The 63,647-nt window shown below is 39.9% G+C and overlaps 2 protein-coding genes across 3 annotated transcripts; one reads left to right on the top strand and one right to left on the bottom strand.

The window, feature by feature from the left end:
* The first annotated feature begins 10,194 nt into the window (after window positions 1-10,194).
* Window positions 10,195-40,399, top strand: LOC135233106 (VIP36-like protein). Its single transcript, XM_064296302.1, has 8 exons — window positions 10,195-10,429; window positions 11,388-11,506; window positions 30,234-30,351; window positions 30,763-30,845; window positions 33,075-33,236; window positions 34,468-34,582; window positions 35,168-35,281; window positions 36,029-40,399. The coding sequence occupies exons 1-8, from the start codon at window positions 10,228-10,230 to the stop codon at window positions 36,169-36,171; spliced, it is 1,056 nt and encodes a 351-aa protein (XP_064152372.1). The 5' UTR covers window positions 10,195-10,227; the 3' UTR covers window positions 36,172-40,399.
* Window positions 40,400-41,321: 922 nt separating this feature from the next.
* Window positions 41,322-50,700, bottom strand: LOC135233107 (WW domain-binding protein 1-like). Of its 2 annotated transcripts, none has more exons than XM_064296303.1 (4): window positions 50,295-50,700; window positions 49,344-49,446; window positions 48,817-48,984; window positions 41,322-47,497 (listed from the first exon to the last, which is right to left on the bottom strand). In XM_064296303.1, the coding sequence occupies exons 1-4, from the start codon at window positions 50,355-50,357 to the stop codon at window positions 46,995-46,997; spliced, it is 837 nt and encodes a 278-aa protein (XP_064152373.1). In that variant the 5' UTR covers window positions 50,358-50,700; the 3' UTR covers window positions 41,322-46,994. The 2 variants fall into 2 exon arrangements, with proteins under 2 accessions (XP_064152373.1, XP_064152374.1); XM_064296304.1 differs by lacking the exon at window positions 50,295-50,700 and adding an exon at window positions 50,114-50,284.
* Between the last annotated feature and the right edge of the window lie 12,947 nt (window positions 50,701-63,647).

Below are 63,647 nucleotides of genomic sequence, written 5' to 3'. Positions count from 1 at the left end.
GTTGATATCTGAGCAGCATGTAAGAATGTGCTAATGCTCACACAGTGTGGCACGTGGGGCCCTCTTGTGGACATTTCATTAAATGTTTATATTAATCTCAAAAAACATGGCTAAATCCAGTATACATTACAGTATACATTTCGTCTCACTTTTAAAGTTAATTTCATGTGTTAAGAAAGAAGGATGCAAATATATATTTAATTCAAGTCATAAATCATGCATACAAGTAATGCAAACACATGTGCAGGTATGAACAAAAATAGAGATAAATGGATATTAATCATACTAAATTGTAACATACTAAATTGTAACTGTAAATTGCCAAGTGAGATGACAAAAATCAAACCATGCTCATGATTTCACAGCAAATGGTTGCTTGGAAATAGAGTCAGTATGGAAAACAGTAGGCCTTCTGACTACAATGGGAGGGAATGCATGTTTTTTTATTATTTTTTTTATTTAACTGAAGTGAAATTGGCCCACTGTGTAGGAAGTAACATCACTGGTATTTAGCAAGCAAGTGTAAGACATCTATCTCATCACATAATGTATTTTATGGTAGATTAAGTGTGGCACAGTGGGTAAGGAACTGCGCTTGTAACCGAAAGGTCGCAGGTTCGATTCCCGGGTAAGGACACTGCCGTTGTACCCTTGAGCAAGGTACTTAACCTGCATTGCTTCAGTATATATCCAGCTGTATAAATGGATACAATGTAAAGTGCTATGTAAAAAAAAAAAAAAAAAAGTTGTGTACGTCGCTCTGGATAAGAGCGTCTGCTAAATGCCTGTAATGTAAATGTAAATTAAACATGGCTAAATTAAATGTATGAAATACAAGCAATGAAATATAATTAAATGCAATGCAAATTATGGCATTGTTTTCCACAGAGATGCATATTATTGCACCTTATAAATAACATGCACTTTTAACTGAAATGTGTATTCATGCAGTTTTTCTAAGAAAGTGTTAATTTTTGCAGTATGTTTTCTTAATAGCACTTTGAAACAATCCACACCATGAAAAATGTGAAATGTGCTCAAACTCAATGCAAGTCGCATGTATTGCATTTTGTCAGAGTGCATTGCATTTATTTACCAACCTTAATCCTATCAAATAAAATGAATTACCCTGTTTTAGGACCCGAACTGATCACTGATTTGAACTGTTTACCTGATGCTAATTGTTGACATGGGTGTCGCAGTACAAAGTGTGGGATAACTGTAATTTACTCCCTTAGATTGAGAATCTTAAAATCTCATAGCACAAAGCAAAATAGGGAACATTTCTAATGCATAAGTCTATCCCATGCATAGGCTTATCTTTCAAAATATTTGTGTTACCTAGTATTAACTAGTTAGAGATCTTAGAAAAAATCTGGCTAGCTGCTTTTACCCAGCTAGACCTTGAGGTAGTTGATGAGTTGAAACATTTCAATATTTAAAAAAAAAAAGAACTTTTCTGGTAGAAAAAAATACACACTTAATATTTGAATCTCCTACTGGTGTACAGTCAAGTATACACTCAATTTAGACATATTTGGTTATTACTCTTTGATTTGACATGTGGCTGCATGATATAGATTCTTCTCTCTCAGGGGTGCTCAAAATGGTGGGAACTGGAAGTGGAAAGAAATCAAGAGTGGGGAAATTTTTGCACGGCTGTTCTGACATATACTTTTGTAACATTTTCTTCAAGTTTTGATTCAAGGCTTACAGATGAGTTAGTGGAATCAACAGCTTAGGTGAGAGGGTTGCTCCCCAAGTATTGTATTCTGTAGTATATTGTGGGCAGTCTGTTTCTGTGGAAGGACTCCAAGTGATACACCTGTTTGCTTGTCCTTATTCTTTATTCCGCACTTATGTTCTGTTTTGTCTTATTTTCATTATTTATTTTCCCTATCAAGATACAACAAAGAGTAAACTGAACTGGTCAAGGTCAGAAACCTTCTTCCTCCCTGAACCCCTTGGAGATGGATACCCAAGCCAGTAAGCGGACCTGTATAGTGCCATATTTTTTTTCTTTTTTGTCACACACATCATTTCCATTGCATATAATTCAGTACATGAGGTCAGGGTCAAATTATTATGCCCTTAGGTTGTAGCTGTAGGTAAATGGTAGTGATTTAGGGTCAAATATAAGGCCTGGTTTACTTGGCATGTGAGGACAGGGCCTGCCCAGGATTTCAGCCTTTGCTGCACACAAAGATAGTGAAAGAATATATTGCAACATTAATCTATAATTTTTTACTTAGATCATCATGGATGTGATACCAAATAGCTAATCTGTCTGTTTAGACTAGTTCAATTGTAAGAGAATCTTTTCAATAAACAGGCTTATTACTGTTGCAGCCAACACATGCATAGTACTCATGAATTTTAAAGCCCTGTTGGTTAACTGTAAGCATTGATTGAGTAGGCATCTTAAGAGAAGCTGAACAATCATCACTTTTACAAAAAGTCCAATCTAATTACAACTGCTTAATAGGAAAAGTTCATAAGGAGACTGCAGGTCTTTGACACAGTGAGAAGAGCATTGCATCATATGGATCTTAATTAGCACGCCACAGGCCTCCTAGCTGCTTGCACACAAGAGAGTGATCAGGGAGAAGGCCCGGAGGAACAATGGCTGCCTATGGGAAATGACAACAAAGACAGAAATTATGGAGGAGGTAAAAAACAACCAGGTCCAGCAGTACATTTTTAGTGACCCTACTCTATGAGATGACACCAACAACCATTAAAGATGTTCATTCATTTAAAGAGGCTCATTAGCTTTCTAAAATAAAGCAATTCTACACAAAAATGTCTCCAAAAGTACATCCTGTGAGGGGCTTTTTTGCTTTGCTTCCCATCCAAGGGAAATATCTACTGCTTTTCATCCATACAAGTGCGTATGTTGAGGAATTACTCAGTGGTGTTTCAGAACATGAAAGAAGTAAGGACCACAGAAACTGTGTGATGGCTTTAATGCTTTAATAAAGATATAAGATGTGCAGTCAACTTATAGTATATACAACAGTGAGCACCATAATTCATTGACAAGTTTTTTTGTTATTTTGGTTCTGTACTCCAGCACTTTGAGTTTGAAAGGATACAATGACAACAAGGTTGAAGTGCAGACTGTCAGCTTTAATTCGAGGGTATTTTCATCCATATCGGATGAACTGGTTAGAAATGACAGCACCTTTTGTACATGGTCCCCCCATTTTAAGGTACTACAAGTATTTGTTGAATTGGCTTCACAGATGCGTTTCGTTAGGCAGGTGTATTCATTTGTGTCGTTAGTGAATGCAGAAGAGAGCTATTGATGTCTAGTCTTGATTCTAAACTTTGCAATACCCTTTGGAGACTGTTGTTGGGGTGTGACAACATGAGGAAGACAGCAATGTCAATGCAAATTAAGCTGGCCGTCATACAGCTCAGAAATGAAAATCAATCAATCAGGAACATTGCAAAAACCCTGGGCATGCCCAAGTCAACAGAAAAAAACAACTGATGAACTCAATTATGTCAAAAGACCCGGTAGACCGAGAAAGACCACTGTAGTGGATGACCGGAGAATACTCTCTATGATGAAGAAAACCCCCCAGACAACAGATCAAAAACACTCTCCTGGATGCAGATGTAGATGTGTCAAAGTCTACCATACGTAGAAGACTACACCAGCAGGACTACAGAGGGTACACTACAAGATGCAAACCACTGATAAGCCTGAAGAACAGAAAGGCGAGATTACAGTTTGCTAAAAAGCACCTAAAAGAGCCCCAAGAGTTCTGGATCAAAGTCTTGTGGACAGATGAGACAAAGATTAACATGTACCAGAGTGATGGAAAGAGGAAACTGTGGAGAAAAAAAGGAAATGCCCATGATCCAAAGCATACCACCTCATTCGTGAAACATGGTGGAGGAGGTGTATGGCTGCCAGTGGAACAGGCTCACTTGTCTTCATCGATGATGTGACTGCAGACAGAAGTAGAACAATGAATTCTGAAGTCTACAGTAACATTTTACCTGCTCAGATAAAACCAAATGCCTCCAAACTCATTGAACGGTACTTCATCATGCAACAAGACAATGACCCAAAACATACTGCTAGAGCAACAAAGGCATTTTTGACGGCCAAAAAGTGGAAAATCCTTGACTAGCCAAGTCAATCACCGGATCTGAATTCAATTGAACATGCATTTTCCATGCTGAAGAGGAGACTGAAGGCAAGCAAGAATTGAAGCTGGCTGCAGTACAGGCCTGGCAGAGCATCACCAGGGAAGATACTCAGCGTCTGGTGATGTCTATGCATCGCAGACTTCAAGCAGTCATTGCATGCAAAGGATATGCAACCAAATATTTAAAATGATTACTCTATTCTACATTATGTTAAACTGTCCAATATTTTTGTTGCCCGAAAATGGGGGGGGAAATGTACAAAAGTATAATTTTGTTGTCCATTTCATTACTGTTGACAAACGGATTTGTGTCTCTTCCAGCCAAACCCGACTTAGCAGTATCTGCACGTATAATGCCTTTATTGAAATTTAAACATGGAAGGCAACAATTTAATTTAGGACAATCCCTGATAAAGTGGGAATACTCCTCACTGGATCAAAAAGTCACCTATCAAAATTTGAAGGGCCTAAAATATTCCTTTTTTAAAAATTCAATCTCATTTGCCTCACAGATGAACAATGTGGGTGTTGTTCTATACTCTGAGATGTCATTTGACACAATCAGGTATTAGAACAGCTATTTATTATTTGTGAACATCTTGTGTCTGAGCAGGAAAGTTGTAGAAATGTTGGTCCACTCTTTTATTATGGCCTACTGTAATTCCTGGACAGTAAACTAAAGGAGTTACAGCTTGTCCAAAACACAGCTGCCTGACTGTTGACTCATACCAGAAGGACTGAACACATTATGCCTGTTTTAGGATTTCTGTATTGGCTGTCTGTTATATAGTGCATATATTGTGAGGTAGCTATCATTTATAAGGCCTTAAATGGGAAAGAGCCTCCATAAATTGTACATGCCAATTAAATTATTGCACTCAGAAGAGGAGGGACTACTGGTGGTGGCCAAGAAACACCTACCTCAAGATGGATGTGAACCCCTGTTCACTAATTGAATTTAGCTGCACAGTGACACTATAAATCAGCTACTACTCAATTGAGATAGAATACACTGTCAGTGCAATCCAATTATACTGTTATGCCAAACATAATACAAGCATGTGTATATAATACACTCAGATTTGCCAAATGGTGTTACAAGTATGCCTCACCTCTCCCAAGTACCCTTCCTACAAAATCAAGTATAATATTTCACATATCCAAAACAGCTTGCTGTTTGTAACAGTAAAAGAAAATGTTAGAATACTGTGAAAGCTCATGGCAAGTACAGCTTTCAAACCTACCCAGCTCAGCACCTAACCAAACACAAGGGAAAGAACGAAGACTTTGACATTAGACATTGTTATTTTACAATTTTGGGTAAAGTAATTGCTGTTTTGCATTTGCATACATTTTTAATCCAGAATGCACATTTTCACAAGCTGGGAATTTCATCATACTATGGAGCTACTTAGCATGGGCAGCATCTCCTGTCATTGCACAATAACTGATAATTAGTTTATTACTACATATTGAATGTGGTCACCACCACAAACACATTCCTAATGATGAATAATATCTTTGACAGCTGGCACAGAAATATACTTTTTAGTTCCCTTCATTATTATGGTTGAGAGTCACAGAGCAAACTGTCTTCATGCAACATAGGCTACCATTTCAGTGTCATTCTGTTTAGCCTGAAGGGGGGGCCATCAACCTTCCAACAACAACAAGCGAATGGTTCTTTGCATTTGCATGCTGGTTTACAATTGCATACTGCTTTACTTTTGGTTGAATAAATAATGACAAAGTAAAACCACAGAATTGAAATTTGAAAGGGAGTACTTTTCTAAATATGTGTGTGTGTTTATGTGTGCTGAAAAACGATACACAAATAGCTGGTTTCTCAAAAAAATTATTGCTTTAATACCTTATTAGACAGGACTGGTGTGGATTTTGATTTTTTTGGATTAACTAATCATGGTCTTTAATCAAGACCATGATAAGTAGAATCAGGTGTCTTAGTGTGCCTTAAGTCATTTGCCATTTCTGAGAAACACCTTAATCCTTTTTTATCCTTGAGGTTTCAGCACTTTCTTGAAAGTTAGCCATAGGCTGGCTAAAGTTCTGTGCACCAGCATGTTTGTTGATGCTCGCTTGTGTCATAGCTATCCCTTGTTGCTTTGCATGTATTGCCATGTGCATCTAACCGTACATGGGATCACATGGGTAGAGGTTAGCCGTCAGAAATGGGTGTCGGTCATACATAAATACAGTGAAACCCCCCTTAGTGGTCACCTGCATATGACAGGCTTTTTCATTACTCCTCTGGGTGTCACGTGCACTTGGAGAGGGTGCTGGAGAGAATCAAGGTCACTGGCTCCCTCCTGCATTGAACACGGCTTTGTATGACAGACATCTTGAGCAGAGTGATAATTAACAATCACCTCTCTACCCCCTTTAAAGATATAGTGCAATGCAAAGATTCCCTCTAGTGACCATCTTGTATGTCATTTATCTTGAGCCGTTTCTCCAGGCCATCAGGATTAACCCAGTGTGGTGTGGGGATGGCTGGTTTAAGCAGCCACACCTGCCCTGGGTCACGCTAATTAGACCTGGCCAATTGGATGATTGGTTGAGAATTAGATAATTGGCCAGGCTAATTGGACCCAGGAACAGGAGTGGCTGCACCTGTGCGTAGTGAGGTAATCAGTGCGCACAGGTTAACTCTGCCATCCCCACCCACACAGGGGAGCCTCTCTGTCATGACAGTGTTTTAACATCTGCTCCTCGGCTATAACATCTTGCCGACCCTTGCAAATAAATGTGGACTGTTTTAACATAATCTCCCTGTGTCTCTCTGCCGGTGGGCCCCAAGGAAAGCCACTTCGGTGGCCTGTGGCAGGCGTGTTTGCCACACCCAGGTATCGCTGTTCATCCTCTTCAGGGTGCCCAAGGAGGCCGAATTGGGGTGATGCCATATATGGATGATATCACCATCCTCAGCACAGAATATCACCACTGCTAACAAGGTGTTAGAAAACTTCTGTACAGCCAGGGGCACCCTGGTCTAGTCAATCTCCTCTGTCTCCCTAAACAGGTTGCTGCCACGGTCCTCCCTGACTGCTGAGAGTGTCCCCCAAGCGAGAGGTGTAAGACCATAGAGCTCCAGCATCTGGAGGATAATAAACACGGTCAAGCAGGTCCTGGAGGAACATCAAAGTTTATCAACAACAGTAGAACAGGTGGAACACTGGGAAGAACTCATCTAGCCCACCTCCAAAGAGTGGCACCCACATTACACCTGTGGACCATCTGTGAAACCAGCACAAGATTTGGCTGTGGTTTTCTTTTAATTTCTTTTCTGTGTGTAGAAATGATAAGCATGTAAGGCCGCCTTGTTGTCTTTTGGTGATTCTAATTCTTTTTATGTCATGTGACCATGTTCATTCATCATCTTTTGAACTTTTAAAGAAATTTTTTTCTGTATATGAACTAATAATTCCTTTTCATTTTGTGATTGGTGTTTAAACTGTTGTGTTGTATTTTATTTCTCATAGTTGTCATTCAAGTATTCATTCATAAATTTCATCCCTAAATAATATTCTTCCTGCTTAGGCGGCCGCAAGATAACCTGTTTATAAAATTTATTTTTATAACAGTTTTTCAATAGCTTTCTTTCATGTTGGGATCAGTCTGTGCACCAAATATTTTTCAGGTTCCTTTTATGATCAACTGTTAAAAGAAATATCTCTTTTCTGTAGACCTTCTTCAGCCCTTAATGGGGATCATAATTGTGTTCTTAATCCAGTCATTGATCAAAAACCATCATGATCCAACCTGAAAAGAAAAAAAAATCTGAGTCCTGTGAAAAAAGTCCTGTGATCTTGACATAAGTTTTGGATCATGGCCCTGTTAGCATTGAAATATCCCCCCAGAGGCATATTTCCCAAAATAATATACAGTGAGCTCCATAATGTTTGGGACAGTCAGCTTTTACTTAAGGGTATTTTATACATTTTGTTTCATCATGTAGAAACTACAGCACTTTTTATACATGCACCCCCTCCCCCCAATCCAGGTCATCATAAAGTTTGGGACATATCAATGTCATACAAATGAAAGTAGTCATGTTTAGTACTCCTGTGCAATGACTGCTTGAAGTCTGTCACCCATAGACATCACCAGGTGGTGAATATTTTCACTGGTGAGACTCAGCCAGGCCTGTACTGCAGCCATCTTCACCTCCTGCTTGCTCTGGATCTTCGGAAGTTCACACTTTGCTCTTGCTATCACTCTGATACAATTGAATTTTGGTCTCATCTGTCCACAAGACCTCTTTGCAGAGCTCTGCAGGCTCTTTTATGTACTTCCTAGCAAAACGTAACCTGGCCATATTCGCAGCGAACTAGGGGATTGCATCTTGCAGTGTAGCCTCTGTAGTTCTATGTGAAGTCGTCTGCAAACAGTAGTCACTGACACATCCATGCCTGCATCCTGAAGAGTGCTTCTGATCTGTCAGAAGTTGATTTTGGTAACTCACTTTGTCAGGTACGCACAGTAACACAGAATATAAACAGTATTATCCACATTCTTCCTACCAAGAACCCAGAAAACATGTAACACCATAGACAATAACCAGCAAACTCAAGTAGAAGCGCACATGTGCCGAGATCAAAAAGGGCGCTCGTAAAGCAGCGCGTGTGTTAAGTGGGGAATTTTGCTCAGTGTATGTCCAATTCCAGCCCCAATATGAAATGTACAATTAATCCCAGCTGCATTCATATGCGAACCCGATTGCATCGGACTCACGAGAGAGTGTAGGCCCACAACCTTCCTCCAAAACGCGTGGCTCAGCCCCTTGTACCGCTGCCAAACTCGCAGAGAGCAGAGTCAAAGGAAGACCACCCATATGCAGCTAGTGTGCAGACTATGGGCACCCAATCACCTCACTGGGTAGCCAGATAAAACTGAGGATTGCTGTTGGCCTTTGTCGGCACTGTCACAATCTGGATTTGAGCCGAGACTGTGCGGTGCCTACGATGAGCCATCCAGCAACCCCTGTCATCATGTGCTTATGACATGATTTGGGTATGATGTAATCATGTCATACTGTTTTAGAGAACTAGAGCAACACTCCAACAATAGACCCATTAAATGAGTCAGGAATGACACATACATTTTTCTTTGTTAAACTGAAATTTCACTGTAATCATAATGCTGAATGACCGGTCCAAACCTCCAAAGCAATGCTACCCTACTTGTTTTCCCACATACATTTGAGCAAGGTGGCCTGCTCTGCAGAATTCCCCATTTTTAATTTATGACACATTCTAAAGTCATAAATCTCATCTAAAAGCTACTCCTAAGAATCAGTATTTCTGCAAATCAATACAAAGTTATTTGGAATGATCACCTCTATGTGGAAACATTTCTATCCTGATGGGAGTGGTCTCTTCCAGGATGACAATGCCCCCATCCACAGGGCATAAGGGGTCACTGAATGGTTTGATGTATGAAAATGATATGAATCTTATGCTATGGCCTTCGCAGTCACCAGATCTCAACCCAATTGAACACCGATGGGAGATTTTGGACCGATGTGTTAAACAGCGCTCTCCACCACCATCATCAAAACACCAAATGAGTGGACATCTTTTGGAAGAATGGTATTCCATCCCTCCAGTAGAGTTCCAGAGACTTGTAGAATCTATGCCAAAGCGTACTGAAGCTGTTCTGGCGGCTCGTGGTGGCCCAGAAATTTAATAAAACACTTTGTGTTGGTTTTTCCTTTAATTTGACACTTTGATATATATATATATATAATATATATATATATATATATATATACAGGCAACTCTTTTACATTTCTTTGAACATAGTTAATTATTTATGTAGGCATTTATTAATTTTTAAAAAATGTATGTATTCTTTATTTATTATTTTATCAAATCTAGTCGCAATTTAAATCCACTTACTTCTTCTTTAAGTATATGGAAATATCTGTTGGTGGAGCCCAGAAATAAAACTTGCTCGATAGTCGATTGAACAAATGAGCAGAGGCCTTGAACCAAGAAACTCATTGGTCAAAGGGGAGGTTACTCTCAACAGTGGGAGGAGTAAAATGGCTGCCACCATGACCAAGAAAGATTTAGTTTGGAGTAGTACATTGTTTTCCGACACCGTTTACTGTTGCGGCATGTTTAGTCAAATACGCTGGGTATTTTTTTTTCTCTTTTTCACAGCGAGCCAATGTTGGAGTGATGAAGGTTACGAGAGGGAAGAATTTCTAAAGAGGGAATACTCGCTGATGAAGCCTTACCAAGGTAGCCTGAGCGGTTTCTTGACTTGAGCCGGTTGCTTGACTTGAGCTAGACTATCTGTTATTAGGCAGCTAACTAGTGCTAACCCCGGACCTTTGCTTTTTGTACGGTTTTCCCGCTTGCATTCACACTTTTCTAACGTTATCTTTGGTAATTAGCTTAGTCTAGCAGCTAGGTACCTGTCGAAATGTTACTGTGCTGTAGTTAATTCTATTTTGTGCCTAATGTGGAGGGTTTAAATTAGCACTACATGAACTTATCAATTATCAAGTTACTTTATCCGCTATTTCCCACATTGGTCTGCATCTGTAAAACTTATTTAATTACGTTAACTTAACGTTACGTTAGTGTTTGTTCATCAGATTGCAAAACTAACGCTGGATGACAGTTAGCATTTCAGTGCCAGTCACTGTTGACAAGTCAGTTAACTTACACCCACCTAACGTTAATCACTTGCGGGTTGGCTACGCAAAACCTTAGAGTCAATTCGTTTAACCTCTGGGCTACAGAACTGCATAACGACGGGGCCAGCTATCCAACACTGGCATAAGGATTAGCTTCCAGTTTAAATGAAGTTCTGTGGTGTAGAGGTTTAAATCTGAGTTTAAACTCCAGCTAAACACACTGCACCCTGGGTTTAGATAACTAATTAAGAGCTGATTAGTTGCTTTTGTGTTTCATCACTTTAACGCTTTTTTTAAATGGCAGTTATAATATGACATTAGATAAACTCTTGGTTGTAAATGTTTCTTCATAAAATCACAAATAGAAACGATTGTCGAAAGGGTAGAAAAGTGGAGGAGAAATTTATGTACTAACCCTATAATTTTCATCATGTGAAAAAGCATGCAGCTTCCTAAAATTGTGCACCTTTTTCACTTTCACATCTTCACTGCCTTGTACGATATTAATGTTTTTCTTGCTTGTGACTACATTTGATACCTCTACTGCATGTTTTTAGGTCTGGGCTCTTCAAGCTCTTCTCATTGGGACCTATTGGGTACTGCCATGATAACTACAGAGCATGTGCGTCTGACACCAGACTTGCAGAGCAGGCAGGGGGCGGTATGGAGCCGCATTGTGAGTAAAACACTCCTTTCTTAGCTGCTGGCTCATAGGGCCTTGCTTTTCTTAATCCTTTTTGAAATGTCATGCACTGAGATTGCCACAGTCAACTGCATCCCGTCCTCCACTTTCTGTCAAATCTCATCCCTAGAAACTGTAGAATGTCTAGAAAAGGGATAGGCACAGTCTGAAATTGGTTTATGCAAAAATACTGCGGTCTGGTTGGTACTATGATGTATTAACCAGTGCTACAGCATCGGTCATTTATTGTGTTGGCTTGAATTATGGCAAGCAATTTGAGTTCAGGTACAAAAAAAATTGCTCTTTGTTGGGTAAACTTCTCTCACATCAAAGTTTTTCCCACAATTCATTCCGTATTAAATAGTACATTCCTGTCAAGAATAAATGACAAAAATTCCAAAATTCAACACCTGTTTCCTAAAGAAAAGCTAGATAATGCTACACAAACATTATAAATTGATCATGGTACGTAGTGAGTCTGCTTGTTACGTAGCGAGCTGAGCTCGCTAGTTACGGTTCTGTTGTGCTGGTAATCTGCTAATTTACCCAGCTATTGTTTAGCTGTTCTGGAGTTTAATCAGAAAGCTTGTTTCAAAGCAGTTGCTATGAGTTCGCTAGCTATTTCTGACCGCTGTTTTTCCCAAGGTGCGCAGGAACTGCTGCCGTGGGCTATGCATGGGAAATTGTGGTCACTCACTCACTCACTCACGGACAATCTGAGAGGGACCTTTAGTAGGACGCATGCGCAGGTGGTGCTTTGTTTAGTAGGAGTAGGCGAAATGGGACGCATGCGCAGGTAGTGCTTCGTTTAATAGGAGTAGGCGAAACGTGAACATGTTAGGGTTACCTAAAGTAACGTTAGGTGATAAAGCTGTGCTTAACAATGTTGTGCCGTTCGAAGTGGTGATTTCGGGAGATGCAGACAGATAAAGGCGTCACGCTAACTAGGTTAACCTAGTTGGCGCGTATGGATCGCCTACTTTAGTTAACCTAGTTCGTGAGTACGGATGCTATCCTGCACGCATGAGTAGGAGCTAAGGACACACAGCTACAACCACCGATACAGATGTATGGACACACGGAGGACAACAAATAACGTTACAGAGGTGAGGACGTGCCATAGCTAGCTAGCTAGCTATATAGTATGGCGGGCAAAACGGAGCTTTAGAATGTCGCCAACAGTGTATGCGCGTGAGCTTGACAACACATTTCTCATAGAAAAGGTAGTTTGTAGCCTTTTTTTAGTTCATTACAATGGTGGTGGAAGTGACAAGAAGTAAGTAGTACTGTGCTGTTAGCCTTTATTGATCGCCATACAAGGTTAATGTAAAGTAACTGTCACACCCTCAATAAACGGCAAAAGTCCCAGTAGAAGATTGAATTAAATCTTTTAAAGTTATATATTTTCTGAAACGTTATCGATTCTGATTGGCCACAGTGAGTGGAAACTAGGCTATCTGAGTGTATAGTTTCTATGTAAATTACGTCAAAAGGATTCAGCCTTGTTGTTTGCTACCTAAACTTCACAGCATTGTGAACATACATTGTGAGCACTGATAACATAAATTGCCGTTATCATGATTGTAGCATGAAGTGTCTATTTTCAAAATCCATTTAAACCATTCACAAATGACCTGGGACTTTGAAGTTATAAAGCGGGATGTATCAAGTCTCCAGTGAAAATATTGACCTGCCTATCACTCAGAATTCTGAGAGAACCAACTGCCATAAATGAGCGTGTAAAATCAACCAAAAAATATAGGCTAGTTTGCCAAGTTGCGCCATGGGTCTGGACGGTCTGCTACTAACCAATAAGGTTGGACGTGTTGAAAGCAAGGGGCGTGTCAGAAGCAAAATGAGCATGTTGAAAGCATATTTCTATTGGTTTAGAATTCTGTCGATTTCACGCATTATCCAATCAAAGGCATTTTCTAAAAAACAAGGTATATCAAAAGCGTTCAAACGTTTATTAATGAGGAAGCCCACCCATGCACTCCTTGTCATGCAAGCTGGAAAACATGTCAGTATTTGTGCCAACGTTTAGGCTATTATTTGAAAATTCAGTTTGATCATAAGTAAATGATACGGTATGTGTTTTTTTACTCATTGTAGCAAAGTCAAAACTGTATTGAAACTCAGGCAATGCGTTAGCTGACTAATATGAGCTAGCTAGCTTACAGGGATCGATAAATCAGCATGAGAAAAATTAAATGGCACATTCCGTTTATCTTAAATTATTAAGGGATTATTTGTTAATGAAACGTTACTCTTGTTATTTTCATTGATAGAGACACATTACAGTTCAACGTCAAGACCAGTTACAATTGACACAAACTCTGCTTTGGTGGTACCGCTTGCTCATTTTGTTCAATGATCAGCCTAGCCAGAGTAGAGGCGCACATTGTTGACACACCAGGATGGCTGGTCATTTCTGGAGCTGCTATTCTTACAGAATGCATTGAATCAGTAGACTATTAGTTTACTCTCACAGTGTGGGAAGAATTTGAAGCCATCAGGGACCTGTTTTACGAAGCAGGATTGCTGAGCTAGCTTGATAACTGCACTGAGTTAAACCCAGAACCTGTCCCAAATCTGAAACATGGACTGAAATAATGAGCCGTTCCGGGTTTTACTCATCCAGCTAACTCTGTAATTCTGCTTTGTCAAATACCCCCCTGCTTTGTGGTACAGGCCACTGGAGGCATACTACTGCAAAGATTGTTTTGTTTTGTTTTGTTTTGGTATTCTTTACAATTTTATATTCAGCGTATGTTCATTTTCATTCAAATGCACAAGTAAATCTCAACATTGATTCTGAAACAAGAGCAGGGATTAGCTAGTTACTGTATTTGATTTGTACGTTTTAGGCTGTATCATGTTCTTCAGGTTCACATTTACTTTGATAAAAAAAAAGAAAATATTACAATATTATCTTATTGATCCAGCTTACTTCCATTTGCTCTTAAGTCAACATGATCCATCTGTTCAACGTGACAGCCGCAACTGATTTTGGAATGCTAGGAAAGGATAGAAGGGGTGGACAGAGAGTCAAACGGGGCCAATCATTGTCTTTAAATCATGATGCTAAAACAATAAGACCTGTAAGGCATGTCTTTATCTAAAAGATGGCCTTGGGCTCTGGGACAAAGTACCCTGTTGTTTCCTCAACAGTGTCATTATGTAGCTAATGGCCAGTGGGCTCACACAACGAATGCAATACTTGCTGTAATTACACTAGGGTGTATCCTACATACCTAGGCTATTAAGATTAACTAAACAAGTAAGTTACATAGATCATGAATGAAACACCAAGGTTATAAAATCTGTTAAAATGAATATACTGGTTTACAAGTCATGAGGACCTGGGTTTTCATAATGATGAACAAATGGATTAGTTGTTTTTACGTGCTATACTATACATTTCTTTTGAAGCTTTCCTTTAGTAATCCATGCAACTAGTTGTACACCTGCAGGGGGTACTCACAGGTGTGAGCAATAGGTGCAGGCGACAATGCACATTTTATTCTGAACAATGCGTCGCATTAGGCCTATTTGATTAATGCTTAAGTTTCAGACATCAAATTAATTTTTATCAGCATCATCAAACCAAAGAAATTCATAATAAACAGGAAAGAGGAGACCATCAACATTATAAAGAAAGTGCAGTCATGGCTGTACTTTGTAAGAAAGCTCCAGTAATTTCATGCTTGGAATATAATGTTGAACTTGCCAAAATGTTTGCTGATGGGGTAATGTGGTTATATGGTAATATGAATGATGTCATCCAAAAGTCAGTTTATATTATTGGTCTCATGGCTATGTCTTTATATAAATAGGCTCAAAATAAAAAGCAATATTGAAAGAAAATACATGTGCAGTTACTCAACAAAAGAATCATTGTATGAACAAAAGATACATTGTTTGACCAAGAGTATCTGGACATCCCTTCATCTGCGGCTGTTTTTCATAGTTTGGGCTGGGCCCCTTAGTTTCAGTAAAGGCAAATCTTAATGCTACAGCATGTAATGACATTCTATATGATTCTGTGCTTCCGCAACAGTTTGGGGAAGGCCCTTTCCTGTTTCAGCATGACAATGCCCTAGGGCCCACACCGAGGTTCTTACAGGAATGGTTTCGTCGAGAACGGTGTGGAAGAACTTGACTGGCCTGAATTAGGGCTGTCAAAAAATATTCGAAGTTCGAAAACTATTCAAAAATCTTACTTTTTTTAAAGTTCGAGCCTAAATTTTAGAATTCGAATATTAGTTTTGGATCCCACGTATTGTAATTAATATGCAGGCTTTAATTTCATGCGGCGAATCATGTTCATGCACGCAAAGTTCATTTTCTGTGCTAACGTTACTTCCTCTGTCAACAAAAAACGTTCTGCCCTGGACCCAGAGCAAGTGGATCGTCTGGTTTTCCTTGCCAATAACCTCCGGTGATACTTTCAGCTCCATGGACACCTAACGTTACTGGTCAGCTAGTCTCGCGAGCCAGTCTCTCTTTTCAATTCGTTCAACAGATCTGGTCAGCTAATAATTTAGGCTAAATAATATTCCCATGGCAGGCTATGTTTCCTTTCTTTTCTGAAGATTTTGATAAAATTGGATGATGAAAGAAGTTAAACAAACTAAACAGAGTAAGTAATTTATGTTGTTTTAGGCTACAGGTATTAGCCGTTTTAATAGTTTTTGTGTTAAGAAATAAACAGCGATTTCCTATAAACAATCATTTCCCCATGATTATTAAATGCCGATTTGTGGCAAATTACATCCACAAGAAAGTGCTTTATTCATTTGTAGTGCAGGGGGCTCATTTATAAAATTAACTTGCATGCATACGTCAAGTGAAGACCTGATGTAGAACCACGACCGTTTCCACGGTCAAATCGAGTCATGTTGAAATTTTATAAATCACTACTTTGACGTGTTTTTCTAGGCACGTGCCACACAGTTGATCTAATAGCCTATACGTTTTATAAATGAGGCCCCAGATGTAGTAACCTAGTATTAAAGTTCACCGATGTCCTCTATTCTACTGCCCGCTTGTGGAAAATAACGCGCAGGCCAGTTTAGAGGGAGCGTCACGTGCATATTGCGCCCGACAATAAGCAGCTTATTTTTGTGAATTATAGGCAAATGATATTCGAATATATTCAAACTCTAACTAATTACAAAAGCTAATATTCAAACTCAATTTCATGGCACTTTTGACAGCCTTAGCCTGCACAGAGCCCAGAACTCAACCCTGTCCAACACCTTTGGGATCAATTGGAAACTATGAGCCAGGCCTAATGGTGCTTGACCTCATTAATGGCTGAATGGAAGTAAATCCCTAACATCTAGTATAAAGCCTTCCCAGAAGAGTGGAGTTTGCTATAGCAGCTAAGAGTGGACCAACTCTATATTAATGTCCATATTTTTGGATGAAATTTTGATGTCAGGTGTCCTCATACCTTTGGTCATGTAGTGTAAGTTGACTGGTTGGTGTGCAGTCATCATTTCATGCTATTTCTAGGCTTTACAACAACAGTAACAACAATTTGGCCTAAATAATGTAAAACATTCAAGCACTTTATTAACACTCAACTAAAATTACTGCTTGCTGAACAGCTTTTGTTTGGTATGAATATAGTGGTTTGCTATGATTGCAACGGTTCTAAGACATGGTTTCGATATGCTCACAAAAATGCTTTTGATACGCCTTACTTCTCTGGAGAATTCATTGGATTGGGTAGAATGTGCAACCTAGTGCATTATCAACCAATATAAACATGCTTTTTACACATATCTTTTGCTTTTGATACACCCCTTGCTTTCTACATGCCCTGTGCTCTGGCCCTTCTGTTCACACAGCATGGTTTTTCCTGAGCAGTGAACATTGTAAACAAAAAAAACTGCAGCACTTACCTCTAATTCATGTCATCTTTGACAGGATGTTGCTAATTCAGGCTGCCACATTTAACAGAACTGTTTATCATGACTTTTCTTGACAATGTAAAATACATCTCATAAAAAACACGTTTTCAACGTACACAAATGCCAAGTTACTCAAAAGTATTGATATCAAAATGACGCCAAGTTATGGTACTACAAACAATATAGGCTATCTTGCCTCACCAAAATTACATAAGATGTATTTCAAAGCAATGCTACCCAATATTTCCTCAATTCTTTCAAGTTACTTGGCCCTGTGTGTATAAGCATGCAGTACATGGACAGGCCAAACATGTGTGGACGGCTTTCTCAAAGTCAAGATTGATTGAATAGGCGTCTATATGTCCAATTTATATTGGTATGTATGTATTTCGCTGCCCAGCCTTTCTGTTGCGTGAATAATTGTATGTTTCTTGGTATAAATGTCTGCTCGTAAATGTGAATGTAACATGCTGCGAGGGAAATGTCCCCATGGGAATAAATAAGTTCTCCATGTATGTATGTATGTACAATATGTATTTTACATGCATTATTTATTGTACGTAACAAATATACAATCACTTGTACATTTACTGAAATTCAGTTCAGAAGCAAGTGTAAACATATGTTTTCCGGAGAAATATGCTTCCTGAAGTTACTGACCAGCAGTTTCCCACATGAATTTCAATGTGTTCCATGAGGCAATTCGAAATATTCGACACTTTGATCTGACACAAAGTGTGCATGACATTGTGAAATAGTAAGATTACAAAACACAGGGCCAAGTGACTTGAAAGAATTGAGGAAATATTGGGTAGCATTGCTTTGAAATACATCTTATGTAATTTCGGTGAGGCAAGATAGCCTATATTAACTTGGCATTTTTGTACGTTGAAAACGTGTTTTTTGTGAGAGATCATTTATTTTTGCAAAGCGTTTTATTATGAGAGTGAGAAATGTGAAGTGACCCTGTAAGAAACGGTTGTGGATTATGGCTATCCTTGTGTGAATTTGTACAGTCTGATGAGCGTGTACCGTTTAGCAGTTTCAGTTTGCTATATATGTAAAACAGTGGCTGTGACAAAGGGTGCGGTGGCGTAAATGTAAACGCATCAGAAAAGGTGAAATATGGCCAGTGTATGTAGGCTACTCACGGATTTGACGGGCATCCAACGAGCCTTGATTGACAAAAGAATCAGCAAGCCCGTAGAATTAGAGCTGCCTAGGTCGGAACTTGTGTACCCTTCTGTCCTGCTCCGTTGTCTGTTTTTCGTGAAGATGCACTTTTAGTGTTTGTAAGATTTATAAGGCATTTTGATAGGCTTATCTGCAGGTAGGAATCCTCTTTGCTGTTTTGTTAAGCTAGAACCGGAAAAGTTGATAGTGGAGAATAGGAGCAGACGCATATGTCCCAGCAGGCTTTGCATATGAGAAAATAACAACAGTGTGAGATAAATTAGGCGAAATGATGAAATTGCGTAGTTGAAACAATATGTTTTTAGCAGAATGGGCATGTAGGTGAAGGTTGACATGATGACAGACTATAGTGCGAAGTAAATGAAGTGACCATGAGCGAGCTTAGTTTCCTTATCAAATGGTAGGCCTAGGCTATATATAACAGTCTGTATTAAACGTTAGTTGTTAAAGTGGAGGGTTAAATAACATGTGAAATCTATTGCACTGCTGTGTTTTTCTCATGTTCAGTGCTAGTATTTATAATTATGAGTGAATCATGATTTTAAATGTAATGTTTTAATGCGGAGTTGCAGAACGTACATACGTAGTAATTGTTTGTATGTGGCTAGATAGAGAACAGGGCGAGGTAACATGAATGTAGAAACGTGGCGTTTGCTGATAAGAAGGTTTTGTACGGTAGCCAAGTGAAGAAATATAGTTAGTAGAAATGGCACAGTGGTGAACTGGTGTAACTTTTTAATAAAAAGAATACATCTGCCGTCATGAAATGCATATGGGTGGCCGTGAGTGAGTTTTGGTAAAGCAAATATAAGCGTAAGAAAACGTTAGTGTAAAAGAGGAAATGATCTGCCTGAGGGCGAGGCGGGATTCAAGCCTTAAACCGGAGGTTTACCAGTCTGTGACTTCGTTAGTGCAGCACCATGACATAGCTATGCAATGCGTGAAATATCATTAGCAAACCTGTCCGTGGTTTTAAAGAAGAACACAGGCCAGTAAGCACAGAAGAGCTCCCATTGAATCCATATGGCTTAGCAATATTGTAGCCGGTTAATAACTGAACGTACAGACGGTACATCGTAATGCAGTGTATACATTTGGTGAACGGCGGGTAGATATGGTGCAAAAGCAATAATTGATAAGTAGTAGACAATTATTAGTGAGGGTCGAAGCAGGTTAAAGAAACGTGTTCCTAGCTGGGCTTGAACCTACGATCCCGTGTTCCCAAGACTGTAACCTTGCCCACTAGGCCACAGGCGGACTAGCTGTTTAAACTGGAAATGTTTCAGAGTAAAAAGGTATGGGTATTTTGCGTGTGTATGCGCGTTTTTGATTGGGTCGTGTAGGTGAAGATTTGGCTGGTGTCAGTGAAATGTCCAATGGGGAGACATGTTGTTAGTGGGATAGGCGGCAGGAAAAATAAGAATGAGAAAAAGAAGAAGAAGAAAGAGAAGAAGAAGAAGAAGGAGAAAACGCAAAATCCCCTTAGTTTGGGGCTTTATTGTGTGGACATGTGAAGTTGTTTATGAATTCTGTCTGTTGAAATGGGGTCAGAATGTACAGAATTTAATGTTTTTAAGGGCTGAGTGTCTGTGGCTGTTGTGGTTATTTCTGTGGGGAACCCTGAAAAGTGCCAAACTCTCGGTGCTGTATAGGTATGGGGCATACCTGCCATCCCAATGAACTAGACTGCAATACATGAATTTAACTGTATGTTATGACATGATAGTCTGGTTTTATGTTTGCTCCCCAATAGGTGTGTAAATCTCAGGCTACACCACGATAGGATATGATTTCAGTTTGTGAGGCAACAGTTTGGTATTTGGCAATATCACGATTTTTAATATGATTTGGGATGTTGCGATTAACTGCTTTCGAGAGAGAGAGAGAGCGCGCCTGCCTGCACAAACATAAATAAAATAAAATATAAAGAAATAAAATAAACACTATCTTTACCCTTCGCCCCTCATGGGTTCCAGACAAAAACAATTAACTAAAACAACAAACTAAAATAACAAAGCAAGCAAAGCAAAACTTTTCAGTTCCCTGCTCGTAGCTGGCCAGATTTTTACCTGGCCAGCTGCTCCCACTTTTCAGCAGGGGTTCATTTTTCCCCGTCTTGTTAAAAGAAACAAATCTGAAATTAAACGCAACTCAAATAATGAAACTCGCTCTCGAGTGGGCTCCCGGTCTCGGCCCACGAATTGTGGAGAGCAGCACACCTTTAAGCACCTGGGCTGCGTGTGCTCTATCCAAGAGCTAGCGCAGCCGAGACCAATCCGCCTCTCTGGCGGACCAAATTCCACACCTTGCTTAAAAATAGATATTGATATTGACAGTAGAATGGTGTGGTATAGTTACAGAAGAATACTGTGAACTGCCTTTTTCATTGCTGTATTGGCATGTACCACGTTGGGCTATTTGCTTTATCTTGTTGGTATGAGAGAATTCTTTTAGTGGTGGAACAATATTTTTATGAACTCCCAGATAGCGGTGTTATGCATGGGGGATATAGTTACAGATGAGACTGCAGGGACGGGGTGATTGTTAAATGGACAAACTACATGACAGTGGTGGCACTTAGAAACTCTGTATTTACATAGTTGTTGTGTGTTGTCTACTAATAAAGCTAGAACACAGTTTGTTGTTTCCACTCGTAGTTTGTTTGCAGGAGTGCTAAATGTTTGGAGCAGTCTCAGTATAGCCCATTGGGGGCTTGCGTGGAGGAGTTAATAACTAATTATTTTAATTCATACAATGAACGTGACAGGAAAAATGTTCTGGTTAACATACAGTTGAGGCCAAAGGTTTACATATAGGCTACCTAGGCTAAAGATATTCAAACTCAGTTTTTCACAACTCTGTACATTTCATGTTGCCATGCATTTCTTTTGGCAAGTCAATTAGGGCATCTGCTTTGTTCACATCAGAGGTCATTTTAAAACAATTAATGAGAGACTGATTTATTTCAGCTCTAATCACTATATCAGAATTCCAGTGGGTCAAATGTTTACATACACCAAGTTGACTGTCTCTTTAAACAGTCTGGAAGATTCCAGAAATTGATTTAATGACTTTTTAGAAAATTGTGGAAAACGGGTGAGGTTTTAATCCAAAGAACACCATCCCAACTCTGAAGCATGGGGATGGCAGCAGCCTGTTTTGCTGGAAAAGGGACTGGTGCACTTCAGAAAATGGATGGCATCATGAGGAAGGAGGATTATTTAGAAATACTGAAGCAACACCTCAAGACATCATTTACATTACATTACATTACAGGCATTTAGCAGACGCTCTTATCCAGAGCGACGTACAACAAGTGCATTAGTTCACGGTGCAGAGGTGCAAAAGAAACACACTAGAGTGAAGTAAGGATCGTAGTGCCAGAAGTGACCACATTGATCAGGACTCCAACCCTGTAGAGTAACCTGTTCAGCAAACAACAATCCTACCAAGTACAAACTAGCACTGGAATCACATTTGCCTAATCAGACAAAAAACAACAACAACAACAATCCTGCCAAATAAACTAACGTAATCGTATTATCCTAACTAGGTACATTGAGCTAAACTATAGGCTAGGGAGGGGTGGGGAGAGGTGCAGCCTGAAGAGATGAGTCTTCAGTCTGCGTTTGAAGGTGGTAAGATTCTCTGCTGTTCTGACCGCCACGGGGAGGTCATTCCACCAGCGAGGGGCCAGGAAAGACAGCAGACGGGAGCGGGAAGTACAGACGCGAAGAGGGGGAGGTGCCAAGCGTCCAGAGGTGGCAGAACGGAGAGGTCTGGCTGGTGTGTAGGGTCTGATGATCCTCTGGATGTACCCTGGTGCTGACCCCTTAGCTGCCTGGTATGCAAGCACCAAGGTCTTAAATTTGATGCGAGCCGTAACAGGCAGCCAGTGGAGGTCAGTGAGCAGGGGGGTGACATGGGAATGTATGGGGAGGTTGTAGACCAGACGTGCTGCAGCATTCTGGATGAGCTGCAGGGGTCTGATGGTGGATGCTGGCAGACCAGCCACCAGTGAGTTGCAGTAGTCCAGGCGGGACAGGACCATCGCTTGAACCAGGAGCTGGGTTGCGTAGGTGGTGAGGAAGGGGCAGGGGTGGTGGGAGAGGGACAGTCTGTTGTCCATCACCAGTCCAAGGTTTTTTGCAGTGGGTGATGATGACACCACGGTGTCCCCTAGGGAAATAGAAAAGTCAAGAAGGTTAGAGGATGGAGCAGGGATGAAGATCATCTCTGTCTTACCTGGGTTCAGCTTAAGATGGTGGTTATCCATCCAGCTCTGGATGTCCCTCAGGCAAGCAGAGATGCGAGCAGAGACCTGAGTGTCAGAGGGGGGGAAGGAGAGAAAGAGTTGGGTGTCATCGGCATAACAATGATAAGACAACCCATGGGCAGAGATTACAGGACCAAGAGATTGGGTGTACAGGGAGAATAGGAGGGGACCAAGGACTGAGCCCTGGGGAACTCCTGTGGCAAGGGGGCGAGGTGCCGATACTGCACCAGCCCAGGCGACTTGGAAGGAGCGACCGGAGAGGTAGGACTCGATCCAGTCTAGTGCTGTGCCACAGATCCCCATAGCTAACAGGGAGGACAGGAGGATAGGGTGGTTGACTGTGTCAAAGGCAGCAGAAAGGTCTAGGAGGATCAGGACAGATGAATGGGAGGCTGCTTGTGCGGCGTGAAGCGACTCACTGACCGAGAGGAGTGCGGTCTCTGTCGAGTGGCCAGGTCTGAAGCCGGACTGGTGGGGGTCCAGGAGGTTGTTTAGTAAGAGAAAAGAGGAGAGTTGGTTAGAAGCAGCTTGTTCAATTGTTTTGGATAGGAAAGGGAGAAGGGAGACAGGACGGTAGTTCTGGATGACAGAGGGATCCAGAGTGGGCTTTTTCAGCAGTGGGGTGATGTGGGCCAGCTTGAAAGAAGAGGGGAAACATCCAGAAGACAAGGAGGAGTTCACAAGGGAGGTGACAAACGGGAGGATGTCAGGTGTGATAGTCTGGAGGAGAGAGGAAGGGATGGGGTCAAGAGCACAGGTGGTAGAGCGGTGGGAGAGTAGGAGCTGGGAAACATCAGAGTCAGTGAGGGGAGAGAAAGTGGAGAAACAAGGGGAGGGAACAGAGATGGGGGAGTGGGGAAGGGTGGTGGTGGACGTGAAGGAGCTGCGGATGTCTGCAATTTTCTCATCAAAGAAAACTGCAAAGTCATCTGCAGCGAGGGAGGACTGAGGTGGGGAAGGAGTGCTGAGGAGAGAGGAGAAAATGGAGAACAGTTGATGAGGGTTAGAGGCAGATTTATGAATTTTTGTTTGATAATAATTCATTTTGGCAGAGGTTACAGCAGTAGAAAATGTAGCTAGCATAGACTGGTAGGCAGACAGGTCGGATTGAGCCATCAGCTAGAAAGTTAAAACTTGGTCGCAACTGGGTCTTCCAGCAGGACAATGATCCTAAGTTAGAACAAAATGGCAACAAAGTGAAAGTATTGGAGGGGCCTTCACAAAGCCCTGACCTGAATCCCATAAAAAAATTTGTGGATTGAACTGAAAAAGCGTGTCTGAGCAAGGAGGCCCACAAACCTGACTGAGTTACACCAGTTCAGTCAGGAGGAATGGGCAAGAATTGCAGCAAAATATTGTGAGAAGCTTCTGGAAGGCTACCCTTAGTGTTTGATTCAAGTTAAGCAATTAAAAGGCAATGCCACCAAATACTAACAGTGTATGTAAACTTTTTATCCCCTGAAAATATGATATTGTACATAAAAGCTTAAATAAATAGCCTATGTCTCTTGGCTATTATTTTGAAATTAGGCCTACCTCTTATGGAAATAAAGTACATACCCTAATTGACTTAACACAGGAAATGTACGGTAACATGAAATGTGTGGAGTTGAGTTTGAATGTCTTTAGCCTAGGTGTATGTAAACTTTTGGCGTCAACTGTACCATAACAGACCTGCATCGTTTCACCTAATTTCATCAATTTGTTGCCCAATAACGGGCTTCAAAGGCAATCAAAAACCTAGAATCAAGACTAGATACAGAATGCCGTCTTATACTGTACCTGCATTAAGGAAGCAATTGAACTGATCAGAAAAACCTGTCAAGCCATTTGTCCAAAACGTTATGGTGCCCTGAAATGGGGGAACTATGTATAAAAAGTACTGTAATTTCTACATGGGGAAACCAAAATGTATAAAATATACCTTTTAATGTGAGAATCTGCATTTTAACCACATATGAATTGTTTGATTACAAAGTAGGCTATCTGTCCCTGACATTATGGAGCTTACTTGTGGAGGCTTTTGGTAGTTTTGGCCTTGCTTTAAAAATGGCAGAATTCAAGCCCTGTGTAAACTTTGTGTACATAAACACCATAGCAGATCACAAGCAATCATAGATTGCATTGCCTAATGCATTTTATGTCATTGTACTGTTAAGTAAACATTGCATTGTAAATACAGACATTGGACAAAATAATGTAAACACCTAACAATTGACAAAATAGTGATATGTAGTAGGGCCACTTTTTTGCCTTCAAAACAGCTTTAAACCTTCTTGGAATGCTGTTATACAAGTTCTGAACTGTCTGTAGTGGAATGTAGTTGCACCAATCTTCAAGAAGGAAGGCCTCCAGTTCTTTGAATGACGAATGAGGTGGGTCTCTTCTAGAAGTGTAATCCATTAATCTGGATCAATTCAACTGGCAGGATCCAATCTAATCAGTGCAAAGCAAAAATATCGGTTCAGATTGTTATTGTATTGCAAAACACTTTTATTCTGTAAAAAGAAAAAACTTTTTTGTGAAATGAAAACCCAAAGCACTGTTGCTGTCAACATCAACCTGGTGTGCTGCACAAGTCTTTTGTCCCCAAGCAGCATGGATAACGAGCAGTTGCAAGACAAAGATAAGAATGAAGGCATTTCTATTTTACTCACCCCTTGGGCATAAATCCACAGTGTGGAAATATTTACGATTTTTTAAGAATGACGGGACAGCAGACAAAATACGTGCCACATGCAAACACAGGAAAACTAGCACCTGACCATCGGCCAAATGCAGGTAGATTATGTTATATTAAACAGGACCTATTTACCAAACACATTGCCGTGTAGAAATCAAGCTGCTGAGAAAATCCCCAAAACATACATTCAAGTTCACGCGGTTACAACAGTCACAAGCATGGCTTGTGATACAGTGCTGGGGGTTACCATATCACAGGGTGAACAGACAGAAATACAAAAAGGGGATAATTGGCTTTTTGCCATTTATTTAAGCCTCTAACTGAAAATAACAGAGTGCCTTTTGAAAATAAGGGCCACAACCAAAACTCTGGCAACCAAAACTTCAGAGGCAAAGGCAGGCGAAAATACTAAATCACAAAAGGAAAAGAGCCATAAAAATGCAAGAATGGTCCAAGAAGACAGCCACACAGTCTAAAAACTCTTCATACTATGACTCACCACCAGGCCTTTTATTAAACCCAATGATTAGGTAATTTGCCGTCGCTGATATGATTACAATGAACCGCAATTGCTGCCATAACTGTAAGTGGGCCAGTTCTGCCCCCTGGTGCACAGCACCCAAATTCCCTTCCTGGCGTCAAAAGCTTCAGAATACGAGACTTCATGTCCCACAAATCCTCCTGTTCATTAGGCCACTCCTATTGGATGTGTATGTGGTCTGCTTTCGTTGCCAGTCGTGCCAGTAAGGCGGTATCAAGTGGTAACCTAAACATTAGCCATTTTTGTGAAAATCATTGCCAAAATGATCTAAAATCAGCTATCAAAAGATGTGGAAAATGATAAGAAGACAAATGATAATGTCGAAGACTAACAAAATAAGGTTAAAAACGACTATTTTAATGAGAAGTGGGAGCTTAACGATAACTAAGTGTCACCAATGGCTGGTATACAAATACAAGGCTGAAGAGCTAGTCATGTTCTGTGCTGACTAGGATTGTCCTTGTTGATATACCTTTAAGAGATATGGTGATAATCGATATTATTGTCTTTTTATATTGTAGTGGAATTACGACAACGCAAACTAAAGTTATTACAACGTGTGGACCGGTGGCAGCATTGATCTCAAATTGCAGTTCGCCTGCTGACTCCGACCAGAAGTTAAATAAGGCATTTTATATTTAACCCCTGCATGTAAACCCTCTAGTGGCCGTGACGCCAGCGTCCAGCGATTACTCAACTCTAACAATCATTGCTCCTGCAGCCATTCTATGAGTGGAAACAACAAACTCTGTGTAATAGCTTTATTAGTGCACAAAGCCAGATACAGAGTTTCTAAGTTGCATTGTCATGTAGCTTGTTTATTTAACGAGCACCCCCAGCTTAGTGTCATCTGCAACGATACTGACCAAGCATGGCCAACTGGACAATCTTTCACCACCAAGAATTGGTATTCCGTAATAACAACAAGATAAAGCCAACAATAGGCCGAAAAATGAAAAATGCAGTGTAGCGGTGAAAAATGCTGCTCACAAAATAGCAAACTAAACAAGTGAAGTACTTGTACAAATCAATATCAGCTACCGAATATGGAAAAAATACACAATCTACCATTGTTTTTACACGTACAGATTTCCCTTTCAAAATTCAGTGGTCATTCATTGTCTTGGATGACTCGTTTGTGAAATATACACACATTTGCAACGCCTGTACATGCTGTCTATGCCATTGTGGCCCTTCTCAGTTAATTCTGGTTTGTTCGACGATTGTTTTATCCTGTAGAGGACCGTATGAACTTTCCAACAATGTATGACGTGTCTAATTGGACATTTGGAACAGCAAAATCTAGGGCCAAGCGTAACAGCAAGTTTGGTCACATCGTCACAGCTTTACGCATTCAGCCATGCTGGAAAAGACACATCTGGTGAGGCGTAATTGTTGCTTTCCTTCTATTTTGCGGAGAATATCATTAATCTTGAGGACTTCTCAGCATGACAAAAGACTTGTGTAGCTGATATGGATTTGGGGGAGTGAGACTGAAGTGGAGAGTGAGGGAGGCACCTCTGAGCCCGATGCCGTTGATTCTTGCGAGGAGGATACATACTGTAGCAATTTCTACAAGTGACCAACCAGGTGAATTGTGCTTTTGAGATTACACTCATTTGCACAAGAAGAGCAGAACTGGCAGAATTCAGGCCCGCGAACGCTGACTGCACGCTCCATTTATACCCAACTTGTAGCTCATAATGCATATCTGACACAACAGAGCACAGAATCTAACTGGCTATTTCTCAGTCCAATACTGAGAAATATACATGTGCTTAATGTACATGTGCGTTTTACACAAGGAAGTAAATGAGTGCATTAAGTATACACAAGATGCAGGGGCTAGCTAGTTAGTGTAGTGGCAGAGTTAGCGTAGTGGCTTGTTTTGGCAGCTTTGTCAGAATGAATACCACTCACCATGAAATTGAGTGTCTTTCAAGAGGTTAGCAATATTCTCTAATGAGAACATTTCACATACTGTATTGTAAGCATTCGTGGGTGCTTCAGTCATATGTTATGTTTGATGCACTGATTTGCCCTGAAGCTACAACATTGCCAGCATTTTCAGATGGTGGAATGTTATCTTTTTATTGCATATCAGGTAGACTATGGGGTATTAGTTTCCCCATGGGCATGGAAAGTACTTATTCAAATTTACTCTGTGCTGGTATGTGCTGGATCAATGTAAAATTTCCCATTGACTGAGTATAAATAGCAACATTTGTGAAACACTACAGTGAAAGAGTCACCCCTGGGCATTCAACAAAAGATTACATACTGTAGAGTACAGAAAAAGTGGTGTTTTATGGAAACAGTATTCAGGTCTATGTAACAAAGTGTGTTATAATGCTTTTGGATTATGCTGGGGGTTCCCCAAATTTTTTTGTCACCAGCCAGTTGAGAAAAGTAGCCAGCTAGGACTGTTTATGGCGGAGAGACAATTTGTTCTTATAATTTTTACTGAAAACCCAAATAAAAGCCATTTATCCAACAGCCAGCACTTGGGGAACTGCTTGATTATGCAATGTGTTCCTGTTCCAAATGGGACTCTGGTTAAAAATTGATAAATGTAAATGCTTTATAATGGACAAAAAGCATTTTATTCTTTTTTGGAGAGGTTTTCTGATGAGTGCGATCACTCGTTGAAAGGTTTTTTTTTACATTTTGGAAGAGTTTTTGAAGATTCAAGTTGCAGTGCATTCTTCACTCCTGGACAAAAAACTAAGGAAAGGGGCAACATGTATACACTCAACGAAAGTGACATCGCTATTGTGAAATCACTGTGAAAACCACCACTAACATCACGTGCAAGGAGAAGCAGCCCACTTTGTTTATCTTTGCGCTACTGTAAACTAAATTGTTGGAGCATTTCTGTAGGTCAGAGGAAGACTCCACTTTGGTAAGAGATGAAGCAGGCTATGGCCAGAATGGTATGTGGGAATACAGCATCTGCCTTAGACCCAAGATTCAAAAAGCTGCTTTTTATGAGTGGGGAGCAGGGAGATGCAATTTTTTAGTGTCTCATATATAAGACTGCAAAGTTATGGGATCAGAAGGTAAGGTAGAACTTTTATCTATGGATTAGGCTATATCGCTACTCATAACCACATTTTTGTCATTTTGTCATTAATCCTTTTTAGATAATGAGTCGAAATGCATTCCATTTGCAATATTTCTTGTTTAACCTGACCCCGGGCGGCAGTCTAGTATAACGTGTAAGGAGATGGTCTTGTAACCTAAAGGTCACAGATTTGATACCCCGATAGGACATTGCCGTTGTACCCTATATGCCCAGAATTTGTGACATTGTCACATGTTGAAGAATATTTGTTGTACCGTCAAATTATCTGAAGAATTTAAATCACATCGTATCAAGGTGAAAGTTTACACTAGAATCCTGCATTCCAGAACTTCCCATGAAGGTTCAATGATGTTTAGATTTACTGATGAGATTCCTGAACAAAGTTTTCAAAGTGCTTGAGGCTTTAGGTTCCACAGCAGCCTTTATGCAAGGTTGACCTCATCAATCCTGAAGTCCAGGACATTAGTACGGGTCTATACTGAATGGGGAATATAGGACCAGAACAGCTAAATATATGCCATCTTCAAGAACTTCAAGAACCAGTTTTTAATTAAATATCAGTGTGCTTATGTTGCCATCTGTTGAAGCTTTAAAATGTTTAAATGTGACACTGAATTAGGTCCCACAAAGCAGGTCAACTCATTTGTAAATGTTAACATTTTTAGTTGTATTTGTGTGAGACAGATCATTTACCAAGTCATGCAATATGTGGAATGATTCAGAGCCCTATTTTAAATGCAAAAGCACTGTTTTTTTCAGGTTACATGGCATGCAAATTTATCACTGTATGCCCTTGTTTTCTATAAATTCTATTTTGGTATTTAGTAGGTGTTCTTATGTAGATGGATTCTTAGGCAACATGTTCTTTTGGGCTCAAAGTTTGTACGGATGAATATTTACTGAAACAATTGAGGTCAAGTACTTTGGGAGTGGGCAACAGGTTGCCCACTCTTCTATTCTGCTGTCCTTAACTGTTTTTCCTTTTTGTTTTGTGTGCCTGTGTGGGCCTGTGTGTGCACAGCCCTGCTATCTGCGGCACTGGGAGCTCCAAATTCACTTCAGGATTCATGGGCAGGGGAAGAAGAACCTGAATGGAGATGGTCTGGCAGTGTGGTTCACAAAGGAACGCATGCAGATTGGTAAAACCCCTCAAAACTTTGTTATTCAATAAATGAGCATATATTAACTGAAATCTTCTCTACCTAAGTTTTTTTTTTAATTTTATTTGAAAAACCACCGGAGGCCTAATACTTTTGGCCTGTAATTAATGTATTGTACCACTTTTGAACAGCAGTGTTGCAGTTAAGAGATAAGGTACTCTTGCTGTAGTGGTTTTTATTCTCATTGCAGAGATGTGCCTCTTTTTGATCTAGCCCTGTGAACTTTCTTAGCTAAGCAGTACACAGTTTGGTAGTTATAGCTGAAACCCTGTCTTCAATATAAGGACAGTGATCTAATTTAGTAAATTGACATTAAATCAGAACAGGTGCTTACTTAAATAGTACTTGCCTATGAAGTTGTATGCCTCTGTGCACTATGTGTGTTTGCAGGTCCAGTGTTTGGTAATATGGACCTCTTTACTGGACTTGGGCTGTTTTTGGACACGTACCCCAATGACAACAAGCACCAGGAGGTATGGACACTTTCCATTCACTCTGTGTGCATTGCTCCAGGCAGTATATCTTTCCCAACCCCACTATGTACTACCAAGATGGGCTCAACCATTACTATTGCCAAATCAGTGAATTTCATTTCGGTGCAAAAAGAGAGGATTCATTCAGTTTTGTTTAATTTGTGAAATTTACGTCAGCCAAAGAACATTTAAGTTCATTATTTTTATTAATTACTTAAATGGTCCAGCACTAATTTTGTTTTTGTAAGCATATTCCTTCCTGTCCTTTTTGAAATAAGAAGGAAATTGGGACAGCAATTTTAATAAATGGGTATCTGACTGAATAGAATATCATATTTGCCATATTTGCTCATATGTTGGATATGAAAATGTGTGTATTACAAAGTGTGATCATTTGGGACAATAGAACAATAGCAGTAATTATACTTAATATGTCAATATGCAACACAGTGACAGTCAAGAAAGCCAACTTGCCTGATTAGCTAGCAGACTACCTTATTGACTTACTGAGACAGAGGGGGGTGGAAAGGTGTGTCATTCCAGCTGGGAAAACGTACTGTGCTTACTGAGCTGGAATGTTTTGCATTGGAAAGGCAATAAACTTTGCCTCTCAGGATATGCCCGTGTGCAAAACAAATTCAGTAAGTGTACACTTACTAAATTACTTATGTCGGTGAATGTTTTCACCGTTATCAGATAGCATGGATTTTGACAATGGAGGTTGACCCAGGGACCATCAAATATTACCGTTTTTTGTATATGGTAAACGGAGAAGCCCGCTCGTCATTAGTGGCTAGTTTGCTATTTAGCCAACAGGGCTAACAGAATACTTTATTTGGAAGTACCATTGGAATACATGTGATGTATATTTTCAGCAATGTGATGTAATATGCCTTCAAAAGTAGCTTACCATTTTTTAAAAAACAGAAGAATATTTTCCTGATTACTGTTGTTTATAATATAGGACTATATGTACGTAGGACATATTTAAGATAGGAATGATGATAAAATGTCAGCATCCACTTCATGAAATGTCTCAAACTTCAATGTGTTTATGGTGAGAACCATTTTTTTACTCATTTTAAAATTTGAGCTTGATTATGTGGAAGTTGATACAAATCGATTAAAGCATGTTTCATTGTTGGCAAGTGTATGTGTTCTGTTTGGTTAAAAGTAAAGTTTTGTGCCTCCACTGGGACTCCCGTGGTTAGTGGAGATGGGTCATAACTATCAGCCATCCCTTTCTGCATGATGCCCTTTTTTACACGGCAGAATAAGCAACAAACAGAAAGTTTTGGGTTTTGGACTGCTTCTTGTTAGGACACTGTTTCTTTATTGTAGTGTACTTTATTTGTATTTTATGACCTATCTGAAGGTGCATCATGTCTCAGTGAAGTTAACACTGAGGATGTGAAGTCCTGTGTATCTCTGTAGTTTACACTGAGGATGTGAAGTCCTGTGTGTCTCAGTGTAGTTTACATTGTTAGGATATGATGTCCTGTGGGTCTCAGTGTAGTTTACATTGTGAAGATGTGAAGTCCTGTGTGTCTTAGTGTAGTTTACATTGTGAGGATGTTAAGTCCTGTGTCTCTGTAGTTTACATTGTGAGGATGTGAAGTCCTGTGTGTCTCTGTAGTTTACATTAGGATGTGAAGTCCTGTGTGTCTCTGTAGTTTACATTGAGGATGTGAAGTCCTGTGTTTATGTGCAGTTTACATTTTGAGGATGTGAAGTAATGTGTACCACAGTGTAGTTTCCATTATGAGGATGTCATAGATCTCAGTGCAGTTTAAAAGGATCGTCCTGCATATGTTCCTCTTGTTTTGTGCATCAATGTGGACACAGGCGCAGGAGACGAGGTATATCTCTCACACGCAGGTATCCCTCCTCTGACCAGTCCACAATCAGGAGCATCACCACCTCTACCATCCCTACCATTATATTGGAGGTGGCATCCAACATCTGTTTTCTTCTTCATCTAGTGTTAACATGGCTGTTAATTTTGTTCAGGTCCATATCACAAGCTGCCTCTAGATAGGTGCTCGGCAGCCATTGGTGTATTACGGTTGTGTTTGCCTTGCTAATATTGTGGTTGTGCTGCAATTTGCATCATGGCTGCACTGGCTGAACTTGATATGAACGCCACGGCTGCACTGGTTGAACCAATTAATGGCCCGCAGTCAAATCTTGCTATTGTTCTCTGCATCTGCCTCTCCTCTTGTCTCATAGCGGGTCTTCCCATACGTGTCGGCAATGGTGGGCAACGGCAGTGTGAAATACGATCACGAACACGATGGGCGCCCCACAGAGCTCGGGGGCTGCACCGCCATCTTGCGCAACGTGGATCACGACACCTTCATTTTGGTGCGATATGTGCAGCACAGACTGACGGTGAGAGTGGCTGGGCTACACGTATTGTCACTGGGGGGGACAGATCGCACACAGTAACGCAGTGTGGCTAGTAACTTCTGACTGAGTGGTTTAGGACAGTGTTTCTCAACCCTGGTCCTGGGGACCCACTGCCCTGCATGTTTTATGTCTCCCTGCTCCAACACACCTGATTCAAATGAATGGGTTGTTATCAGGCTTCTGCAGAGCTTGATGATGACCCATTCATTTGAATCAGGTGTGTTGGAGCAGGGAAACATCTAAAACCTGCAGGGCAGTGGGTCCCCAGGACCAGGGTTGAGAAACACTGGTTTAGGACATATCCTCCCGCCCACTGTAATCATGAAATAATGTTGCTCTCAGAAAAAAAAAAATATTTCTTACTCATTTTTAAACTATAATTTTCTTTCTCAAAATATGTGTCAAAATTATTGGTGCCCTATTTTCAGTACTTAAGTACTGTGTGCTTTTACTAGAGTGTTTTATGAAGTTGATGAACATATTAGGGGATCTTTAACCATTCCTGCGTAGAGCATTTGTCAAGATTGTTTGGTCTGTATTTGTGGACTGTCCTCTTTAATTCAAATCAGGATCAAATCTGGAGACTGAGCTGGCCATTGTAAAACAATAATATAGAGGTCACATCCTGGTTGGTTTTGAGATATTGTAATTGTTATCTCTGTAGTGTTATCTTTGGGAGGGAGGGTGCTCAAAGTATTGAAAATGCAAACATTTTTAGGCTTATATTTTTAGGAAATCAAATAATTCAATTATTAATTCAATTATTACTCTCTGAGTAATTGTATTAGGATAATTAAATGTAATTTTCATATTTTGCATACAATACGCCATTATGTATTTTTTTTTATACCTTGCTTTTTTCTCTTTTTTTTTATCAAGGATGGGATTAATTTTGGAGGGCACTGTAGGCTCTGTATTGATACTTTCATAATAACGGTCTGACCCTAAATACATTTTTTTTAGGGAAAATGAAAACACTAATACATTTTTTAGATTAAAAAAAAACACTTGCAGTTATGTGCTCTGATTGACAACTCTAGCCACGTAAATACTAAATGAAATGCTAAAACTTGAATTGTTTTTAAATTTAGTAACCACTATTTGCAGATTTCCAGCATATCAGAGCAGGAGGAATAAGGCAGATTTATTCATTCATGTGTGTTGATCAGTTGTTTGTGAGATGTTCCAGCTTAGTCTTCCAATGATCTTCCAGGTCATGACTAACATTGATGGGAAGCAGGAGTGGCGGGACTGCCTGGACAGGCCGGGAGTGCACTTGCCTCTGGGCTACTACTTCGGTGCCTCGGCCATCACTGGAGACCTTTCAGGTAGCGTCCCACTCCCACTAGCGTCCCGGCTGCAGCATCTCCTCCCAGTTCAGGAGAGCACACACTGACTCACACATCCAGCAGATGAGGCATAGCATACCCTGCTACCTGGCAACCTCCTTTTCTGGAAAAGTATGGTTTAGTATTCATGACTCTGTCCATCCCTGTCGATACATGTCACTGTTTTCATTGATAACGATGCATTTTATATCCGAAGGAGTTCAACTGGACTCTCACTCACCGTTGCAGCTTGAGCCATTCTGAATCCACATTCTTTTCAAAATTGTTAGGGTTTGTATTACAACTGAGAGAGCTGATCCTGGTGGAACAGTTGGTTTGTGATCTGTCCTTGGCTGGGCACAGAGTATACTTCTAATGTCAAACAAAGCTCTGGACCAGCTGAAGGGGGAACAAAATATAGTTTGCCAGATAAAATGCATTGCTGTAGTCTCACCTTGAACATACAGAGGCATGAATACGCTTTTCTGCATCATTTAGCGATAGCTTCTTAATTTGGCACTGTTTCCATGTTTCTCTGCTCACCATTGTTCTTATCATTTTCATGCTCCTTCTGTCTTGCTCTAGACAACCATGACTTGATCTCATTGAAGCTGTACCAACTGACAGTGCCACACAGTGAGCAGGAGGAGGAAGAGGAGTTCACAGTTCCCAGTGTGGACAACATGGTGGTACGCAGTGGTAAGGCAGTCTGTTAACCACATACACATGTGTCTATGCACACACACACCCACACACACATGCACTATTTCAGTAAATGAAATGGCCATGGTGTTTGTTTATTTTGAACTGACTAGTTAATTAACTTGGTTACTTACTATAAAATTAGCAAATCAAATCAAAACTCCAAATAAACTCAAAACTCCCAACAATTCTAGCTTATGTTTGCTATAACCTCTAATATAGTTATATTAAAACTTATTGGCTTGCTTGTTACTATATCTAGTTAGCTAATGTAACACTAAGTTAATTTGACCTGGACATTGAGGATAAGTTATTGTGCTGTCAATGTGCAAACACGTTAGACTGGCCTCTTTTATTAGCAACTTGCATTATTCTCTTTTAACTAGTCAGACATCCATCATCATATTTAAGGCATCCTATGCCACCTGCTGTAGGCTTTCTAAAATGTCAATGGGGCAGTCACACAAGACCGCCCGGTTTAATTAAATTTGGACATTTAATCACTGAATTTTCATCAACGATGCCGTAATATCATCAGTTGTACACACATTAGGTATTATTTGATCCTTTTTCTTAATTTGGTCACCATAGGACCAGCAGTATCTCTGTAAGTACTTGTAGTTACAGTAAAAATGTCATTATTTGCTTGGTAGTGAATTATGGTAGATGTAAAAACAAGAGTAAATCAACTTTGTGAAAGATCATAGTGTTTATGTTTCATGGTCCCCTCTTTTTGTCTTTCAGTCAAGGTTGAGGATGAAGGAATGAGTGGAGTCACGTTGTTCTTCACTATCCTCTTCTCTGTTCTGGGGTGCTTCGTGCTGGGGGTCATTTCCATCGTCCTCTACAGCCGCTGGAAAGAGAACCGTCGCAAGCGCTTCTATTGAGGGAGGGAAAAACATTTGAATTGTTCTACGGCACGAAAGAAAATGTGAAACCTCTGACCGAAGCACTGAGACACGACAAGCAATACTGCTCTCACCAACCTCACCACGAGAACTGACACCCTAACCCCCCCCCCCCCCCCCCATTTGTAATCTGCACCCTTTAATCCCTGCCTTTAATTGCCTTTAAATGCTAGAGTTGGGGGGTGGAGCTAGGGGGGAGCTCTCTTCCCTACCCTGCTTGGCCAGCCATACCAGTGCATTTTATTCCAAATGAGAGTAAAGCCACCACAGAATAAGTGCCTTGGTTATTCTCTGCTATGTCTGTATCATTTGCTGTCATCCAGTTCTTCTGGTTACTGTTGATTTTTTACAGGGTGGGATGTGCCAGGGTGGATCTGCACTGATACATACTGAATAGCCAAGACCCATGGCATTTTTCCAGTCATTTGGTTTCTTCTTTAACATACTAATTTTTTCTGGTTGCAAATACCATGCTGGATTTTTTTTTTTTTCATTTTCATGTTTTGGCATAAGTACGTGACTGCATTTTTTTCAAAGGACTACTGTAGAAATTAATGTTATTGCCACATTAATTCCCTTTATTTCCCCTTTGCACTGTCCATTTTCACAAAATTAACATGTCAGAAAGACACTCTGTTTCGTCTTAAATAGTGGGGAGGTACAACAAACGCATAATTCAATGCCCTTTTTAAGACAGTCTTTTTCATTTACTGGTGATACTAACATAGAAGTGTGCTTATTCTGAGAGCTTCCATATTGACATACACCACTTTAAACTGAATGTTCTTTGCTGAACAGGGCCACCTCATTTGGTCTGGCAGAATCATAATCTTAACTCATATCTCTCCTAGAGTTCATCCTGTGTGAAACCATGTGTATTATAAAAGCCATCAGAATCACATAGAACTGTCTCTCCTTTTTAAATGTAACTGGAAATCCTGGAATCATAATCTTTTTTTTATTTTTTTATGTAACAGTGGTTACATTCAACGTGGTTGTATGTCCTGTGTAACATGATTCCTGTGAAATTGTGTGTTGGTGAATGGGAAATTTCAGCATCAGTGTCCTTTGCAGTTGATCAAATAATAATCTTAGGTGATTGTGAAGGAGAGGGTTTGATGCTGTGTGTACTAAAGCTGAGTGTGAAATGACAATAGCTCCTCTTGTATTTCATGTTTAATTTTTTTGGGGAGACTACAGGGGCCTTCCGATCTGGTAAACTTCACTATAAATTCAGCTGCATTGAACCCTGTAATGTTTACCAGTAGCCATTGTGAAGTGTAGTGTATATATAGTGTTTAAGGTGCAGTCAAGCCAGATTAAACGCTTGTTGCAAAATGCATCCAGGCTGGAATTTAATCAAAAGATTGAAATCCTTGCTAACCACCAAATGCAGGTGGTCCTTGGTTCCATAAGTGGCATCTGAAAAAGCAGCTATGGAGTAGTATGAAGTAGTAGGCTATGTTTTCCGAAAGTTTGTAGTTTAAATCTACACCATTACAAGATTATTATTTTTTATATACCGGAAGTGGGTTCTTTCATGAATATAAATAATATAGTGCCCTCCAAAAGTACGGTAGTGGTGGAGTGAAATGTTATTTTTGCTATATACTTAAGGCATTTTGATTTGAGATCAAGAGAGGCAAATATGAGAGAAAAGTAGATTATCTGCTTTTATTTCATGGTATTTACATGCAAGTATGTTTTACCATTTTACGGAAACAGCTGTTTTTGTGTTGAGTCCCCCCCATTTTCAGCTGTGCAAAATGAACAGATGACTGGAAGGTGTTAACTGTTGCTCAGGTGTTTTCTTTTGCATGGATTTATCACATATAAAAGAGCAGCCAGTGTCTAGTCCTAGATTTAGCCTTTGTTTTCATCTCTGAAGATTTAATTTGGAGTCAGAGGTATACACCATCTTAAAGACCTGAGAACCGAGTGGCTGAATATCGACTAATCTGTAAACTGAGAGGAAGGATAGCACAGAAACTGGGTATATTAAGTACAGTGGTTTGGAAAGTCTTGAAAAAGAAAGAAACCTCTGGTGGAGTAGGAAATAAATACCATACTGGTAGGCAATGGAGGACAACTACAGTTGATCACAGACAGATCCTAAGAGCTGTGAAGAAAAACCTTAAACCATTAGTCAGTGAGCAGTCTCCAGAGGGCCAGTGTGAAAATATTGCAAGAATTGAAAGGCCAGATTAGAATTAGCCAAAGTTTTTCTGGACAAATGAGACCAAAATAAACCTTTTCCAAAGTGATGGAAAGCAGGAAGTATGGAAACAGGAGGGAACAGCCCGGGATCCAGAGCCCCTCCCCCATTTTTAGGGGTGCCAATAATTGTGACACATGCTTTTGAGAAAATGTTTATTTTTTCATAAAGATTTTTTTTTTAATTGAATAATTTTACCTCAAATTTTTAGATTTCTCATGTTTTCAGTGTACAATCACGGTGATAAACAAGACATTTTCTCTTTTTTTTGCTCATTTTTACCAAGGGTACCAGTAATTCTGGAGGGCACTGTATCCACAAAACATGATTTTAAGAGATTTTCTTTTGTAAAACTCCCAGTAATATATAAGCTACAAAAGAGAAAGGTAATGTTATAGAAAAATAATCCTATAGTGATTTCATCAGTTATATTTCAGGCAAAGACCAGCACAGGTTTCTGCTGCAGATTGGGGTAGAAGTGAGAACTGCTCCTTGCTGTCGTGTGCGTGTGCACGTGTGTACGTGTGCACGCATTGGGTATACCACTATGTATCCCGAATACAGGAAACTCACCATAGAATCAACTCCTACTTGCCTTCCTGCTTCCGTTGTGGTCACTTCATTTAAGTTGGGTTTTGTTTTGGTGAAAAGTAGAACAAAACCAGATCCCTAAAGAACTATTTTTTCTTTGACCAGTCTTGAGCGTCACGCCTAAACCTGCTAATCTTTTCTGACACATGGATGCTGCTTAACCATTTTTTTTTAGAATGAAACTGTTGATGTAGTTGCTTACTAAAACCATGCATAATTGAGTGAATTCAGCTAAACAGGTAAACAGGGATGAATTGTTCACCAAGATAAACCTAAAATGAGTGTAAAAATAAGTTGAGTTTGATCTACAATGTTTTGACCATGTGATATTCTTATGATTGTTAATGCTTAGCTTTTGTTTTTGAGCATTTTTGAATGCATGTTTCATGAAAACTAGAAAATGTACCCTATAAATCTTGAAGTGAATTCTCTTGTGCAGTTTATCAGAGGATTCACATCATTAGAAAGACATTTTCAAGGAGAAACACCTCTGGAATTTACATAGCCAAATGAAACTCCGCAGTTAAGAAGGCTGTCATATTTTTGTACTCAAGTTGCCTTCTTGATATTTGTTGAGTTCTACAAATGAGCTCAATTGCAGTCTACCACTGCCCCAAAAGAGCACTATGCCTGGTCAAAACTCTGCTAAACTATTTATGATTCATTTTATTACAATGAATGAGGAAATAAGAAACGTGATTTTGAGAAATGTGATTTTTTTTCCAAATAAAAAACCACAAATTGCACAGTGATACTCAGGAAGTTTTTGTCTGCAGGAATATACATTTTAAAACCACAAGAAGACACCACTTTAAGTCGTGTCAACAGGGTGCAACATTTTCTCAATTTTATTCTGAAAAGGATAAAATTCTTTGGAATCTAAAGGACAATACACGCAGTAGGGTTGTGTACATGCTTTGCTTATTTTTTTCGCAGGGGGAGTGTAACTGTTAGCAGGCGGTTCATAAATGTTTGAATAGAAAGTAATTATAAAATTCTAGTAGCGGTTAAATATTTTTAGGATGCTGATTCAATGTGTGACTTTAAGTTTAGAGTCTAAATCAACATGGATGTATGATTATTTTGTAGAAGCCATCCCAGACACTGGCTTGGAAGAAAACCGGAGACATCTACTAAACATTTATACCTGTGTAAAGACATATCATTGTACTAATTGTCTGTCATGTTTGTGTTGTTAGTCATTTGTTGTACAGCTTTAATTACTATGAGCCTGGATGGAAACATTTGTACACACACCCACGATGTAAATGGTAATGCCCTGTGTTTTTGAGCGGTGACTAATGCTGAAGCCTTCATAGATTTGTGCCATTTGTGATTGCAAAGTCTATATTAGTTCCAGTTCTTACAATTGCATAATAATTAAATACAGCTGTTGAAAAAGTGGTATCCCTTCTCTTGATTTATTTTTCTAAAAGCAGCCACAAGTATGTTGCCTTCATGAGACACAATAATGAGCTTTTACGAAGTGGGCTCATGATCGGCAAACTGGACTTTGTCATGTGCTACAGTTTCTTGCACAAGAATGCATACATAACAGGGTTTTCCCTACCATAGAAAGGCTTAGGCGCAGCGCCTAAGTGATTTTGCGGAGCACCTTAAGCCGAATGAACGTAAAAAGGCATTTAGGCGACGTATCAGAATGAATGTATGGTGATGCGCTGACAAAAAACAAAAAAAAGGAGAGGTGGCTTTATGGTTTTAAACACTCTGCGCTATGATGGCATTATATATAGAAGTGGGTGATTGACAAGCGTTTTTATGCATGGTAGGTTCAATGCATTTACAGAATATAGCGAAAAGATATCTCGATTGAACTAACGTTAGTATGTAACGTGGCTTGGTAGATAAACAAAGTTAGGTTGTGTTCACACGTAACATCTTTTTCTGGCGAAAACCGCTAGTCAAAGCGTTTTTTCATATATTAAAAATATAGTTGAGAGCGCCTAAGCCCTCTGAAAACCTAGAGAAAACCCTGCATACCTAAATATTAATTTTTACTGCACAGCCTACACCTAGAGTGATTGATCATTTGTCCATATGCATCCCAAAATATAAAAGCCTCCAGAACTGTCCAGTATATAACTTGTTCCCTGTCTTTTTGGAAGAGGTGCACTAGTCCAAATTGGCAGTGGTCCTTTGAGTTTTACACTTCACAATTTTTCTTTTATTGCTGTGACTCAGGACTGAGAACAGATTACTTCAATTCAAGGTTTAATCCTCTTATTTTATGAGGTCCACTGAGATGTAACAAACAGTCAAAAAACGACACCACAGACAACAGAATACTTCAACTAGTAATATATGCATTTGTCCATACATTTTATTATAAAAATAAAATACAAATGAAGATGGGTAAAGAGCAGAATTCTGAACTGTAGCATTGGACTAAGATACACTTTGTCCTTTTCCAATGAGGTTTAACATCTGTTTTTGGATTTTTTTAAACAAAGAGCATAGAAAAATATATCACTTCAATTAAAACAGTCCTTAATAAGCACATAAACAATTATACTATGCTTTGAATTGCAAACAAATGCTCAGAGACTGGTTACAAGTGAAAGACTACAGAGATTGCCATCTGCTAGGTACAGACCAGCACCCTCCTTAAAGAGAACTTCCTGGGGGTTTTGAATGGTATTTCAGTTTTATTGCACATTTTTTATTTGCCCAGACCATTTTTTGTGCAGTGAAGGACTCTTTAGATACCAACATAGGTTTCTGACAACCAGCTGCCTTTCCAATGGCTGGCATATAGAGAACTGTGGTCTAGCACAAGAAAATACACTACAAACAACTCAAGAGCAGCTTGTACCAGTGTTATATTTCCAGAGGATGTACATAGGCACAGATTAATTTTATAGCATTTATTCACAATTATAAACATAAATATCAGTGTTCATATTGTCCTAGCATTTCTTTCCCTGCAAGTTGCATGCGCTACAGGAAATGGTTCCAACAGAAGGTAAAATTGAACATATTCTTTGTTTCTTTAGACATATACAACCTCTGGAGACATAATGTCAAAGCACAAGCCTAGTTATTTTAAGTGTATTTTCTTGCTTTACATCACAAACCCTCGAATGCTCTTGCAAAAACTTTGAAGTCTGCAGGTTGTCCGACTGTTGTAAAATGTATTTCATTGCACACAAAATTGTTAGGGCCTACTGAAAACAGCCCAGGTCCAGTTCCTATCCCTGGTGCACTTCATTCAGATCTCAGTCACTGTACAGGGGACACCAGAGTATAACAGCTGTTTTAATTGTGTATTTGGCTTTGTTACGGGACCTCATAAGACTTTCCAAAGTTGTTTTAGCTCACTAAGATGGGTGCATTCATAACCAAGATTTCAACTAAGAGCAGACATATACACGCCCCTAGTAAAGGAAACTGTGGGACACAGGTTGCTGTACAGCGACATGCTTTTTACAACTTGTTACAACAAAGTTACAGTCATTTAGCTATATAGTGGATAGCCACACTATCAGTCCTTATAAGGATCATTATTTGGTGGAAGCCAGTCGAAAACATGATTGTCTGCTTGGATGTTTCCAGCTTTGTCATACGCTAAATTGAAAATAGAAGCTCCAAACCTGACAAACAAGGCAAGGGATAGAATGTAATTCCCACAAAAGAACATCAACAACATTCTGGCTTTCACTGTTCTCCCCACTCAGGATACAAAAGAACTATTTTTTAGTCAAACATTTACGAAGCACACAGAACAGAATTATGGAAATAGGTAGTTTTATTTAACAGGTAAGCTTAGCACTTTCTTTGAAAAAAAGGAGTGCACACCCCGACAGTGCAGTTTACCAACTGCATTGAGAATAGTATTGCTTCTGCTGACAACTAGTGAAAACCGTTACATAAAAAGAGGACATCACTGCAGCATACACCAAAGGATCAAAGTTGTTGCATAGCTAAGTATGATACAGTACTGAGGAATATAATGCAACAACCCAGATAAGTGGTCAAGAAGACAGGGTGGATGGGTCATATGAGACTGGATGCTGTCCTCAGGGCGTAAGGGCAGAGAGGAATTAGGGGCCAGTGGTAAGTGTGTCTTGAGGACCCCAGGGTTGAGGTTAATTTTTAGAGTGACTAAACTGACAATTATCCTGCCCACAGTGAGCTGATAAATTCACCACAGAAATTTACATACGTGAAAAGCTGAAACTAAAGCTCAGGGGAAAAGAAGGGCCAAGACAGATAATGAATGTAGAAGGACACTGCCCCCCTCCCCTCTACGGCTGCCTGAACTTTTTGTAAGATGGGATTCCTGAGAACAAACACATGGGACTATGGGGCAATGGTTCAACAGAGCACAGGAGAGGGGACTGAACCACACGTACACTAAATCATATCACATCAACAAATAAGGAAACTGACACTCACATACAAAAATCACTCTCGCTTTAGTACAAAAAAAGACATTCATCACTTGCGTGTCTCAATGTTATATTGACATTTACAGTTTTAGAGAAAAATAAAATAACAATTTCATTTGCGCTAAATAGCCCTTAGTTTTCCTTTTTTTTTTTTTTGCTGGTGGAACATGTTTAGGCCAGAAGACATTTCAATGTTTCTGACTATACTAACCATTTATTTTCAATAACCAAATAGCTTAATCCAGCCACACTGTCTAAGCACAATCAAACCAACTTCACAAAAACCAAATGCACTGATCATGAAATAAAGTTTTTTTCACCATTGCCAAATGCGCAAAATATTCAACAAAACAGGAAATGGTGATTTCTGGATGATCATAGTTGAAGCATAACCAGTTTGGTCGTATTGTCCTGAAGTAAAATAAAACTACTGGAAGACACATTGTCCCAGTGATCTCTGCATTAGGCTTAATCGTTTAAAGCTGGAGTTACTGCTGCACAGACTGAAATCCTCTCGTAAAGGGACAGGTGTTGATCTTAAACAGACAGAACTGAGGATGCATGCTGTCAAAGGTCCTGGTGCATCATATTTATGGGCACAGGTTAGGACAAAGCTGTTCTTAACATGGAACCACCACCAACTGCATGTGAACACGTCTACTCTTCTTCTGTGAACATATAGCCTAGCTATGGGGCCACATTGTCAAACCAACGGAAAGAGAAAATCTCACCGAGTCTGTTTATCCACCAGTTTACTGTTTGGGTTTCAACCTCTCCCCTCAAACCTTGGGTGATTTTTATAATCATCAACCTACCCTTTGTAAAGGGACCTTTGATCGCGGTTGCAGCAGCCAGAACTTTTGCCTGGATATCACAAGTCAATATAAATATGTGGCCGCTACATGTTTTCCAGGAACCCTCAAAGACAGCACAGTGCCTCATGATTGACAATAAACGTGCCTGTAGAAAATGGAAGCCGCCCAGTTTCATTTTCATGAATTCTATGAGTTTCTGGCTGAGCATGTCTCGGGTTTTGCCCAATGTAATTCTCCTTTTTTCCTCATTTGAAAATGAAACTAAGACAAGCCACCACAACATAAATACAAGTAAATGCTGACTCGGTGACAAAGTCGCAGTTATTTTTTCAAACAACTAGAATGCTGAGCTTATTCCAAGCACTACATATCTTCACAGCACAGCACTTTCATTTTCCCACCAGCCAGCTCTACTGATCTGCTCTGCTGCAGAGCCAGACGACCACAGTCCCGAGTATCACAGCTGAGTAGCAGCCTTCAGAGAGAACTGAGAAACCTACAATGCAGCGGCACTCCCCTGAAGTAGGGCTTCCTAAGCCTGCTCTGCAGCATGCAGCTGACAGGCTGGTCTTCGCAGCCACCACACTACAAGCCGCAACTTGTACCGTTCTCTCGTTTCTCACAATCACCTGTCAGTAGTCACGTACGTACGCATCACAGGCCCAGTGCATATTGCATCACCAGTGGACTGTAGAACCAACGGGAGTAACCTGAATATTTGAAGCGTGGTTGATTTGAAGCTCACGCACGGAAAACAAAGGGGCAACCATAGTGGTCAAGCCCTGGCCGCGGCTCGGTGGTTTACGCTACAGGTGTTCGGACTCTAATGTCCGAGATGAGATTCGGCCGGTTCCCCCAAGCAAATCTTTCCACCCTCAATGCACCCAATCTCCTCCATGCTTTGGGTTTCACCCCTCTGGTCTGTCACCTTAAAAGTGGTATTAAATTATATTTGTACAGTCCTGGGGTTGTTAAATGGTGGCCTCAGAAATTCAGATATCCCCTGAATTTCTGAGGCCCTCCCGTTTAGGAAAGCCAATTTCTGTGAGTCTGTGTTCTATGCCGCAACACTGGCAAATATATGAGCTCTCCTCCCAAACATGCGATGACAAGCCGCTTCTTAATTTAACTGCAGTTCTCCAGCTAGTACACACATTTTGTCCAAGGAGGACATTTGACAGGCATATTGTAGGCACCAATCCCAGCAGGAGGTGGGTGGGATTCATTGGTGTGTGATGAGACGAGCATGTCCCACAGGCTGTGATCCCCGCCTTCCCAGCAACACCCTGGTCAGTTGTGCCAGCCGAAACCTGCACCGGTAGAAACCGTATCAAATGCCCGCCTGTGTAGCCTGGTCACACGACAGCCTTAACAGGCTGAGCTATCCAGAAGTGTCCATGGAAAAAGCAACATGGTCACACTGCACGCACAACCAAGAAAAATCCCTTGAGCTTTGGGAAAACCTGCTCAGAATGGAAAACACATCGGAACCAAAAAAACAAACCTTTTTTTTCCTTAAAAAAAAAAAAAAAAATTCACAGCAGCCCAGACAAGGGCATTGTTGCTTGAAAAGACCATTATATCAGTATCAGTCAAGGCAGAGAAAACAATAGTAATAATAAGGCATACAGTGATAAAGCAGCAATGCCTCATGCAGCAAAAAAAAAACCTCTAATCTGATATCATAAAGCACTTTAATTTGTGAACCCAACTTGAGTTCATTTCACCAACTAAAAGTACAAGAATAACTAGAATAATAATATTCTTTCCATTAGACCCCTGAATCCTACTCTCCCTATAAAACTCGTCTCCATCGGTACACAGAAGTCCAACAGTCTAGGCACTCATTTGAGATACGGAATTTTGAAATTATAGGCTTACACCAACTGTAGGTTGACACCGTAGGCCACCTCATTTGCAGGCTCCATTACACACAACCACCTGGGTGAGGGCTGGTTTCTTTCGGATAATGTCACATGCCCAGTGTCTGAGTGCAAAATATAAGGAGAGTTTTAACTGCACTGGGGGGGGGTGACATTTTGCAAACCCAAACAGCAATTCACATCATGGAAAACAGGTGCAGCAAACCAAGCCTCCAGCACTGACATCTGTGCCCCATTTCACCCCGACAAAAAACAAAACCTACCAATTAGTGATGCTCACTGACAAGGTTTATAAAATTACAAAGGAAAATAAAAATAAAAAAACTCCTCTCCATTTTAAATTCAAGCTTAGCTTGTGTTTTTGGTTATTAACATCAAATGTGGAGTGGGAGTGGAATGAGTCGTATTTTCAGAATGAAGCTTGCCCAAGTGTAAGCATGGGTGTATAGTGCAAAAAAAGAGTTCAGTCCTTTCCTCAGTGTCTTAATCCTACATCGCCTGCCCACCTGCTCGTCCACAGCATCTCTTTCACAAAGTCACTCCTCGCCTCTCTCCAACCACACGATTCCACTGAGTATTTCACCTATGGCTTTTCACTCAGGTTCACACCGGACAAAACCAAGGTGACCATATTTGAGACTCAACAGCTACTGAGCCCCAGGGAAAATGCAGAAAAAACTTTGCAATTAACTAAATACACCAGCAACAGCATTTGCATTTTCACCATCGTTCCAACGAGTATCATAATGAAGCGATACAGCCATCTGATAGGCTGATGGACTGCGCGGCTCAGCTATCGTCACAGAGTGATAAGTAACGAAAACAATGACGGAAGCACCTTTCCTTCGCCTTCCTCAAGCGCAGATGCTGAAGCCACAGGTGGTGTTCCTCAGACCAGGCCTCCTGCATGGTTACTGCCAGTAGGATGGGGCTGAGAGGGCTGAGAGGGCTGCACTTTGTGCCCGTTGGCATGGCGCTCGGAGCAGCAGTCTCCACAAGCTCCCTGGCCCGGTGTTCCCTGCTCTCCGTCCTCCTCGTCCATGTCCAGCCGGCACACGCACACCTCGATCCCTGAGTCGCCCGTAACGTGCCTCCGCCGGGGCCCGGGCTCATCCTGTTCTCCTCGCTCATCCCCCGCAGGCGCTTCGGGCCGCCTGGCCCCCACCTCTGACTGGCACGCTCCAGCCGCTACTGCCGGTGAACCCGAGGCCTGCTCCGCCCCTGGCTCTTCCTCCATGGGCGTTTCCATTACCACGCCCGCCGCAGGGAAGGCAGCCGGCAGCAGGATTGCGGGAAGAGTCACAGTTGGAGCCTCAGAATAAGGCGGGGGAGGAGTCGGGGGGTGATCAGCAACCTCTTCATAATCTGGGAGTTTGAAGTCTGTCCACAATCCTAATGATGAGGAAGCAGAAAAAGAGAATTCCTTGCTAATAAAATTTTTTTAAACCTGTTGGATGCCACACATTTCAAAATACAAGCAGCAAGATTCATTATTTGTCTGAATAATATGCCAGAATTCACAAACTTTACACAACATTAATCCAATTTTACTTTAAGTGCTAATTAGAGCATACAGAAGCTGTTGCTTAGCTGGCAAACTGCAAAATAGGACAGAAGCATCTCAGAAGATGATGCATTCTAGTGCACACACTACCAAAGTACAAAGGTCAGTACAGTGACAGGACGGGGTTACAGTGATTAGGCATTCCAAACAGTTCTGTCCACCTGATGAGAAAGCTGGTTGTGTACTTGATACGAAGACAAACTCAGCCGAAATCGAACCACAGCAAAACACGGTGCCGCATATAACTGTGTGCATACTCACTGCAGCTTTACAACTGTCCGTTTAGTGACACTCCAGCTTCTTTAATTTAAGTGAGGCAAGATAGCCTATATTGTTTGTAGTACAGTAATTGGCGTCATTTTGATATCAATACTTTTAATGGCAGGCCTAGATTTTGCCAGTTTGAATGAATGAGTTATAGACAGTGCTTTGTGTGAGCAACTTGGCATTTTTGTATGTTGAAAATGTGTTTTTTATGAGACTGAATTTACCACAGGTGGACTCCAATCAAGTTGTAGAAACATCTCAAGTATGATTAATGGAAACAGGGTGCACCAGAGCTAAATTTTGAGTGTCATAGCAAAGAGTCTGAATATTTATGTAAATGTGATATTTCAGTTTTTTATTTTTAATAAATTTGGAAAAATTTCGGAAAATTCTAAAAACCTGTTTCCGCTTTGTCATTATGGGGAATTGTGTGTAGATTGATGAAAATAAAAATGAATTTAATCAATTTTAGAATAAGGCTGTAATGTAACAAAATGTGGAAAAAAGTGAAGGGGTCTGAATACTTTCCGAAGGCTCTCTATGCAGTCCTCACATTTTAGCAAGCCCAAATGCATGAGACGTTGATTGAAAAAAACATGTACTGTGCTGCCTGCTTTCATAAATAAAATACTAGCGATAAAAACCTTGCTTCCATAGTGCATCCAATTTTTGTTCAAATTTCCGATCAACAGCAGTTGGATGCGTGATGTCGTAATTACAACTTCTGAACTTGAAAGTGGAAGCTAAGGAGGAGCACTTGCAGGCAAAAAAAAAATAGCCGAAGTTCGGTTCCACAGCAAGTATACGCCCAGCTTAATGCCTTTGTCTCAAACACAGGTAAGGAGGTGGAGTCAGCATGTGGGGGGAAAGAGTCACTCACGGGGATTATGGGGTGGGGGCAAAATGAAGGAGCTTGAGGCACCCTGGTAGGCCATGAGGCTTATCTCTCTCTGCCGTTGCTCCTGCTGCAGACGCATCTTCACCCGCCGGTGGCGGTATGCACAGCAGCAGCTGAGCATAATGATTAGGGTCCATACCAGCCAGAACCCTGAAATGCAGAAAAGCTCCAAGTGGATAGTGCCCTTATGCACTGATTGGGGACCAGTCATGTTACTCCAAATCCTGGTTAAAACTGCCTAAGAAATAGTGACTATCTTCACTCAGAAACAAAGGCTGACACAAGTCTAAACCTACAACAGTCTCTATAAGAACACAGTAGATATGTATATGTGCCATATTCACAATCAGATATAAAGTAACATACCAGATGCTAAATTAGTGGCCATTCATTTGTGCATGAAGCAATAATAGTGTTATTCTATGTTTAAAAAATAAATCAAACATGATCATTAGTTGGGCGCACATTACTGATAGTCAACTTTGCAGAAAAAGCGAGAGAGAACGTACACCACAGCTCATAGTAGTAAGTGCAGCACTCCATCTCTCCGCAGCAGTAGCCCATTTCACATCGATATTTCTCATTGTTCACTCCAAAGCATAACTCTTTCCCCTGGAAACAGAAACAAAATGAAATGTAAGGGGTGAAAGTACGGCAGTTAGAAATTGACTCGGAACCGCAAGACGTAGCCTAATAATAAAAATGAAACTTTTGTAGCACGTATGTTAGAGGTTTAACGTAGCTGTGTGTAACGTTCATTTTATTCATGTACCTATTTGATATGATTCAATTTGTTGTGCTATAGTGTTAAACGATCAATGTGCGCCAGAATTATTACTCTGATTTAGCTAGACTAACTATAGGGAGCTCATTTTCCGCTTCAAGTACCAATATACCACAAGTAGGCTACCACTTATTTTCAGCCATGAAGTAGACGTAATCATACACTATATGAAAAGCGGTAGCAAATAATGGTAACGCCTATAAATAAAAACAGGTAGCTAAGTGAGCAGAAAATGAAGCTAGCAAAAACGTTAGGCTATCGTTGTCAGGTAGAGCTAACGTTAAGCAAGAAAACTAACTAGACTAGCTAGCGAGCTAATATAGCTACATATCGATAGCTATAACAACAGATTACTTCCACCTAAAAAAACCTGCATATGCTAGGTAACATAACTCAATACTTAGCTAGCTAGCTAGGATAGAAAATAAATTACGGAAACCGGTAGTTGGAAACATTGTAAGTAGCTAAATAACGTTAAGTAAGCATTAACATTACTTTAAATAATTCGACAACCAGTTAGTTGTTAGACGCAGGATAACTGAAGTTATGCTAGCTAGCCATGACTTTATCCCGTCGGGATCAAAACAAAACAGACACTAGCGGGCCTTCTTATAACTGTGAACCACGGGCTGAAATGTTCACTGTACCCGACCCCGAAAGCGATGCCCCCGTTTACCTGTACCAGACACATCCCTGTGTAAAGCAGATAGAAAATAGGTCGTAGCGTCTTCTCCGACATCTTTCCTGGGTTCAGGTCCACAAAACTGCGACTGATATACTGCTACAAATCAAATAAAATTATTCACTTTATTCTTACTTTTACAGTACCTACATGTTTTCCACACAAAAAAGCTAGCTAGCTAGCTCCCTTCCTTCCTTCCTTGATAAGGCTATGAACACACCCCGAGTTTGTTGCTAGCTAGCTAATGTTAGCAATCTAACGAGCTGGTTAGCAACTAAGTTAGCTAAACTGCCATTGGAGGGCAGCCAGCAGTTGAAGTTGTGAACATTGTAACTAGCTATTGGATTTTTTGACCTCACGTTACACATACATGTAAAGCGACAACTAATTGACTCTGTTTTGGTTATACTTTACATCCGAATTTTAAGACAAATCTGAACTTACTAGCAAACTGCCTTCTTATCCAAATTCCTCGTGTGCTTAAGTGATGGTTACCTTCAAATGTAGCTTATATTTCACAAAAGATTTCAGTTTAGCTGCTGCATTTTAAATTGGCCCAGTTTTGCGCAATGAAGGACAGATAATTAGACTATGTTTCTTAAAAGAAAACTTAATCACTTCAGAAACGGCAGTAAAAACTTAATAAAACATAACTGTAGCAGCCTTGTCCACAATTTGTTTTGCTAGCAAACTCATCTATGTGAAGTCTGTTAGTCTAGGCTACAGTTAAGTTCTCTCTCCATTTAATAATTGGGGATCTGTTCTGACATGCAAAAGTATCATATTTTAGACAATTCTGTTTTAGTGGGAAAAAGTTGTCCAAAACTCCAAAAAAGCAATCACTTTTTCAATTACAGTTTTTTTTTTACGATTGCTTTGACTCATTTTGCACATCAGAATTTCAATGTACAAAACTCAAAATGCAAAGTGCCGAACTGACTTTCAAAATTCATACTCTAAGACGCTACATCCTATGCTGACATACAAAGTGCAAAACTACAATGTGCCAAACTCTAAATCATATGCTCCATTCTCAGAAAACAGCCACCTAATATTACAACAATGTTCAAATGCTTATTACTACAAATGCAGATCACTAAATCAATTCAACAGGTGTTTGTAGTCATGTCTCAGTACTTCCAACAACCTTGCCCAGGTGAGTAGCATTGCAACACAATTGATAATCTCTTCACCACTACATAAAAGGCTGCGTAGAAACCTGAATGGCAGTTTCTGACAACATGGAGCAGGCCGGTGAGGCTGAGGTTGGTAACGAAGGACAGGGTCGTGACCCTCTGCTGGGGGCATACAACTCCGTGTGCCTCATTCATTTTCTGGATGGGCTGTACAACTGTCTCGTACAGTCAACTGCTCAGATGGTGTTCATCATTGTCTGGGACAATGTAAACTCCCATCGTGCATTGGCTGTGCGAGACTGGTTTACAGCCCATCCAGAGTTCCTATCAAAATTCCTTCCACCTTACTCCCCCTTTCTGAACCCCATCGAGGAGTTTTTCGTATACCTTCCACCTCGGCCTTCCACGTCGGCCTGGAGGTGGAAAGTATACAATAGGCGTCCATATAAGCATGCAACGCTCCTTCAGGCCATAAATGAGGCATGTGATGACATTACAGCCAAGCAGTTCCAGGGGTGGATAAGGCACTCTAAAAGATTTTACCAGCGCTATCTTGCCAACGAAGACATCACATGTGACGTCGACAAAATTCTGTGGCCAAATGCAGCGGAGAGGCAAAATGCTGCTTAAGCACCGAGAAGCAGTTGTTTTTTTTTAACTTTACAGTAGAGTTTGTTGTTACTGTAACTGTTTTTGCTTTTACTGTTGCTTTTATTTTTATTGTACAATACAGTTGAGTTTACAGTACTGCATTACTGTATGATTTTTCTTTAATGATTAAACTTCATATAATCTAATCTAATATTTTGTTTGTCTTTCATAAAACACAAGTGTTATACTGCAGTCTATCACAGGGGATGCTTTCTGTACATAATGTCAAGTACTTATGAGTAAATGACCATTGCATAGTCTTTTTTGCTAACAAGTATGTTGTGTTTGACCGCATTATTTGATAATGGCCGTTGTATTTGAAAATGCACCAATAATTAAACTTCAACGATGAACATATCCACTGTTCTGACACTATGATAAACTTTAGCATGAAATACAATCTAATTTGGTTCAGTTGTTTCTATTGTGCATGCTATATATGATTTTGAGCCCAAGATTAGGAGTATAGCATTTTGCGTTATGACCAAAGAACACTTTCAAACTCTTTTTTGATCAGAAGGATTTTGTGTTTGGCAGCATTATTTGATGATGACTGTTGTATATTGAAAATGCAGCAATGATTTAACTTCATTGTTTGAAATATCTAATGTTCTGGTGCTGTGATAAACTTTTGCATATAATATTCCCTGATTTGACACTGGTATTTTTATTTTGCATGCTTTATTACATTTTGAACCCAAAATGAGCAGTATAGCATTCTGTGTTAAGAGTTTTGCACATTGAAACTCTGTTGTGCAAAATGAGTCAAAGCAATCGTAAAAAACTGTAATCTATTTAAAAATTAACCTAATGGAAAAGGGAACGTTTTGGATTGATTTTTCTCACTAAACGAGAATCTGATAGGTAAATAGGGAATAGGTAAATTCCCACCTCTTCAGGCTGCACCTCTCCCCATCCCTCCCTTCCCCCCTGTAAATGACTAAACTTAGGGTTGTAACTAGGCAGCTGTTTCATAGGTGACTTAGTTGATGCGCCTGTCTTAACGACTACTTATATTTTTATTTATTTTTATTTTTCCATAGATTGCGTTGTTGCCGTTCTCGTTGTTAGTGTTAATCAGTTTAACCATCAGGGTCCAAGTTGAACTATGCGGTTGTTCCCTGTACTTGGACCGGTACTTCTCTCTAGGGGTTTCGTCATACTTGTTCTTGGTTATGGTTGTACACTTTGTTGTACGTCGCTCTGGATAAGAGCGTCTGCCAAATGCCTGTAATGTAATGTAATGTAATGTAATAGATCTTCCTAGGTCCAGTCACTTTTTTGCGGAGGGCGGCGGTCTTGGTACACTGACTGCAGAAAAAACCCGCTAGATAATCCTAACGAGAACAGTCGATTGTCAAGTGCATAGACGTAGGCTTCGTTAGTGAATGGGGTGATTTGATTGACACATGGTGAAAATTAACTGAAATTTATAAAAGTGTTGTTCAAAGCTTCATCGAATTGAACCGTGGTAGTGACAGCAGCAGTGAACTGGCAAAAGCGGTAGTAATTGGAATTACAGTGAATTGAATTGATCAAACTACTAGAGAATAAATGTCAAGATCAGATACAATGATAAAATGATCTGTAAATAACTTTTTTTTTATCACGAGGGGTTATTTAACTTGATAGCTAGCGTTAACACTTAAATATTTAATTGCATTTTATCTCATGCAACGTTTAATTTTGTTGCATTTTTTTTTTTGATGCAATATTATTTGATTACGATTTAATTGATTCAGCATTCATTTAATATTTTTTGTTATTTCCATCCCTCATACAAAAGACTATCCCATCCATGATATGATTCTGTTTGGAAAATATAACTCTTCTTAAAAGCCACTAGAGGGCACCAAATTTCCATTATTCCCCTAAAAAAATTCTCTCACAGCAAGCAGTTGGCCAAGTAACGAGACTGAGGAAGATGTGATTATGTGATTTAGCAATTGGTGGATTCTAACAGATTTGATGGTATATATAACAATTAGAAAGGTTTGTTCAGTATTTCACAGTACAGAGTCTGAGAAGATTATCATTCCTCTGCAGGTTTGTAAAAGCAAGCGATTTCCATGCTATAATGGCCTTTCAACACAAAAAAAAAAAGGTTGTTGGTGCTGTTTTTCATTTGTGTGTATACATTTTCCCCTTGAGTCAGTATCTGAATACCCACCACTGACTGGCTAATTTAAATAAATGTGAAATGATTGCTTTTACCAGAAATTATACCTCTAAATGCACATTCAAAGAGATAATGCTAACATCTGACATTCTTGCATATAATAAATCCCTTAAAATGCCCTACCATTCAGTTACGAGAATCTCCACCTTGTTCATCGCGAAAGCAATTACATTTTTTCCTCCTTTCTTTGAGCCAGTCCTCTATACTAAGGGACTATCTAAATCTATGGTACGTGCATAGTCTCTTTATTTAATGGGATTCTTGACACAAGTGGAATCCATATAGTCCTCATCACACAAACATGCTTATGGATATTAGTGACAATAAAACAAAATGTTTATGGCCTTCACTTTAAATATTCACTCAAGTGAGGGTTTCCAGCGTGAGTTCGCACTGAGTCTTGACAATAAATAGATTTCAGACCCTGCTTAACAGCTCTTAAATGGCCAGCTTAATGGCATTTTCATCATTCCAACAACCCCAAGGTGATGCCAGGAAGAAGATGCAATGGATTCACTCTCTGGATCCAGGCTGATATTCTGGTTAGTGGATCAAGCACAAGCCTTTGCTAGTCTTTAGTGATGGGGGACTGTGTGATAATGCTTTGTCTGTGGTTTATCATACTTAAGAAGATTTTTGTTTCATTTAAAAAATGACTTCAATACGATAATTAGGGCCCAGTTAAAATCTGAGGTTATTGTCTTCCATGTGTTTCAGTCCTGCATCATCAAGTAGTCCACATGCCCTATATTCCCAGCCGTGTTTCAAACAATCAATTAATAGCCTCAATAATTAAAGTATTTAATTAATTATTTAGTATGTAATCAGACAAATAATAATGACCATGCAATGTTTATGTCTATTGACATTCATCCCATGATAGACTCAATTTACTGTATTACGCAATGCAGCAATCAATTAAAAATGTCAAGAGCGAACAAAATTGTTTTTCTTTGAGGAGGAGAAATGTTGTTTCCAAATGACCATCCTGCTTTTCAGTCTTATAAATATTATGATGTGAATAAACAAAACAATATTTTTTCAGCAGGGGCATGTAAATATAAACAGGGATTTAATCATTATTGCAAGATGAATCAAATGCGTGACATTTAAGCCATGTCTGAGTCAAATGCAACCAGTTTCCTAAAATCAAATTCAAATGCACAAAAAATGTTACTATGCCCTCTGCCACTGAGGTGTAATTAATGGTGTTTAGATAAACTGTATCTGCTAGAATCACTCTCAGTTCATTATTGATTGTACTAGCAATCATAACAGTGCTATTTTGAATCTGTGGATTCATCAGTGACAGCAAACACATTCTCAGCTGTTTTGACCTGCCTGATCTTTCAGAAAGTAGGATCACTGAGCTAGCTGGATAACTATGCTGAGCGAAGCCCAGAACAGCTCTTTTTACTTCAGCACATGTTCCAGATTTGGGAAGGTTCCAGGTTTTACTCAATTATTGAGCTAACTCTGTAATCCTGCTTCCTGAAACAGGTTCTTTGATTCTATTTTTATGCAAATCAGCAGTCCGTGGTAGATATTTCTTGTGTAGTTTACCATATTTTGGAATTGCCCATCTTTTTGAAACTTCTTCTTTTTTTGCAAATGCATGTAATTTGTGTGTTCCACTCTGTCAATAGGGATATCTGCACCTATAAATGCCTCCGTTAAATCATGCATTAAATCATGCTGTATCTCTCTGCTCTCTGCATAGTTCTTTTTCAGCAGTTTTGCCCTCTCCTGCATCTGTCTCACAAGGCTATTGTTTTATTCTGTCATTAGTCTTGATGCTATTCATGTCAGTATTCACTACCTCACTACCTCTACACTTACCTTTAACAGTATTTTATTGTTTTGTATTGATAAATACCTCATAATTAGCCCCTCATTGTATAATTAGTCCAGTGTATGTGGAGTATAACTGCTGAAATTTAATCACATGCCTGAGATTAACTCCAGGCCCTAAATAGGTATGGAGTATTTTCAATACCCTCTTATTCCTGGTCCGGGTTGCAGGAGGGGCTGGAGCCTATCCCAGCATACATTGGGTGAGAGGCAGGAATACACACTGGACAGTTCGTCAGTCCATCGCTCACACCAGTCACACACTCATACCTATGGGCAATTTAGACTCTCCATTTAGCCTAACCTGCATGTCTAACCTGAACTCTGGGAGGAACCCAGAATAGCTGGAGAAACCCCACGCAGGCACAGGGAGAACATGAAAATTCCAAACAGAAAGGCCCCAGTCCAGTATTGGACTAAATATGTTTTACCATTTATTTCCCCAGAATGTTGGTATAACATATACTGAAATAGGCATGCTTATTTAATTCAAGTTTAACATGGAAACAGTCTATAACATTATTATGCCTTTGATATTAAAATGTATGTATGTTGTACAATTATATAAAAGTGGAATTCCATAGTATGATATAGGATGTTTTCACAAAGAAATTGCCACAAAGTGCTATGTGTGTCAGAGAAAATGATAACAGAATAATAAAATGTAAAGAATATTGAACAGTGTTGGGGATGCAAGGTAGCAATCCCAGGCTCAATATGGCGGTGACCCATAAGGCACACATAAATGTTCTTATTGATGTGATTAGTCAGAGCAGCAAGTTTGAAATCTCTGCAGATGTTTTATGAATTTACTTAAATTCTTCCACATTTGGAGCTCTGTAGCACCTTTTTTGTATTTCGATTGGTCTGATGGATTCTTGAGGACGTGTTCAATGTAAATACTAAGCTTCTCTGCCGGATTGCTGTAGTTACAAACTTTACTTAGGGTCCAGACAAGATGTAATAGTACTGGGCTAAAACAAAAACATACACCCACACCACCCCTTTTGGGATAAAATTGGACACCCTGGTTTAGACGTTGTCTGGACCATAAGTAAAGTTTGTAACTACAACTGTAAGCTAAATTTTGCACTTCCATAGTCAAACTGTCAATGGGGAGGTTGAATTTTTGTTCAACCTTCAATTCTTGAAGAAATATGTTCCTATGAAGAGAAGCACGTAAATGCCAAATTTGGTGAGTCTAAAACAGGGATGTCCTATCTTAACTGAAAAAGGCCGGTGTGGGCACAGGTTTTTGTCTCAGCCCATAACTACATGCAAGTCACGTGATTCAACTAAAGCTCCTTTCACACATGGAACCCGCAACGTTGACAGGTTTAGTCATCTGGTTTATGTCTTCTATGCAGAAAAATTCTGTGTTGAGTCAGTTCACAAATGACATTATTGTTCCGGATAGATTAGATAAGACAGGACATCTACCATCCGAAGCAATGCAGGACAAATGTTAAGGTTATGTTTGTTCAGCCAGATTATTTAGCTGAATATCACTTTTTAGCAACAATGTAAATTCTACCAACACAACACAGTTGAACAGTGATAGTTTCAAGAAAACTTGTGATAACATCTTTAGCCAATGCAGTATAGCTCAATTATATGATCCAAAATAGCTAACCAAAAACCAAATACATTCCCAAATAGTATTTAAAAAATGCATTCCTTTAAATAAATACTTTCCTGAGAAACCAAATACTTTTTCAAACAGTATTTAGAGCCTTTTAAAAAGAAATTAAAATACAATACATTTAGGCTTCATACTGAATGGGGTATCCCAGAGTTCTTTGTACAATCTTTGTGAGTGGCCCTCGATGTGATGTCAGCGAGTTATAATACTGAGGGCACTCCAGGGGAACTATACTAGGGGCTAGGGGCTGAATTTAGATTATGGGCAAGGGTAGCCTATGCTGGTGATTTAGAACAACACATGCACTGCTTCTAATATACAGTAGCCTAAATGCCCGTACATGTCTTTGCATGGGTACAAAGTTTATTTGTACCCATGCAATGTACAGTTCCATCTTTTACATTTTGTAAGGTTAGACACCAATAGAATTCCGTCGTGCATATTCACTACCAATTAACAATGGAAATCGGTACAATTGGACTGCGTTCTCATCAAAATACTGTCCTCTAATTAGACAAAATGCTCAACTTTCAGGGCTGATAGGTTCCTACATATCCAGTGATTTTCAAGTCTTTCAACAGCTTGGTGCAATTGCGCATGCTGCACCACTGGCCTTATGTTGTGAAAGTATTTACAAATAACTCCATTAAATTAAACGTGCTGTATTTGAAAATTTAGTATTTTAAATGTTTTTTAAGAAATATTTGAAAGTAACTGTAAATACATGCAAATGCTCCTTAAATGTATTTTCAAATACATTTTGTAATTTAAATACTCAGTATTTGTAAATGCTGAATTTCAAATACTTTCTAAATAAGTATTTAAAAATAATTAAAATACTTTAAATATGTTGTCACATGCCAGTGTGGGAGAAAGATGCGGAAGTGCCGGGGAACACCATTGTCTGTCGCATGAAGAAAGAGAGAGCGCACCCCCACAAACATGAAATAAAATAAACAGACACCTTCACCCTCCCCCCTCACGGGTTCCAGGCAAAAACACTAAACTAAAACAACAAGCTAAAATAGCAAAGACAAAAGAAAGTAAAACAGAGCGACAACTATTTCAGTTCCTCACTCTGTAGCTGGACTACTTTCCAGCAGACCAGCTCCTCCAACTTTTCAGGGGGGGTATACTTTTTCCCTGTCTTGTTAAAAGAAACAAAACTGAAATTAATCAAAACTCAAATAAAGAAACTCGCTCTCGGTGTTAGCTCCTGGTCTCGGCCCCAAACTGTGGAGAGCAGCACACCTTTAAGCACCTGGGCTGATTAGCTAACACAGTCCAGGTGCGTGTGCTCTCCGCCAGCCGGCGCAACCGAAGCCAATCCGCCTCTCCGGCGGACCAAACGCCACATATGTATTTGACCCAGGTCTGGCTCTTACAAAAGACAAAGCCATGTCAAGCAAGGACATTCCTAAAATAAATGTTCAAATTTCCCTCACAAAATAACACAATGCAACCAATAGCTTTAATGTGCAAGGAGTCATATTTGTACTAGATTTTTTGAGAGGGAAAATTTAGTAAAGCATTTATTGAGGAAACTGTGCCAAAAACAAAAGGTTTTACATAAGAACACTGCAGCCTTTTGCGTGCTTTATCCAGACATATCTCTGCTTTAGTTCACTCTAGAGCCATGGTGGAAGATTTCCACAAAACTTATTAGGTGCTCACCCAGCAAACTGGAGAACATCTTGCATAGAAAATTGATGGCGACACAGAAAATTGCAGGAGGATAGGATGCATATGTGAAAGGGGCTTAATTATCTAATCATAGTCTTCGATCAAGACTTTGATAAGTATAATCTGAAGTCTTTGTACTATAAACAAAACCAGTACCCACATCTGCCCTTTTTGAATAAGACTGTACACACTAAGGTCCTGCTTTATGAAGGAGGATTACTGATTTAGCTGGATAACTGCACTGAGTAAAACCCAGAACCCTCCCAAATAAGGAACATGGACTTAAGTAAAAAGAGGGGTTCCGGGTTTTACTCAGCACAGTTATCCAGCTAACTCACTTATCCCCCTGGTCTGCACTCCTGAGCAAAAAAAATGGGCCAAGCCCAAAATGGCAAAAAATGGTCTTAACCACTTTTAATGGTCTTAACCACTAATCATTGGTCAGAAAATTAGCAAGAATTAAACAAATGCACTCCTGAGGCCTCCTGTGTCACCATTTACTCGTTTACTTTTGCTGCAGTGAACTGTTCAGGGAAAAGCTAGAAACATGGAAATTCACTTATACAGTAGAGAAATTAACATAACGTCAAATAAAAGAGTCATGTTTTGTATTTGGTTGCATATCATTTGCATGCCATGACTTCCTGATGTCTGTGACCTATCAACATCATCAGAGTCTGAATATCTTATTTTCAGGTTGTCCTATAAGCGATACAAAAACTCTTTGCATTTGAATGGATCTCTATGGGAATTGGGGGGTGGGACTAGATTCAGCTGTAAATTATGTTGATACAGTATGGAACACATTTGTTGACTAAATGGCTTTAAGTCATCAAGGGTCCAAGGTATCAAATGAGCCTCAAACTACCGTGCTGCTGCCAGATATGCAGTAGATACTACAAGCATAGTTTCTCCTGATTAATTTTCCTGTTGAACTCAATGGAAAAAATATTCAGGAGAAACAATGCTTGTTTCGTATCTAGTAGCAGGATTTTATGGAAGGAAACAAGTGACTCATTGTGACAAGGACATTTCTAATGTGATTTCTAATTTTACTACAAGTTGTGATTAGCTAGCTAACTAAATGACTATTATGTTTGACAAGCTATCGAGCTGTCTAACTGCCTAGCTACAACTAGCCAACTAGTTGACAGAAGTTATAAGTGTATCTAGCTAACTAACTTTTCCAAACATTTGGTGGCACTCAGTTGTAATATGAGTAATTATAGCTAGCTAGCAGGCTAGCCACAACTTCGGACTGATTGAAAACCTACACTCTAAGTATCCTGCACTGTCAACCTGTGTTATTGTAGCTGCTTAGTTTTAAGAAGATAAGAAGATAAGAAGATAGACAGGTGACTTCTGAAATAAATAGAAAGGTGGTCTGTTACTCAGTAATTCGATAGTAGTCTAACGTAGACAGGTACTTTCTGAAGCCACAATGACCTTGCTATGGTTCCTAGCTATCCCTAGCCTGTGGTGAAGTGCTTTATTTGTGCTTTATATTTTTGGCTATGAATGTGCAATAATAAAATAAGAGCTTGTCACTAAAATGCAATATTGGCTAGCTTTCATTATTTACAGGAAAAAGTACAATATGCCCATTCTTCATATCATTTGAAAAGTTGTGAGGAATCTAGCCTACAATTAAAAGTTCTTAAAGAGAGGCAGTATACCTCCAGAATGCAAAGGAAAGACTCAAAGGCCTCTACTGGCAATAGACAAAGCCAGAGACACACACAAAGGAGAAATTGTGGAAGATTATCATACTGGAACAGCTACTGCACTCACTCCTTGCTGATATCTGCACCTAGGTCAAGCAACACCACCCAGGGGATGGACTAGAAGTAAGCAGCACAGCTAGCCGAGCAGTACCTCAACACCAGGCGGGGCACTGTTAAGTGACATCCATTGATGTCCAGAGAGAACAGGGATAAAGTATTCGGAGTTAACTCTTGTGGGGGGGGGGGGGGTGAGGTGTTAGGAGGCAGTGGTCTGAGGGCCAAAGATGCTGAAAGTAGAAGTGACAAACAGTCTGTTACTACTGCTAAAGACCCATTAACCTGTTTTTCCTGTCAGCAGCCAGGGCATAAATTGTCTGTCTGTCCACTAATAAAACCTAAACTATCTAGCTATTGTTTTGTCCCAAGGGACAGGGCTGGCTAGGGGTACTGACTGTGCTTTGTTGGACACAAAGGGAGCACAAAGCAATTTACAGTGTGCAAAAAGAAATTAGCGCTAAAGCTGCATGTTCACCTTGTACTTAGTTACAGTTACAGTTGTTGAGTGATCAAAATAGATACATTTTTACAAATATGGACAGTCTGAGTGTTTGACTCAAAAAGTAGCAATCAGCACAATGGATAGCGCTCATATGTAAAAATGTGAGTGAAATGCACACAGGCACTGTTAAGCCTGAGCCCGACCCAAATCAATTATCATAGATTCTCAGCCCAAAACTGACCCGAGAGTCGGGTCGGGTTCAAGTCCTGATGGGCTCAGGCTGACTTTGAGAACTCTGTCGCTAATGGTACTGTATCCTGTCCTGGGGTCACTCGGCCCAAGTCAAATCTGGGATTGAAACATTGCCAAATATACAGTATGTGACAGTTTGTTTGAGAGGACATCTAAGGGGTTTCATAAATCATGCTGGCAGCATCATATTGAAATATTGTGGAGGCAACCATTGAACTGACAACCAGAGTTACGCTTGAAAATCTTCAGTCCTAACATCTTCACCATGTTGACATAATCTTGGGGAAGATTGCCAGAGCAGAGCTGACCCTCAACCTGGGCAAATAAAAGTAACCTGGGCAAATGCGAGTGGGCAAGAGAGGAAGCTCAATTCCTGGGGTACCAGCTTGGTAAGGGACTGATTCAACCAAAGGTGGATACAGTCAAAGCCATCAAGAGTAGCCCATGCTCATACACTAAGAAGAAGTGAGGTCTTTCATTATGAGGTACCACCAATTCATTCCTCAATTTGCCACCCCCATTAATTGAACATACCACTAAGACAGCTATAACCCTGTCAGGCTGTCTGCAGCATGTGAGGGAGCCTTCACCACCCTGAGGGAGCATCTCTGTTTTAAACCAGTCCTGAAGAGCCCAGATTTCAGTGCCAGGTTTCTGATCCAAGCCATGGGGATTAGAGCAGTACTCACACAAGGCAAGGAGGGGGAGAACAATTTATCCCCTACCTCAGTCATTAGCAGCTTCCCAAAGAGACCAGGTATTCACCTATCGAGCAGGAGTGCCTGGACATTAAATGTATTTTGGACATCTTACGGTATAGGTATAACCTCCTCAGTCGGGAGTTTTACCTTGAAACATATCACTGGGACCTGATGTGGATAAGGACAGTGAATGATTCAAATGCCAAGGCGACAATACTTAGCATCGCAACCCTTCTGTTTCACCATCCATTGGCTGGCTGGAACAATGTAACAGCAGATTATCTATTGTAATTGTTGAAATTTGGCAATCCAGAAGAGAAGGAGAGCAATGGTCATGGTTGTCTCGCAGCAGCAGAAAAACCCCATTGGGAAGGCTAGAGGGTGCACACTAGCATAACTTTGCAAATGTAAATATAGCAAAATCTGTGCATAGCGGATCTTTGCCATGAATAATCTATTTAAATTATGTTGATAAAATGTGCACAATTTTGTGATGCAAAGAAAAATAATTCAAATATTTGCCCAATGGCCTAACTAAAATAGGCTATAGGCCTATCCAATGGTATTGAGTATTATGTGAACATAATATTATGTGCTTACAATCATTTAATGACTTCTATGTTGAAGCTCTGTAGATGCACTTTCTTGTATTCTTTTATATTAAAATTGCAATAACAAAATACCAGTATTGTCGATGTCGAGATAACTATATTGGTGTAGGCGCTTGAGTTTGGTCAATTTTTATCTAATTTTTCATGCAACCTTTGTTCACAAAAAAGGTGGAATACTTTGTGTACTCCATTATGGAATGCTGCATAACTATTGGGTTAAATTGTTTTCATGTAGAATGCTTAATGAGTTACATATGTTTCTAATTATGTATTAAAATACATTATTATATTGCCATTGTTAAAGTACAAAATGAATTAAATCCAATATTAGGCCTATTGCATTTGGAATTAATAATGATTGATCTCAAATCTGTTTAACTGTTTTTTAAGTGTTTTTTCAATTTATGATTAATGAATT

The sequence above is a fragment of the Anguilla rostrata genome, chromosome 10, assembly GCF_018555375.3.
Source record: "Anguilla rostrata isolate EN2019 chromosome 10, ASM1855537v3, whole genome shotgun sequence".
NCBI classification, from domain to species: Eukaryota; Metazoa; Chordata; class Actinopteri; order Anguilliformes; family Anguillidae; genus Anguilla; species Anguilla rostrata.
The sequence above is the reverse complement of the archived record's forward strand: the minus strand, read 5'-3'. Positions and strand labels throughout refer to the sequence as shown.

Coding starts and splice junctions, on each gene's coding strand:
- LOC135233106 (XM_064296302.1), top strand. CDS start 10,228: ATGGCTGCCACCATGACCAAGAAAGATTTAGTTTGGAGTAGTACATTG. Junction 30,846..33,074: donor ATGACAACAAGCACCAGGAG/GTATGGACACTT, acceptor CTTGTCTCATAG/CGGGTCTTCCCATACGTGTC. Junction 35,282..36,028: donor CAACATGGTGGTACGCAGTG/GTAAGGCAGTCT, acceptor TTTGTCTTTCAG/TCAAGGTTGAGGATGAAGGA.
- LOC135233107 (XM_064296303.1), bottom strand. CDS start 50,357: ATGTCGGAGAAGACGCTACGACCTATTTTCTATCTGCTTTACACAGGG. Junction 49,447..50,294: donor CAGGGATGTGTCTGGTACAG/GTAAACGGGGGC, acceptor TTCTGTTTCCAG/GGGAAAGAGTTATGCTTTGG. Junction 47,498..48,816: donor GCCCCCACCCCATAATCCCC/GTGAGTGACTCT, acceptor CCTCATCATTAG/GATTGTGGACAGACTTCAAA.